This window comes from Thermobia domestica, chromosome 18 (genome assembly GCF_964235325.1).
Source record: "Thermobia domestica chromosome 18, izTheDome1.hap1.1, whole genome shotgun sequence".
NCBI lineage: Eukaryota > Metazoa > Arthropoda > Insecta > Zygentoma > Lepismatidae > Thermobia > Thermobia domestica.
This window is the reverse complement of record NC_137471.1, coordinates 56,978,865-57,050,953: the sequence shown is the minus strand read 5'-3', so window position 1 is coordinate 57,050,953 and position 72,089 is coordinate 56,978,865.

The window sequence follows — 72,089 nt, the reverse complement described above, 5'->3', positions numbered from 1 at the left end:
ATTAAATTAAATGACTACTGTCTTAAATGATTGTCCTCTTTAGGTTAAGAAGAATAATGATGAATGTAGTCATATTATGAAGAAAGAGGAAAAAGTGTCTTTCAATTCTCATTTCGAAACTAACGTAGATTTCCACATCGATGGTGATTCGATATTAAAACCGGAAATAGTGGATCTAGGATTTCTGGTTGGAATAATAGAGGAGAAAGGTCAGAGACGGAACCTGTTCTTGGCACTCTGAATCAATATGGAAAACAGTTTGTCGCTATCTCTTAGTTTTTAATGTATAGAAATCAATATGGGAATCTATCTGTTCTTGTGATCTTGAATCCAAAAGCTAGGATCTGTCCTTGCGATCCTGAGTTCAAAAGCTACAATCTGTTCTTGCGATCCTGAATCTAAAAGCTACAATCTGTTCTTGCAATCCTGAATCCAAAAGCTAGAATCTGTTCTTGCAATCCTGAGCCTAAAAGCTAGAATCTGCTCTTGCGATCCTGAATCTAAAAGCTAGAATCTGTTCTGGCAATCCTGAATCCAAAAGCTAGAATCTGTTCTTGCGATCTTGAGCCTAAAAGCTACAATCTGCTCTTGCGATCCTGAATCTAAAAGCTAGAATCTGTTCTGGCAATCCTGAATCCGAAAGCTAGAATCTGTTCTTGCGATTCTGAATCCAAAAGCTAGAATCTGTTCTTGCGATTCTGAATCTAAAAGGTAGAATCTGTTCTTGCAATCCTGAGCCTAAAAGCTAGAATCTGCTCTTGCGATCCTGAATCTAAAAGCTAGAATCTGTTCTGGCAATCATGAATCCGAAAGCTAGAATCTGTTCTTGCGATCCTGAGTCCAAAAGCTACAATCTGTTCTTGCGATCCTGAGTCCAAAAGCTACAATCTGTTCTTGCGATCCTGAATCTAAAAGCTAGAATCTGTTCTGGCAATCATGAACCCAAAAGCTAGAATATGTTCTTGCGATCCTGAGCCTAAAAGCTAGAATTTGCTCTTGCGATCCTGAATCTAAAAGCTAGAATCTGTTCTGGCAATCCTGAATCCAAAAGCTAGAATCTGTTCTTGTGATCCTGAGAATAAAAGCTAGAATCTGCTCTTGCGATCCTGAATCTAAAAGCTAGAATCTGTTCTGGCAATCCTGAATCCGAAAGCTAGAATCTGCTCTTGCGATCCTGAATCTAAAAGCTAGAATCTGTTCTGGCAATCCTGAATCCAAAAAAACTAGAATCTGTTCTTGCGATTCTGAATCTAAAAGGTAGAATCTGTTCTTGCAATCCTGAGCCTAAAAGCTAGAATCTGCTCTTGCGATCCTGAATCTAAAAGCTAGAATCTGTTCTGGCAATTCTGAATCCAAAAGCTAGAATCTGTTCTTGTGATCCTGAGAATAAAAGCTAGAATCTGCTCTTGCGATCCTGAATCTAAAAGCTAGAATCTGTTCTGGCAATCCTGAATCCAAAAGCTAGAATCTGTTCTTGCGATCTTGAGCCTAAAAGCTACAATCTGCTCTTGCGATCCTGAATCTAAAAGCTAGAATCTGTTCTGGCAATCCTGAATCCGAAAGCTAGAATCTGTTCTTGCGATTCTGAATCCAAAAGCTAGAATCTGTTCTTGCGATTCTGAATCTAAAAGGTAGAATCTGTTCTTGCAATCCTGAGCCTAAAAGCTAGAATCTGCTCTTGCGATCCTGAATCTAAAAGCTAGAATCTGTTCTGGCAATCATGAATCCGAAAGCTAGAATCTGTTCTTGCGATCCTGAGTCCAAAAGCTACAATCTGTTCTTGCGATCCTGAGTCCAAAAGCTACAATCTGTTCTTGCGATCCTGAATCTAAAAGCTAGAATCTGTTCTGGCAATCATGAACCCAAAAGCTAGAATATGTTCTTGCGATCCTGAGCCTAAAAGCTAGAATTTGCTCTTGCGATCCTGAATCTAAAAGCTAGAATCTGTTCTGGCAATCCTGAATCCAAAAGCTAGAATCTGTTCTTGTGATCCTGAGAATAAAAGCTAGAATCTGCTCTTGCGATCCTGAATCTAAAAGCTAGAATCTGTTCTGGCAATCCTGAATCCGAAAGCTAGAATCTGCTCTTGCGATCCTGAATCTAAAAGCTAGAATCTGTTCTGGCAATCCTGAATCCAAAAAAACTAGAATCTGTTCTTGCGATTCTGAATCTAAAAGGTAGAATCTGTTCTTGCAATCCTGAGCCTAAAAGCTAGAATCTGCTCTTGCGATCCTGAATCTAAAAGCTAGAATCTGTTCTGGCAATCCTGAATCCGAAAGCTAGAATCAGTTCTTGTGATCCTGAGAATAAAAGCTAGAATCTGCTCTTGCGATCCTGAATCTAAAAGCTAGAATCTGTTCTGGCAATCCTGAATCCGAAAGCTAGAATCTGTTCTGGCAATCCTGAATCCGAAAGCTAGAATCTGCTCTTGCGATCCTGAATCTAAAAGCTAGAATCTGTTCTGGCAATCCTGAATCCAAAAAAACTAGAATCTGTTCTTGCGATTCTGAATCTAAAAGGTAGAATCTGTTCTTGCAATCCTGAGCCTAAAAGCTAGAATCTGCTCTTGCGATCCTGAATCTAAAAGCTAGAATCTGTTCTGGCAATCCTGAATCCGAAAGCTAGAATCAGTTCTTGTGATCCTGAGAATAAAAGCTAGAATCTGCTCTTGCGATCCTGAATCTAAAAGCTAGAATCTGTTCTGGCAATCCTGAATCCAAAAAAACTAGAATCTGTTCTTGCGATTCTGAATCTAAAAGGTAGAATCTGTTCTTGCAATCCTGAGCCTAAAAGCTAGAATCTGCTCTTGCGATCCTGAATCTAAAAGCTAGAATCTGTTCTGGCAATCCTGAATCCGAAAGCTAGAATCTGCTCTTGCGATCCTGAATCTAAAAGCTAGAATCTGTTCTGGCAATCCTGAATCCAAAAAAACTAGAATCTGTTCTTGCGATTCTGAATCTAAAAGGTAGAATCTGTTCTTGCAATCCTGAGCCTAAAAGCTAGAATCTGCTCTTGCGATCCTGAATCTAAAAGCTAGAATCTGTTCTGGCAATCATGAACCCAAAAGCTAGAATATGTTCTTGCGATCCTGAGCCTAAAAGCTAGAATTTGCTCTTGCGATCCTGAATCTAAAAGCTAGAATCTGTTCTGGCAATCCTGAATCCAAAAGCTAGAATCTGTTCTTGTGATCCTGAGAATAAAAGCTAGAATCTGCTCTTGCGATCCTGAATCTAAAAGCTAGAATCTGTTCTGGCAATCCTGAATCCGAAAGCTAGAATCTGCTCTTGCGATACTGAGTCTAAAAGCTGCAATCTGTTCTTGCGATCCTGAATCCGAAAGCTAAAATCTGCTCTTGCGATTCTGAATCTAAAAGGTAGAATCTGTTCTTGCAATCCTGAGCCTAAAAGCTAGAATCTGCCTTTGCGATCCTGAATCTAAAAGCTAGAATCTGTTCTGGCAATCCTGAATCCGAAAGCTAGAATCTGTTCTTGCGATCCTGAGTCCAAAAGCTACAATCTGTTCTTGCGATCCTGAGTCCAAAAGCTACAATCTGTTCTTGCGATCCTGAGTCCAAAAGCTACAATCTGTTCTTGCGATCCTGAATCTAAAAGCTAGAATCTGTTCTGGCAATCCTGAATCCAAAAGCTAGAATCTGTTCTTGCGATCCTGAGCCTAAAAGCTAGAATCTGCTCTTGCGATCCTGAATCTAAAAGCTAGAATCTGTTCTGGCAATCCTGAATCCAAAAGCTAGAATCAGTTCTTGTGATCCTGAGAATAAAAGCTAGAATCTGCTCTTGCGATCCTGAATCTAAAAGCTAGAATCTGTTCTGGCAATTCTGAATCCAAAAGCTAGAATCTGTTCTTGTGATCCTGAGAATAAAAGCTAGAATCTGCTCTTGCGATCCTGAATCTAAAAGCTAGAATCTGTTCTGGCAATCCTGAATCCGAAAGCTCGAATCTGTTCTTGCGATCCTGAATCCAAAAATTAGAATCTGTTCTTGCAATCCTGAATCCAAAAAAACTAGAATCTGTTTTTGCGATACTGAGTCTAAAAACTGCAATCTGTTCTTGCGATCCTGAATCCAAAAGCTAGAATCTGTTTTTGCAATTCTGAATCCTGAAGCTAGAATCTATTCTTGCGATCCAGAATCCAAAAGCTAGAATCTGTTTTTGCGATCCAGAATCATGTATAGAAAAAGATAGCCGCCTCCTATTATCGTTTTCGCTCTATGGAAATAAATATTGAAACCGGAAAGTGGTTGCAAATGTCTACTACTTCCGGTTTTAGAAGATATGTGAAAAGCAGAAAGAGAATATGTCCTTTAGACATGGAATCCATATTAAAAATCCGCTTCTCGATATCTCTTAACCGTTTCCTCTGTTTGATGATCACTGTTGAAACCAGAAATCGTAAAATATTTCCAGCATTTCCGGTTTGAATAGAGGGTTAAGAAAGGAGATGGGACATATTCTTGAGGCACTAAATCCATTTCAGGAAACCATTTTTCGCTTTGTCTTACCGTGTTTTACTCCGATATCTCCCGACAGACAGACGCACCGATAGACAGACAGATATAGTAACTGTTTTGTATTTGGTTTCCCACACTTATGCAAAGCACAGGTTTGGAAGTTCTAAAACTTAATCACATATCTCTTTTAAACTTTTTTTTGAAAATCTCTAAATTTCTAAAAGTATTGTAGACCATTATTTAGAAAGCTTTGTGCGTAATCTATTTACTCAGATTCATTTTTTAAATGTATTTAGGATGAACAAGGCTTTCGAATGACACCGTAGTTACGTGTCACGATCCATAAATTTGGAAAAATTTCCATTTTTTTTTTTCGAAAAAGATTCATTAAATTCCGTAAATTTGGGGTCCCAGGTTCGGGTACCTGCATCAAAGGTACCTCGGAAAATATTACATTTCCTAGTTATATATCTTGTCAAATGTTATTTTAAAGCATGGTTTGTGAATATGAATATTAAGAAATATTTCGAACCAAACAACTCCAATTTTTGAAGCTAGTACGACTTGCAGAGAGAAAGGCAGGGGAGAACTTTTATCTTATTTTTTTTTTTTTTACGGGATATTAGGAATAAAACGTTTGGGAGAAACACCCATTAATTAAGTGCATTAAATACCAGTTAATTGCCTACATTTCACCACGAATCATACGGTGATTCAAGGATTTTAAGAGGATAAGGAGAAAATTCTAAGGATGATAATATGATGCATATGGTGTTTCAAAGACTGCGGTAAAGAAACTATCAACATAACTTGAACATAAGATTGAACGTAAACACATTACTTTCATACCTTTCCTTACAAAAATGTTAATCTCTGTTTTCCATGGCATTATCCAAATCTATACATGCCTGGAGAGGAAGAGCAACGTTGTCAGAAGCAGAGGTGATCACTCTGACCTAAGCTCACTCAACCTCACGCTCACAAACTCATTTCGACCTCACGCTCACTCGACCTCACACTCACCTCACCGGTCTGACCTCACGCTCACTCAACCTCACGCTTACATAACCAGTCTGACCTCACGCTTACTCAACCTCACGCTCATATAATCACTCTGACCTCACTCTCACCCAACCTCACGCTCACTTCGTGAGGTTAAGGTCGAGTGAGCGTGAGTTCCGAACTCGTGAGCGCCGACCTCATGAGTTTGGACACCTTTGGTCACAAGCAACAGATCTATACTTATATCCTGTGAAACTCTTCTGTGATAGCTTCCCGTAGTTGGCCAAATTGTGTAGGTAATGTTGGCACACTTTGTCCTTTTAAAGCACTCCCATAAGAAAAAGTCAGGTGGTTTCAAATCGGGAGATCGCGAGATCGGATCGGCCACTCAACAGACCCACGTCGACCGATCCAGCGGTTCGCGCACGCTGTTCCAAATACAACCGTTCCGCCATCTTGTCTGGTATACACTAACGGTTCTAAGTCCAGTGACCGTTATCTCCACTCGCAGACTACACGGTGTTGTCATATCGAAACTTTTTGTCCAGTATTACAAATATACAGTCAGTCAAACATACTATACATAATTATGGTCCACCCTGTATTTTGCCTTGAATAAAGTTCTTAAAAAAAAAAAAAAAAAACAGACAGCTTATATGTGCAGCTTCCTTCTGCTTACGAATAAAACCACAGTGAGTTGAACTTTATTCTTGAAAGAAAAATGAAATGAATTGAAATATTTAAGTTTCACGTCCCACGGTTATGCCGGTTAGGCTAAAGGACACGGTAATAATGAGTAATGAATGAAATAGTTGAATGAAGAAAGTGAGAGGAAACGGGAGAACCCCGAGAAAACCCACGAGCACGGTGTTTGTCTACCGCAAAGTCCACACGGCGCGGGCTGGGATCGAACCAGGGACCCCAAGCACCGGAGATGAACGCTCTACTACTGAAAATGAAATGAAATCTTTGAGTTTTACGTCCCACAGTTATGCCGGTTAGGCTAAAGGAGACGGTGATGATGAGTAATGAATGAAATGGTGAAATGAAGAAAGTGGGAGGAAACGGGAGAACCCCGAGAAAACCCACGCACACGGTGTTTGTCCACCACCAAGTTCACTTGGTGAGGGCTGGAATCGAACCCGTTAGCTCTACTACTGAACCACCGCGCCCCCTATATACAGGGTGCGGCACGTAAAACCGGCCCGTCGTAATATTCTGGTATATTGTGTTTTTGGCAACACTTAAATAATCTACCTTCCTACCAAGAGATGGCGTGTCGAGGTCGGGTCGACTTACGTGACCTGCAGCAGTCACGTGCAGCCGCAGCCAGTGAAACTTGTCGAAACCAGTTGAGAAAAAGGCCTCGTTGTGTTAAGCCGGGTGAGTGTCAGTGTGTGATAATGCCGTATTCGATACACGAGCGTGTTGCCATTGTTGAAGGGTTCATTCTCACTGGATCTTTTGTGAAAACAAAGAATTTGTTTCGGGAGAAATTTCAAGGACGTTCTGTGCCAGCAAAAAGCACCATTCAGGAATTGATTGAAAAATGGCAACGTACAGGATCGGTTCAAAATGCTCCCAGGAACAGACGACCATCTGTCTACACACCTGAATTAAAGATGCAGGTGGAGGAGATAATGACAAGAAGTCCTCGAGAATTCAATACATTACATTTCGTTTATGTGTTGTAGTTAATCATATTCAATACATTACATTTCATTTTATGTGTTCACTTTACGAGTCGGTTTTACGTGCCGCACCCTGTATATATTCTTGAAAGAATTAATGATCATGCCAGTATAGAAAGTGTGCTTACGATTGGATAAATTTCTACGGAGTCACGAGAACAATTACCTCAAAATTGGGATATTTATTTATTTATTTAAATCCCAAATTTGAGATCACTTTTCTAGGCACGCCATGGAAGCGTATGCTTAAAAATAGTTCAACTGGATTCAGCGTCCTCAAATTAGTATAAAAATTGAATTAGAAATTTATCCAAGTGTGGCCACTTTTTACCAGTAGTATGATCGTTAATTCTTACTTGAAACTAATTTTCGGGTACGAGAAAAAAGCAATTTAGCTAGATCTCTTTACTTTGGGCTGACTTGGACAAGAGAAGAAAAGCATACATACATGTCCACATTATAACTTCAAAACGTATGTAGTCAGTTGCGGATGTAGAAGGTAAAAACTGGGGGGGGGGGGGACAGTCAGAACCCAGACTATGATAGGTACTGTATATCATGAGTTTACTATAAACCTTCACATATATAAAAATAATAGCTTCAATTATTTTTGTTACTCAAAAACTGGGGGGCCTAGCCCCCCTTTCCCCCCGACTCCGAGCTGGATCCGCTACTGTCTGTAGCGAATTCCTTGGAAGTTGATAGAAATTTGTTTGGAAAGTAGAAAACATACGTAACTTTCGGAAAAAAATATTTTAGAGCGTCTATAGCAAACGGCGTCTATGTTTTCCCAAAATTTAGTTTTTTTAAAAAAAAATGTTTTCGGGTACAATAAATGTATTTAGTTAAGTCTCTACTTTAAGAAATTTATTTAAGGGTATCTGTAAGAAAACAAAAATCAATATCGGAAACGCCTAAACTTTATCTTGAAAACAACTCTAAGAATGTCCTGAAATAATTGTGAAGTGTGCATTTTTTTTTAAAAAAATCATCCAAACTGGGACTTTCTTTCAAAAATATTTTTTAGTACATCCTGGAAATGAAGTACATTGGTTACAGATCAGGTGAACGTGTCAACGAGTCAATGCTATCATGTCGTTCGATCTAATGTTCTAAGAAAGCATTGTTAAAAAATTGGTTGCAGACAACGCAAAATGAGAGTGTGTCTTGTCTTGTTGCAAGAATACTTTGTGGAAGATAATAGTTCTTCCATGATGCATCACTACATAAGCAAGATGCTTATGTAACTGTTACTGTTCAGGGTTTTGTCAAAGAGAGCTGTCTCTGTGACATCTTCGCTGGTCCGTACATCCACACTGTCTCAAAGACGGTTTTCGTTTTAATATGACAGTTGCATGAGAATTTTCGTCTGTGTAGTACATACAATCACGCCTGTTTACGTGATCTGACAACTTGAAGCAGGCTTCCTCTAACCAGCTGTACCGATTAATAAAATATTACTTTTTAAGATATTGTTACATATCACCTCATAATAGTGCAAGTAATGGTCCAGACTTAAATTTCTTGCCACCACTACAAAATCTACAAAGAGAGAGAGAGAGAGAGAGAGAAAGAAATTGAAATAAAGCCAATACTTTGTATAAAACAGTACGAAATAAAATGCCGTGAACAGATAGCTGCAGAACTGTACATCTACTTTTGGACTCCCCTGTATGTTTTTGGCCTTGTTTAATCTTGAGTGATAAGTTTCATTCATCTTTTCTTCTTTCGTTCCGTAACTAGAAGAAAAAGTACAGAAGACTATGTTTAATACCGTGGTAATCATTGGAACATAATATAGGCTGAAAGAATTGGATGTAACTAAAAAAAAAAAGCGCTTACATGTTAGATGTTGAAAGAAGAAGAAGAAATGGAAATTATCGCGTAACAGTTCGTGATTTTTCTTTCGATGCTGAGCGAAACTAGTTCCAGCCAAAGTAGGGGAAAAGATGTGGTTCCGTCGGTCGGTGATTGGAGTGAGGGAGACAATACCTACCATATAGGTCATTGCGCAGGCGTGACGAAAAATTATAATCCGTGACTGACTCTACGTGACTCGTTCTTTAAAAAAAAAAATCTCGATGGGATGATATGATGATGCTTCTTACTTTGTAATATGAAGTGTAAAACAGAAATTAAGGAAGGATTGAGGGAACAGAAAGTAGGAATGTAAAATTTCTTTTCTTATATCATGCAGTTAATTACAATTTCCTCTTTAATACGAACCTGGATTCAATGCACTCTGCTCAAATAATTAATCTTTCCATCTACCTTCGTTTGAAAAATTGTGTTTCATCCATAGTTATCTTTAAAAAGTTTCAGCATTAAACATTTGAGTATTGAACCCTTCAATACGAAGGGCACTCAAAAAGTTTCCGGAATTTTGGTGTAGCTCTTTATTACCACAATATAAATACACATTTATTTAATCGCCTTCAAAGTTGGCACCTTCGGAACATACACACACACACAATTGTTTCATCGCTCCTGTGATTGGTGGAAACACCGACCAAAGGCCTCTTTTCGTATCTTCAAAAGTTCAGTCGTCGCATAGGTTTTGATTAGGGATGGCCACAAAATTCCGGTTCCACAAGGAACCGGTTCTTGGAGATCCGGTTTCCAGAACCGGTTCCAGACCTGGATCCGAAAACCTGGTTCCAGACCTGGATCCGAAAACCTGGTTCCAGATCTGGATCTGAAAACCCGGTTCCAGAACCGGATCTTAGGAACCGGTTCCAGACCTGGATCCGAAAACCTGGTTCCAGAACCGGATCTTAGGAACCGGTTCCAGACCTGTATCCAAAAACCCGATTCCAGAACCGGATCTTAGAAACCGGACCACGCGCTTGTGCCCTCCCGCCCAGACCCACTTGTGCCCCCTAGAAAATATTTTTGGTCCACCAGTGCGTGTTTAGCCAAATGAGTTTGCCAGCTACCCAGTTTGTTTAGCCAAATGAAGCAAGCGGCCGCCTCCTGGGCGCCTGCCTGTCGCTTCCACCGTTTCATCTAGCACACTGTTCACAATCTGCCAGCAGTTCGGGTTTAGCGTAGGGATGGCCACAAACTTCCGGTTCCGCAGAACCGGTCCTTGGAGATCCGGTTTCAGATCTGGATAAGTAAAACCGGTTCCAACCCTGGATCTGAAAAAATGTTTTCTGAACCGGATCCCTTCAGAGCCGAAAACTGGTTCCACCAGGAACCGGTTCTGGCCATCCCTAGTTTTGATCTCTTCTGCGTTGGCGAAACGGAAAAGGTCCATTTTTAGCTTTGAGAAGAGCCAAACATCCTGTGAGCCACGTGATGATGCTAAACAACTGTTTTCAAGGCTATCAAACTGTTTTCTGAAGCAGATTTTCCCTAATTTGCATATAAACTTTATGTTTACGCGTTGCTCGATCTGTAAACTGCACCACTAATCACTACACACTCCTCCGTTCAGCTACATCACTTGTACACTGCCTGTTATGACATGTCAATACTTATCAAATTCGTAATGAGGCAACTTAAGGACTCTACCGTACAGAAAGATTCATTGTGATGGCATCAAAATGCCAAAACTAGAACAACGTTCCGGGAACTATTTGACTGCCTCTCGTATTCAAAGTTTAAATATTCAAACCTTAGCTATTAGAAGTTGTGTATTTATAAGTTTAAATATTAAATGTGTCAATATTGGACGCTTAAGTTTAAATATCCAGTAATTAATATTAAAAGTTTATGTAATTAAAGTTTCGCAATAAATGTTTGTGTTCAATGCTTCTTGTAATCTTGTATATCAAAGGATTAAATATTTGATATATAAGATTATGTACTATTAAAAGCTATTAAATCCTTTACTATTAAAAACTTCTGTACTATTAAAAAGTTTACTATTAGAAAGTTTAAGCATAAAATGTATCACAATTGAATGGTTAGGTATTGAATTATTGTATATGAAATGGTTAGACATTCAACCCTTAATTATTTAGAACTTGTGTATTAATAGTTTAAGTGTTACTTGCAAGTACTTGTTGAACGATTAAGTATCAAAATCATCTACTATGTTGAAAGCTTAAATATTGAATCCTGAAATGTACAAAGCTTGTGTAAGCATTAAATATGTGGATATGAAATGTGTTAGTACTTAAATCTTATATATTAAAAATTTAGGTATTCAACCTCAACTATTTAAAGTTTGTGTATTAAAAGTCTCAGCGTTACTGTTTGAACTTGAACCAAATGAACAAAATATGATTTTTTTTTTTAAGTCACATTACTGATGATATTCTAATGTGGAATATGTTCAAAGTGTCCTCCATTGGAAGCAATACATCGTCCGCAACGCTATGGAACAGACCCACAAACATATACCTAGGTAATATGGTTTCCATTGAAATGGATTCACAGGTAGTCTCAATCGCATCTCGCATGTCATCCAACATACGTGATTTTGTGGCGTAGACAGTGCTATTCAGAGTTTCCTACAGAAAAAAAAATGTTTAACGGTGTTAGATCGAGACATCTGGATCGATACTCGGTACATCCTCGTCGTCCTATTCACTTTTCAACAGATGTTCCACCCAGAAGTTGCCGCAAATCTCGATGATAGTGTGGCGATGCGCCGTCTTGTTGAAAAACAATTTTCATCCAGGTACAGTTGATGGACAGCTGGCACATTTTTTTGCCTGCAATATGTTAAGATAATCTATATCTGTCACTGTTCTTTAAAAAAAAAAAAAAAAAACAATAGTCTGACAAGTTCTCTGATAGACATGCCTCACCACGTTCTTCCATAATATGGGGATTATCTCTTACTCAGTACACACAGTTGAGGCGATTGCTTGTCCCATTCAATTTAAAAATCGCCTGATCAGACTAAACAATGAAGTGAGTCAATTGTTTATTATCGCAAATTCATTCACCGCAAATCCATTCACAAAATTGGAGGCACCTATCCGGATTGTCCTCATTGATTGCGTGAAGCAATCTGGGAATGTAGAGTTTCCACTTTACTTTGTTTTAAAATGCGGAGACACTTGATTTCCTTACACATAATTCACACTAAGTTTTCCGTATGGATTTCTGAGGAGATTTTGTGAAACACTGCTTCCACCCCTTTTTCGTCCGCTACTGATTTCTTCCTGTCACACTGTCCCTTCTTCAGATCATACCCAATTCCTTCCCTCTCAAAACTTGTAGTATAATTTCGTATTCGCAGTATTAGGTTCTTCCCGTCATCGTCTGCACTTCTTTCATGTTCTCACATTTCCAGAAATACTTTAAAATTCACTTTCGTTGCTCATAGGAAAGGTTCCCACCACCATCTTGTCAATTACTTGTCGCCACTGGTAACTGAACTGAAAATAAAAGAAAAACAAATAAATGAATAAGAAAAACAAATGAATGACCACACACACTAGTCATGAGAGCGCCAAATAATAACAATTTGAGCAGGTTGTCTGTAGCACTTTCTCTGTTTTTAACATTCAAACAATGTAAACTCCTTTGTTGGACACTCTCTGTTGGAATATTGAACGCCTAAACGTTGAAACCTTAAAGATTGAAAGGTCAGATGTTCAAACTTTAATTACTAAAAGCTTTTGTATTAAAAATTTTAGCATTAAATGTTTGATTATTGAATGTTTAAATATTGAAACCTTGAATAGAGGTTAAGTTCAAAAATGGAAAGTCTGGATATGAAAAGCTTAGGTAATTGCATAATATGTATTATAATATTAAGTTTTGAAAAATTTAGTATTAACAAGTTTTATTTCAATATTAAATATTCGAAGCTAAGTATTAAAACAGGATACTAAAGAACGGCTATTGAAAGTTTTGTATTAAAAATGTGAATCTAAGTATTGAATTCAAAAGGTCGTAAAACTTAAAAGTTTAAATACTTTTTTTTTTCTTTTTTTTTTTTTTTTAGAAATGCGTACTTAAAGCTAGGATGAAGAATATGAACTTTCATTCACATTCATGAATTTGAATGATGATGTTCGAAACTGTAGTTAAAAACTACTAGTAAATTGTAAATAGTTCATTGGCGATTTTTTGTTCTTTTGAAATTAGTTCATGGGCGATTTTTTGTTCTTTTGAAATTAGTTCATGAGCGATTTTTTGTTCTTTTGAAATTAGTTCATGAGCGATTTTTTGTTCTTTTGAAATTAGTTCATTGGCGATTTTTCGTTCTTTTGAAATTAGTTAATTGCCGATTTTTTGTTCTTTTGAAATTTTCTTCCAATTAGATATTTGAAAATTTTTTGTATAGAACTAACAAATATATAATGGCATATTTAACTAAAATGGTAATTTACAACATCGTGTTAATAGTAATAATGAAAAAGCGTACATGTTTATATATAGTATAAACGAACTCTCTTTCATAACCGGACAAACATGCAATTCACACTTTAACAAGACCATTTCAAAATACAGCTGATGCCGGAATTAACTAGTGTGATCATAAAATATAAATACTGCAAAATTATTTCAAATATTTATTTTGCTCACCACTGCGATGAAATGTTTACTTTAATGTAAATGAAATATTTGGAAATGTTATACCAACCTTTTCTGTCTGTCTCTCTCTCTCCCCTTTTACACAGTTATTTTCTGTCCTTGTTTAAATTGCCTGTTGTATGTTGTCAAGTACAGAGCTTATGCATGTGTGTATATGGAAAATACATGAAAACAGTTCACTGAAATTTTAAGTTCCTTTTTCATTAATTTATGTAGTTTTTTTTTTGCTTTTATCTATTTTTTTAAAGTAACGTTTGTATTTCTCTTTTTCGACAGGTATGTAAATGAATGGGTGAAATTACATTTTAAAGCGCGAAAGAGACGTAAGTATGGAAATCTTTTTCTTTATGCTTTTTTTAAAAATACATAATATTCTTGAAATTTGATTTTAAATTTCCCATAGGTTGATTTTATAAGTAGAGAAAAATCATGGAAGATAACCGCCATGTTTAATAAGCATAACAAACAGTAAATAAATGTTTATCCGATAAATAATTGCATGAACTCTTGCAGTAAAGCGGATACTTTTGTTAACGTATATATATATATTAGTTGGTAATTGTTACTGCGTTAAAGTAGTATGTTCGATACTTGTAGAGTGTATGTCAGTGTTACGAAGGATCAAACAATAAACACTGCTACTTAAGTGTGTATATTTTTCATAAGTAAAACCAGCACAGCATTGCAATCCTGAACACATTTCAGTTGAAAGCAAGGTATCACAACATATACTTTCCGTTTAAGGAAATGAAAGTGAAATAGTGAATTTGAAGATGTGACCATTGACATCATATGTCGTCAAGCTTATTCCTCCTTTTGTACTTCTCACGTATAGTGATACTTTTGCAATTCTTTTAAAATCCTGCCTTTTATTTAGTTGTTTCCTCATTTTCGGACCAGAATAAAAACTGTGACCTGCATCACATTGACAACGAACGACATTTGTGTTGCCATGAAAAAATCGTTCTCTTCGATTTTTTGAAAAACTACGCATGATAATATCTCGATTCGGACTGTAGCATGTTTTTTTAGCTTGATATTCTCTATTAATTTATGTATAATCCCTTTAGACAATAATCCTACTCATAATGCAATAAATAAATAAATAAATAAAAAGAATTATATCAGTCTGTGAGTAATAATGCTACTATGCAAGCTTGAAAACATTTAAGAGTTACGTGTTGCATAAACGTCTAGGCGAAAAATATTTAAACTTTCTTAATCCTTTATGTAAAACGCAAGACACCTCGATCTGTTAGTCAAAAGCTAATTCTCAATAATGTTCACAATCAGGTAAATAGTCGTCGATACCTGAGCTGGTTTTTCTCTGTAACACCCAGAGATATCGCTAGCATGCGTGGCAATTTATTGACACGCCGAAGGTTCGGGGGTAGGGAACAACTAGGACACGTAAACCTTTTTTTTTTTTTTAATTTAAAAGTTAAATGATAATTATGTGCGATATCCCATTAATCATACAATGTACTGCTATAGTATACAGTATTATTAGTCATAATGATAATTTTGGTGGGGGCATATTTCAGTTTCATCTTTACCTTAATACAGGGATGCAAATAACCACTCGCCCGGGACGAGTGGTTCATCGGCACGGGGTGAGTTTTTAAACAGTGAAGATTATATATAAAAGTGTGGACTATTATTGGGATGTGGACTAGTAGCTTTTCCCTTGGGCTAGTAAAATTTTGTTGCTTATTTTGCATCGCTGCCTTAATAGGTGACGTCTTTATCGTACTATATCGATTTTTGGCCATCGAAAATAATTTTTTCTCTCAAATTTCTCGAAATCTACTCATGATCAGAGGGTAAAAGTGAGGGGAACGCGAGGGTATGTCGTTCCCCCACTTCCAGAAAATATCTATTGCGTTCCTCCACTTCCTAAAATTATAATGGACAAGGATAGGCACGGAGGGCGGAGTGACGTCATGCGTTCCCGTACCTTTTTAGTTCCATTTTTGCCCCTGCTCATGACGCTTTACGTTTTCCTATATTATTTTTTTTAGCTCAACGAGATCTACCGATTGGTATATATCTATTCTGTAGACATTATTATTATTATTATTATTATTATTATTATTATTATTATTATTATTATTATTATTATTATTATTATTATTATTATTATTATTATTATCGTTACCGCTAGGAATATTAACAAAAAACGGTTGGGTCAGTACAAATATATTTTACTTCGCTAAGTACACGTGTAATGTACGTCACGCAAGAAAAAAGTGAAATAACTGAGAAGTAGTGAAAAATTTGTTTTGCGCGCGGGTGCATTTGCACAGAGCTCCACAAAGATGATGAGGAAAAGCCGGCAACAATCCTTTATCATTTTACCAGTGACATCTCTTGAGCACCTCCTGGCAACGAAAAAAGAAACGAAAAATGAGGCTTTCTCATTCACAGTTATGCAGGCATTTTTCTTCTTCTAGCATTTTTGCTTTACTTCGTTTCACTACTGCATCTCTTTCTCTTTTGTCAGTGCTGCCAATATCTGAGGGTGAAAATTTTCCTTTCAAAAGTTATAGAAATATACTTTATATTTTAGTTTAAAACTAGCTGGAATACCTGTTCTCCGCACTGGGAGAATCAGTTTGAGGAAAGTAATTGAACCCTCCTTCCGTCCCCTAGGATATGCATTTCAATGAATGTGCAAGTAACAATGTCGGCACCAAGGGCGCCGATTTCTCTGTAAATTTGGGGGGCCCATTCAGATGCAGAAAGCATATATGAAGATTTTAAAACAATTTGCATTCAAACTATGCCAAATATTGTAAATTTACAAATACAGTAAGGGGGCCCACATGAGCTTTGGAGGGCCCGGGCCCCCTCGGCACCCCGGGATCGGCGCCCTTGGTCGATACTACCATATGTGCAACACGTGCATTTACATGGGGCGACAAGTTTCGAGGGGCGACAAAATCTGTCATAACTATATTATTTAAAATAAATATTTCTTGTTAGAAACAAACTTGATGATTATAATAGTTAAATTTACTAACATGTAAGTTGATTTTGTATTTAAATACTATATTCATATATCATGTTTAAGTCGCATTAGTTTGTCATATGGACACTGCTAAAGCAAATGGTCAAACAAATCTCAGCATGAATTGCTTGATTGTTGTCAAATACAAGAACACAATTCTTGAACAGTAGCGAACACCTGTTTCATTTAGTTAGTTATCACAGTTTTGATATGAAATCTATTCTTGTCTTTATCACAAACAAGTTCCTTATCATTGAAGGTGGAAACATTTTTTTAAAAAAGTTTTTTAACAGATGTAGAAGGAAAGTCAAGAAATAAAGATAAAAGAGCTAATTGCACTGGAATTACAAACTGATATATTGAGATTGAAGCTCGATATTGAATTCTCTAAAAAGGATTGCCGTCTTTCCTCTGTAGGTGTGTTTGCTTTATCTTTCACTAACATAATAGATTAGTATTTAAAGAAAAAATACAAACACAACGAGATTGTATTTGTACTTTCTATGCCTTTCTGAGTGCGAGTGCTTCTTTCCTTTCCCTTCGTTGTTCATGATGGGGTAGCGTACTTAAAATCGTGGATGTAAAGATTTGTTCTATCTGGAGAAAGGGGAGTGGCAAATTGCCTAGGGCCGGCCCCTGTGTAGTAATAGTGACCAGCCATTCTCTTGCCTAGTGTCAGTTTGAGCCACAAAAAGTGATTTTATGTTCTTTTATTTCTATACTTCTTACTAGGTATATATTATCCCTTAACTCAATATATTCTTTACATGATTATCTTAGCATTTTTCTATCTTATTTTGGTTATTACTCAAGAATGGAACCGGTAATGTATAAATTAAACATATTGGGCCTTATGCAGAGACGTTTTAAGTGTTGTATAAAAAAGCTTGACTAACACGTGATGCTAACTTGATCACGTTAGTGAAGTTAACAACTATTTATATAGAAAAAAGAGGCTAATCTTGACTTTTACGTAGGGTTGTCCAAACATTTTAGGAGAAATCAAGTTAAGTGAGTCATGTCCTCTCGTATACTGATTTCTCCTATTGTGTTTGGACAACCCTACATAGAAGTCGAGATTAGTCTTTTTCAATATAAATCGTTAACTTCACGTACGTGTTACTAAATACGGAGCATCACATGTCAGTTAAGCTCTTAATTCAACGCTAGAAACGACCCTGCATAAGGCCCAATATCTTGTATTTAGACATAACCAAAATTCTTGAAGTACTTTTACAGGTTATCTTCATAGTGGCAAGCACAAAAAGCATTTGCCATTTTTCTTTTCGCCTGCAGAAACTGCTGACCATGCTTATTTTCTTAGTTAATAATTTTGTAGTTTCATATTGAAAGGATAATCGTAATTGCAGTCGGTTATAATATAATCAGTGGCATTAAAATCCTAGAAATAAAATTTAAATATGTTTAAAAGGAAGAAAGAAAAACGGTTGCTATGCAATCCAAGTATAGAAAATGAACATACTGTTTTTTTTTGTTTTTTTTTACCTCCCGTAATGGACAATTCACAAAGTATTTTACTTAACGTTTTTTCTACAGATCATGTACTGCCGTATGTTAGCACTGAAATGCCGTTGCTACGGGCGTTTTTTTTCTTTAGGGAACCATCTCTGTTAAAGTAATGTGGTAAAAAAAAAAAAAATAAGTAAGGCTATCACCCACTCGTCTACCAAAAATCACCAAAATTGTTTCAGAGATGTAGCAGGAGTTGGCCTAAATACGTCGTTATATACACTTTTATTTATACAGAGTGAACGGTAACTAGTGGACAAACTTGGACGGGTGAAAGTACATCTAAAAAGAAGCAAAAGAGGTCCTAGTGAACATGGGGGAAATTCCGTCCCGTTTAGGAGTGACAGAGTGTCGAAAGGTGGGAACATGAACTTCAGAGGCCAACAGCTATTAAACAATACATCGTAGAGAGTGTGCTTAAAAACGTCACTTAGAAAGTCATACTTACTCTACTGACAAATGCATGTTTGAAAACGCAGTTACGTGTGCGCACGAGATTAACAACGAGTGATACTTCTTTCCTTTACAGCATGTCCGGGAATCCCTCCGTTGCTTTGGTGAATCCCGTGCGCACGCATAGCTGCGTTTTCAAACATGCATTTGTCAGTAGAGTAAGTATGACTTTCTAAGTGACGTTTTTAAGCACACTCTCTACGATGTATTGTTTAATAGCTGTTGGCCTCTGAAGTTCATGTTCCCACCTTTCGACACTCTGTCACTCCTAAACGGGACGGAATCTCCTCCATGTTCACTAGGACCTCTTTTGCTTCTTTTTAGATGTACTATCACCCGTTCAAGTTTGTCCACGTAGTTATCGTTCACCTTGTATAGATTCCCGTCCGGTCTTTGAAGTGCAGTCGTATAATTATAAATTCATTATGATGAAGTTAATTGATTGATTGATTGAGCTTTTGAAGGCGTAGATCATAGAGACGTAGACTTACTGTACGACTGGAACCCGCTGGCCAATTTATCCCGTGAGAAGAGCTCTCAGTATATAGACGTAGAACATACAGACAATAAATCCTGATATAAACTTGATGCATCAGGGAACGGGACGACTGGGAAGTTCTCGACGAAGAATCGTCGTGTACGCAAATAAACTTTATGGTTCACGTGCGAAGTAGAACGAGATAAGTGGTGTAATATAATCTTGAATTAGATCAGAGAAATGAGTTACGCATTTTCTATATTCGAGCACAATGGTAGGTTTTTTTTAACCTATTTTCAATATATGTATTACATTCTTCTAGCTTTCTCGTTATTTTTTAGAAGTTCCGTTTATCAGAACTTTTTTTATATATTTATCTTGTCTCCGAAGATGTATCCGACTGTCCAGAAGACAAAAAATCTCAAGAACTTCTAAACAGGTCACCAGATATAGAGGGTCAAAGGTTAGAAATCGAGTTTGTTGATGGAGTTGACCTATCAACGAGAAGAATATAAATCAACAATTTCCGTTTTCCTACCACTTCCGGTTTTAACGTTGATCGCTAGGGAGTAAAAACGGTAGTAGACAGCGAAAAACGGTTTCCTGCAATCAATTAAGCGTTAAAACTGGAATCTACTTCCATTTCCGGTTTCAATATTGAGAAAACACCGTTTTCATACAAAACAAACACTTTTATGTGGTATACTGATTTGTCTGTTACATGTGAAGCTCTTTGAACTCGCATTTCAACGAAAAAGTACGTCTGTTTTATTTCTTGTCTGTGACTATCAGTAGGTGGAGTGTAAGTGTTGGCATCCGGCATATAGTATACGTGCAGATTTAGATTTGCTTTCTCTAAAGATTGTTCAAAAGCAATTTGAAATTAAGTTAAAAAGTTGTAAATTCCTGTCTAAAATGGCAGAACTATTTGCAACAAAGGCCGGTGTACTCACCAGCAGGCCCATATTTACGCATGGGTCACAGACGCCCGGACCCAGGACGGCAAATTTCCGGGATCGGCATAGCAGAAGAATCGAGACTGACGTATGAAGAAAATAGAGGCTGTCCACGTTTTAAAGGAGATCTTTACGAAAAGCCATGTTAGTACCACAGTTCGACCAGCACTTTCAGTTTTTTTTTTGTGTGTTATTTTTTGCTTACACAACTCAATGGAAATAAATAATGGGAGGGCAGAGGCATAACATTTTCTTGGACCCAGGGACTTAAAATACTTAAGTACTACCAATCACCTAACTTTACGAATTGTCTGGCTGACGAAAGATCTTCCCTTACTATAGCTTCGTGGAGTTTCCTTTATTTTATTATTACTAGGGCAAACCCCTGACGCATGATGGGTTCTCTTCCCTGATGTATATTTCAGCAAATACAAAACTATAAATCCCATAGTTTAAATATGCACTCAACCTTATCATAACTTTGGAGCATGGGGTCACGGATTCTTTTCCCTGTGGAAGAGCCTTGAAAAATTTGAACACACTGCAATTTGTCAAATCCACATTAAACTGTAGGTTCATGTTTCACATAGCCTCGATGCTGAAGGGGACGCTAAAAGCCAACCAATTAGCGAAACCTAATTAGATTACAAGTGAGATTAATCACTCATTGTTTCACAAGTTTTCATAGCATATATTATCTGAGTGGTAAAAAAAAAACACACACACACACACTTGGCGTAACAGTTCCTTTTTGTGTGCCTGAGCCACTCCAACGCCATCTGTTAGCGACCGACTGAATTACGTCCAGTCCAGCGACGAACACGTGGTCAGCGCGCTGCGTCGCCATGTCTCTTAAGAGTCTTCATCCCGGCGAAATTAAAATACCGCTTATTTTACAGTAATTATGTGATATCTTCAAATAGATAAAATATAATCGAAGTGTGGACCAAGAGCGCCCTAGACAATATTTTTTTACATGAGAAACCGTTATCACGACTCGTTTATCTGCTTTCGATTTCGAGCCATTTTGAAAATAGGCATTTATTTTCGCGTTTCTAAACGGCTGAAAACGGAAAGCCACTAGGTGACTTGTGATAACGGTACCTCACGCAAAATAATATCGTCTAGGGCGCTCTTGTTCCATATTTCAATTATCTTTTTTATCTATTTGAAGATATCACAATAATTACTGTAAAATTAGCGGTATTTTAATTTCGCCGGGATGAAGACTCTTAACAGGTGTATCAGGAACTTTCTTGACGTAGTGGTCGTCACGTATTTTATTCATGTGACTCCCCTAGCTTGCCTCACGACGCTGGGTAGACGCCGAAAATTAGGCCTGGACGAATCGAACCCGGGATTACGCGAACGTGAGTCTAACGCTCTAACCACTGGATTACGGGTGTCCTCTTGTCTGAGTGGTAAGTTCCCTTTCCCTCCAGAAAGGGAATTTTGTTTTCCGAAAATGGAACTTTTTCTGTGACTGGCAACAGCGCTACTTTCCCATCAGTACAAAAGCAAAACGAAAAAAAAAGGAGAAAAAATCAGGCTAGATGCAATACGAAGATGCAAATCCATCCGTAAGTTTTGAGCTTTCCACGTGTTATTCTCTCTCTCATATAAAATATTGTTTGAAGTCGTTTAGCGAAATGGGTGTGTTATGTAACTAAATATTTCATGTTGGCACACGCATAAATGTTAATGGCACTGCGGAATGGCTTGTGAATAATATTTGCTTCTAACAAAGTTATATATTATTTATACTGTTTCTTGCTGCATTGAGAGGATTTATGGGAAGGAAGATTTTCTGCATCTGTGATTTTTACTTTATGTGAATGACATTTTTTTTCTTCGTTATTAATATTGAATATATATCAGGCAGTGATTCATTGCTCTTTGCCGTTTTGTCTAGAAAGAGAGTTTGTGGATATTATTTATAAATTTTTGTTAGAGAAGAGATTAATGCTTTTATTCTACAATATATATATATATATATATATATATATATATATATATATATATATATATTAGCGTTTAACGAAAATAAAATTAAAGATGAAACATATACGTATTTATCAATTAATAAATCTCGTGGAACTTTACAAAATAATATGGGCGAGTGTAAAACCTCATGCGTAGATTTCGAGGAAGTTTTGAAGAACGAACTTTTTTTAAAACATAAAATTGATCTTATACAACAGAGGTGCCCAACTTTGTTTTTTTTTTTAGATTTGAGAGCTGCTTTTCATCTGAGAAATCACTGGCGGGAGAATCGCCCGCAAGATTTTTTTTCAAGTGAGGCAATAGATCGCAAGATTTTTTTCAAGGGAGACAAAAGTTTGCTATTTTTTTCCAAGGGAAGCAAAAGATCTTTAAGACTTTTTCCAAGGAAGGCAAGAGATCGCAAGATTTTTTTCAAGGGAGGCAAAAGATTGCGAGATTTTTCTCCAAGGGAGGCAAAAGATTGCAAGATTTTTCTCCAAGGCAGAAGACCGACTTACAAGCGAAGTTGCAAATATACGTGTGTTTCTTGTGCTCTTAATAATGTAAATTTCAAATTCGAAACGCGTCGTCTATGTTCGTGAAAGTACTGGCTGACAGAAAAGATGTGAGGTGATGATTCCAGAGGATCCCACTTTTTTGAATACTCTCAACCTCCTGCAATGTTCAGTGTCATGTGATTGGTGATTGGTATTCAGTACCCCAACTTCGAATACATCATAAGGAAATTCATGGAGCTCCTACTACTTCTCTAACTAGTCCAGGATTGTCTCGTTCACTACAATCCAACTACTTATCACAAGAGCACAAGCCCTGCTCAGGCAGAGCCAAGTTTCGTTACCATGCAAATTTTAGACAAACCAACCTTCAAGATCGCTAAGCATATTTCTTTCTACAGTAAAACCACGATCAGTGACATCTGTAGCTGTACCCATTGCCAACAGTTTTAATCGCTTGCTGATTCCGAAGCCACCCAGGAAGACGATGAGGGGAAGATGGAACTATCCAGCACCATTACTTCTGATCAAGGCAATCCTGGTAGCATTCGATATTAACTTTACAAGGAAACTACTTCCAGGTTTATTAAGTATAAGAAAACAAACTGATATAGGAATCCCGGCGCAGACGGGTATATGGGGTAGAGACAATCAGCGAGTTATTTTAAAGGTTAAACAGTTGGAGATTGATCTCCTTGCCACAAACCATAACTACGGACGCCCTTGAATTAATTTACATGTATGATACTCAAGTTGGTTCTGTGGAGCCTGTTCTCCTCTGGGCTTCTTGGTGCAGCAATGGGCTCATAAACAGATGAGCAAATCAAGTCAGCCTACTAGATCTTTCGATTTCAATAAATCCATATTACACGTACAGTTTTGATAATTATCATAACGATATTTTGATTGATGATCGGTTTCGCTATTATTTCAATGACTCTTCTGCTATTTTGCATTCAAGAACCCAACCTAAGCTGGCTATCTGCAATATGTTGTGCATTATACAATGCGAGTTGTTTTAATCGTTTCAATATTTAATTGATTTTTACTTTTTGAACATTGTTTCCATTTTATCAATGGGAAAGGGCATCAAAATAAGTTTTCTACCAATCTGAAACTTAATATTATATAAGTTTCCCATGCACAAAATTAATAGCAGAGTAATTTAAGCATTTAGTAGTAAGTAATATGTGCTTCAAGTAACGGATGCTGGGGTCCCCTTGTACTTTTACGGGTCTGCTGAATTACGAATCCTTTCCTTAATTCACGTGTTCTTTTTTTCATATCTTTCTTTCTTCTTGTTTCTTTTTTCTACCGAAACTGTGAATTAGTCAGGTGAAATGAAAATTTATCGCGTTACTCTTTTCTCTTCATCTACTCTGTGTTGTTAATACCGCTTCATTGTAAGAAATAAAAAAAAGTCCTGTTATAGCCACTCAAACTTTGTAATGTCAAACTTTCTCTGGCTTGTTTTATTATTACAGCATTATTTTTTCTCCTTCTCGTATAAATGACCAAAGACCCGTTAATTTGCCTCCATTTACAAGGTAATAAAAAATATCTGAAAAACAGTTTAGTTTCTATGACCTGTAGTTAGCAACACTTTACTTTTGTATATATAAACGTATATACTTTTGGGTAAAGATACTTGCGATGTAGTCGGAAACTTTCCTTTGTATTTTTGTCTAGTTTTCTGTTTTATGATCGTTGTTATGGCACGAATACAGTAGATGAAGACTGCCAAACTCAAAAACTTCCTTCCTCGACTCCTCTCTAGTTTATTTTTCTCTATTCTCTTTCTACCCTCTTTCTCCTCTCCTTCCTATATGTTTCTTTGTTTCTATTTTTTTTTTCTTCCACTTCTGCTCTTGATGGATCTTTTCTGTTTCTGGGGTTTTTACTACCCAGGAAAAACAGTGAATACAAATTCACTGTGTTATACACACACACACATCGACATCCACGCTCTAAAAGACTATTCTGTGGTTTTTCACTACGACTAGGCGACATCGAAATTCTTCAGGCCGTATGATGTGACATGAGAGCGTCGGGTATTTGAAAAATATTGTTTTTAGTTGCAGTTTCTTACCGTGAGTTAATTTTCTTAGTTTTGTGTTCTGTTACGGATTTGGACATTTTCTGGTTTACTTATGTTAACCGAGAACATCCAGTTAAGCCATTTTAATTTTCTAGTCTCGTTCTCATTAACTCAGAACACACAATCAACATGATTTTCATTATCTATTTCATTCCAGCAGTGTTGGGTAAGTTACTTGTAAAAATATAACGCGTTACAAGTTACTTTACTTTCTCTTAAAATGTAACGCGTTAGTAACGCGTTACTTGCCCCCAAAAAGTAACTGTTACTTTACTTCGAAAGTAACGCGTTACTAACGCGTTACTTTTAGGTCCGAAACTTTAAAAATGTGAAAAAAATGACTTCAATTTTCCGTACTACTATTACTACCGCTGTTATTATTATTATTATTATTATTATTATTATTATTATTATTATTATTATTATTATTATTATTATTATTATTATTATTATTATTATTATTGCACGTTCTGAATCGCTTTATGTAAATGCAAGGACAAATTTTTACTTTATATATGAACATTTTCATATAATGTAAAATTGATAAAATGTCATACTGCGTTACTGCTAGGGATGGACACGAGCGAGTTCGAGCGAGTTTTGTTTGACACTCGATTCGACTAGAAATAGACATCTTTGCGCTCGACTCGAAAAATTTCGTCCAACTCGACTCGAATTGAGGTCGAATTTCGAGTCGACTCGAGCCAAATCCGGTGAGTAGTTTCGAGTACATTCTTCAAGTATATTACATAGACAGTATAATTATTATCAATGACACTACTACTACTACACCTTTTATTATTATTATTATTATTATTATTATTATTATTATTATTATTATTATTATTATTATTATTATTATTATTATTATTATTAATTATAACAACACTGTATATAAAAATGAAAGATAGGCGGTTTGTATTTGAATACTAAAAAACTAGTTGATTGCCAACCTCGGTAGTCGTGAAGTCTAGGAGTCAAGGACATTGTTCACAAGCTTCTGAATTTGGGTTGAAGGTCTAGGTTAAGTATTCGGACTCGAGCTAAACACTGTTAAAAGTTCTAGGGCACTGACCAAATATCTCCAAAACTGCTCGGCCTGGGTTTAGAATTGTCAAGGACTCGAGCACCTCGGCTCACAGCTTATTCACTATCGACTCGAACCGAGAAGTGAGCCGAGCCAACAGCTCACCCAACCGACTCAGCTAGAGCCCTCGGCTCAGTTGAGCCGAACCAAGCAAATGGCTCATCCCTACCAAGCCAGCTCGAGCCGATGGTTCACCCCAAGTGAGCGGGCTCGAGCCATCTTCTCAATTGAGCCGAGCCGAGCCGAGCTTGTTATAAAAAATCTCTTGTGGTTTCGCTATCGAGACGAGACGAGATGCGAGCAGTGTCCCCTCTCGTGAACAACACTAAAAATATTCCATATTACTGTTTAGCTTACATTTCTCATGGCTTTCGTTTTCCAGTGTAATCAGGCCATGATTTCAAGACGACTTAAAACGAACGAGCCATTTATCAAACTCGACTGGACTCGAAACTCGACGCGAAAAACTGAATCGGCTCGGAACTCGACTCGAGGATATTACCCTTGAATTGACTCGAAACTCGACTTAATTCGAGTCGAGTCGAGTTTTAGCTTGACTCGTGCTCATCCCTATGCGTTAGAAAAAAATGGTTGCTTATTATTATTCTGCTAAACTAATTATATAATAATAACAATGTTGTTATGTAAAATTAAAAATACAGAATATAGAGAAACATTACACTACTGTATAATCAACGGGACTCTAGGATAAGCAAACTGATCTGAAAGAACTCCAATATTACAAACCATCAGCAAAGTATTTTCTAGTAATAAAGTAGGTCTGCTCATCAGAACACAGTTTATTCATATTAACCCATTACTGTAAATCGTTAATGGCACCCTAGTTGTTGATAAATATTTTCCGCCGGGGCACTTCAGACACTTTACTTTTAAATTCTGTCCACCATCATCCTCAGCTCTCAAGAAAAAAGTATTCTTTCAAATGTTCGAACGGCAAAATATTTTCGTTCTCCATCTTTATAAAAACAACACCAATCAAAGTAAAATAGACTACCGGTATCATTGCACTCCTAGTTCACTCACTAAATGTATTGATTTGGAGCTGTCAAAATCTACGACAAAATCTTCCAGGTGCTTGCAATCACTACACGTGATTTCCCTAAAGCTAGCAAGTGGCACTACGAACGTATCTGTTTCTCTGTGTGTCGGTGACTGTCGGTCACTGACATACTTAGTTCATGCTCGATTGTTTCATTCTGAGAAATTCACTTACAGGAAAGAAACATTTGTTTCCGAAAAAAATATACATATATTGTAGTTACTCATCCGAAATGTAACGCGAAAAAAGTAACGCAAACTAGGTACGTTACTTAAAAATTTGTAACGCGTTACCGTTACAGTTACTTTTGAAAAAATGTAACGCGTTACTAGGAAACGTTACTTAAAAAGTAACGCGTTACAAGTAACGCGTTACTTGCGTTACGTTACTTCCCAACACTGCATTCCAGTTAGTCTGACTATATTATTTGTTCTTTATTACTCAGAATAATCAATATGATTCGTAGTCTATTTGGTTACTCTGATTGAAAATAGTCTGATTATATCAGTCATTTAGTTTTAAAGAACTCGGAACACTCAGTCAATCTCAATTCAAGTTCTATTCTGTTTATGTCTTTCCGTATTGTTTTATTAAACTTGCAACGTAATCATATTATTTACCTCTATCTTGCTTAACCAAGACTCTCAGTCAGCGCGAGTCTCAGTTATCTATATTATTTATGTTAGCTTCACTTAACCGCATATAGTTATTCAAATTGTGTCGTTGTCTCGTCCTAGTTATCTCAGATTACTCAGTCTGCCTCAGTTCAATTTATGATCTATCTTGTTCCAGCTTGTTTTATTTAAATATTCAAGGCAACATAATGTATGTGGCCGCGCATTGCCATGATGAAACACAACTCAGTATAACTGGATTGTCGGTAAACAAGGTTATGTTGAGTGTTTGGTGGGATTGGCAGGGAACTGTCCATTATGAACTGCTCCAACCTGACGAAACCATCAATTCCGTCCTGTGCTGTGCACAACTCAACCGTTTGAACGAGACTATCCAATAAAAGCGACCAGAATTGGCCAACAGAAAGAGAGTTGTGTTCTATCATGACAATGCGCGGCTACACACATCTTTGATGACTCGGAACAAATTGAAGGAACTTGGTTGAGAAATGTTGGTGCATCCATTGTATAGTCCGGACCTTGTACCGTCTGACTACAATTTGTTTCGGTCTCTGCAAAACTCTCTTGATGGTAAACAATTGGTCGACTGAAGCGCCGCTGAAAATCACTTGGCCAAGTTTTTCGACGATAAATAACAGAAGTTCTACTAAAACTAACTAACTCTAACTCTATGCCTATGGAACTCGGAGGTTCAATGCCGCGTTCACAAAAACTCTCCATTGACTTCTATCCTTAGTCAATTGGATCCAGTTTCTACTTTGTATTCCTATCTCTGCGAGATCCATCTTAATATTTATTTATTTATTTATTTATTTATTTATTTATTTAACAATCACCAGATACAGCTCAGAGGCCATTTTACACTGGATATCCAACAACAACAATGACAATGGAAAGGATTTGAGAAGGTATCGGCCAGGGCCTGTTTAGTAGGTACCATCCCGGTATTTGCCTGGTAGGACTGAGGGAAACCCTGGAAAACCTCAGTCAGGATGGTCGGTAGCGGGATTCGAACCCACGACCTCCCGAATGCGAAGCCAACGCTCTACCACTTGAACTACTTCGCTGGGGCCAATGCCAATTGTCCTCCCATCTGCGCCTAGGTCTTCCTAATGGTCATTTTCCGATTGGTCTTCCAGTCAAGACTTTGAAAGCGTTTCTACTTTCTTCCATCCTAGCTACATGACCTGCCCGCCTAAGGCTCGTAGACTTGATGACCCTAACAATGTTTAGTAAACCGTATAAATTATGTAGCTCCTCGTTATGAAGTTTCCGCCATTCTCCATTCCCGTTCCTCTTGGGTCCGAATATTCGTCTCAGGATCTTGTTCTCAAATACTTTCAGTCTAGGTTCTTTCCTCAGAGTAAGCGACCATGTTTCGAAACCATACAGAACAACAGGCATGATTATCGTTTTATATATTTTAAGCTTCAAATTCCTCGACAGAATTCGCGACGACATGAGATTTTAAACCGAATAGTAACACGAATTCCCTGCTTTTAGTCGACACTTAATTTCTTCGTGAATATGATTTTCGTCTGTTATTATTGATCCTATATATTTGAAAGTATTATTATCAAAAGTATTATTTATATTTTAACCGGCACTAACAGAAATTCTACACCGATGAATTATGAAGCTACCCGAAATATGGAAAAAGGTCATAGATAATAATGGTCAATGTGTTCTCGATTAAAATTGATTTTCAATAAAGAATTTTTTGTTCAAAAATGTACCAAAAACCGTGGAGACTTTTTATATGGTCATTTATAATAACATATACTAATATTGATTCAATAATCAATAACCTATGTATCGTTTCAATTAGTTTACATTGTACGTAATAGTATTTCTGTTTAAACAGAAGGTTTGAACTTGCTAAGGCAGTTGACAAGGAATCTTATTAATATTTAGTTTGAAATAGTTTTATATTTGTATTCATTTGGAAATTTCATTTGTATATTCTCATCATGTGAATATAAAGTATTTTCCTTATTAAGGTTGCTATTTATTAGCTATAGAAATGGTTCAAGACAATTCCATAATTTTATTTTATTTCTTTTTCTCCCTTTCTTTCTTTCTTTCTTTCTTTTTTTTCTTTTTTTTTAGAATTGAGAGTTCTGCAAAACAAAATCGGAAACATTTCTAATAAGACTTAAAATATGTTTCTTAGGAAATTTTCGTTTTCTTCTTTCTTTTTGTTATTTGTTTAATAGTTATTAAACTTTAAAAGACATGAAATGTTCTTGGAAATTAATAATTGATTTTCACATTTCTGATTTTAAAAAAGTAACGTTAATATATTTAGTTTTTCTATCCTGTGCGTAGGTAGAATGTAGACACTTGGAAGTATTGCTTGTTGCATATTCAACAGGATTTAAAATAACTTTTTTTTAAAAGTATTATTCTCGTTATTAACTAAAAATGTATGAACAGAAACTTTTCGTATAAAGATATTGTGCTCGTAACGAAATAGTTCTAAACAGTGAGAAAAATAAACACGATACTTATTGTTCACATAAGAAAAAGACAGACAGAACGGAACATTAAAGTTTTGTGTGCAAGTTATATCTTCAACGAGACGAAAGTAAGCGGTGAATATATTCTATAGTGCCTTTTAAAAGAATGCACTAGAGCGACATTTATTATTTTTAAATTGCTTTGCGAAGTGATCTGTGTATTAGGAAGACTTATTTCTTTTAAACAATTCTAGCTGTTAAAAAACATGTATATGTTGTATATATGGGTATATATGTATATATAAAATTATTACATCCGCAAACAGTGTCGCAGTCTTCCACATCATTGCATCAAAGGTTAAAAGCTATCTGTGCCTGAAACAGCTTTCAAAACGGTCAATATTCTTCTTCTTCTTCTTCTTCTTCTTCTTCTGCTTGTTGTTGATCTCCTCTCTCATCCTACATACGCCTTTAACAATACAGGCTGGACTCTTTCCAAAAAAGTCCAAATGATTGCTCGCTCTGTCTGTCTTCTGAAGTTTCGGGAACGAGGGAATGGAGTGCATTTTTTATTTCGTACAACCTTTGACCATCCGCAAATAGGATGAAGTTTATGTTCTGATATTTACGAGCACTAGCCGGGAAACGGCGACTAAAGACTACAACAAAATGTTGAGGCTATATATTCCCCGCCTTTTCATCTGTTTGTCTTCATGTATTCTTGTAACGTACATGTAAAATAATATCATTTTTATTAAATGGCTTCAAAAATTCAATGTTTTTTTTATGACAACTTTTACCCCCCTTTAACTTTCGGTGATACATATTGGTATTTAGTTGTATTGTTTTCAGAATAGAAGTGTTTTTCCAACGAACTTAAATAGTTCGTTACTGAATCCTCTCTCTCTCTCTCTCTCTCTCTGTGTATGTGTGTGTGTATATATCTGTCTGTTATTTGCGAATTTTTCAATTCTGAGTCCTCTATTCTGTGGAGCATCAAAAACTATCTAAAAGAAGTGACGGAATTTTTCGTGCTACTCTTACCGTTCCCGAGATATTGGCCAAAAAGTTCCGATTTCGGAACAGTTAATAAGCCATATCTCGGGAACCGTAAGTCATAGAGAGATGATATTGGTGTTGATCAATACCAATATTCATTCAACACCAATACCAGTTTATTGATTCAATAATTATTGCCTCAGTAGTTATTGATTCAATAATAATTGCGTCATTAGTTATTGATTAAATAATTATTGCGCCATTAGATATTGACTTAGTAAATACTGCGTCATTAGTTCTTGATTCACGCGTCATTAGTACATTAATTTAATATACAATTTCACATAAACTTGGAAAAAATTCTCTGGATTCGTTCTGGCAATGCTCTTCGAGCATTCTCTCTCTCTCTCTCTCTTTTGTATGAGGCTTTTCACTACGTCATGTGAGTTTCTAGAATTCTGTCCCAATGTGACGCCGTCTTATAGGAATTCATTGTCTTCCAAATTAATGCTTGCTTACTAATTGGCAATGCACTCTTTAAGAATTAGTGTTCTAAAAATTTGTATAAGGACGGAATCGGGTCATATTTTTGCCTCGTTAATACTCAACGTATCTTCAAAAATAAATATCATTTTAAGTATATTGGCAGGGAATAAATTCCAATATCATCATTGAGGGAGCCATCGATCAAATGTTATCTTGACACTATTCCAGTAATATCTTAGTAAATACATATTAATATTAAATGGATACTATAGATATGGAACATACAGACAGGGAATAAATAAAAAGTAGGGCCTATTGTAAGGAGCCAATACTAACTAAATTAAACTGACATTCGTAAGTAAATGAGAACTCCCTTGTGGCTAAGCGGTTAGCGTACGGACCTTTAGCGTGGGAAACCCGACTTCGATTCCACGTTAAGTTATAGATCCACTTCTCATATAACCTCGTTTCTGAAAGGTACACTAAACTCAATTGCTGTTGTTGGTGATTGGAGTTTAATGTCCCTTTCAGTAGCGAGGTTATTTGAGGAGCTCACGCTAAATTCAAATCACATCGTAAGTGTATAACTCATGTTAATATAATTACTACAAATATTTGAGACTGATGACGTTTACTTTGAGTAAACATTTGAAACTGAGCGATTTGATGCGGTGCGAATCATTCTATTAAATTGATACGAAACCTCAACGCCTTGGCGAATTTAATCCCTATATTGATAATATTTGTTGTATCTGGTAGTCATTTGTTTGGATGCACTACTTTTTTTTTTTAATAAGAATTATTGGTTAATACTTAATACTGTCCAGTGTAGAGAGCAGCCCCTCCTTGAATATTTGAATATCAATGTGTATTTTTTAAACATATGAAAGCATTTGATTTGTTTTTATTTATTTTATATTAATTTGGCTAAGTCACTTCTACGAAGAGACTTTAGACACGAAGTTGGGTTAAAGAAGTCATTAACCTCAGCAGATATTAGTATTTCCATCTAGCAACTAAGTATGACTCCAATAGAAAATTATGCCTTCAAAGATTCTCTGTACAACCTAGTAAGTTTCCATTTAAAAGAGAACAACGTGAAAGTTGGCAAGCTGCACAGCATCGAGACAGATTTCTGTGTCTTCTCAATTGTCTGGAGTTTTCACGTAATCAAGAGAACAATAGGTGTGAAATAGCTCTGTTGACCGCCGATTTCACAGTTTCTACGACCTAGTAGGATATCTTCTTTTCTTTCTTTCTTTCTTTCTTTTTTTAAAAGTTATTCGGAGCTGAGATGATTAGCGCAATCCTGTGTCAACATATATAAATGTACTACTACTACTACTACTACCACTAATAATAATAATAATAATAATAATAATAATAATAATAATAATAATAATAATAATACTGTTTGAATTCCTGTATAAATGATATTTTGTTTGAAAATCGCGACACATACCTAATTTCTTTTTGCAACTATCCATATGTTGATAAAATTAGTAACTAGTTACTCTGGCATCTAGCAAGCCTGAGGAAGTGGGTTTTTATCTCTCAGCACCAGACAATCCGATGACCAGCTGATAATTCCAGTTCTGGAACCACTGACAAGCAGTGGCGTGCGGTGCTGTTTTCAATCAGGGAGAAGGTCATGAATAAATACATACTTTGGCTTTGTCAAACGCAAGGTAATATTAGCATGTGTTTAAACGTGGGAATCATTATGTTCATGAATTTTCTCGGGGTTCTCCCGTTTCCTTCCACATTATCATTCCACAAATTATTTCATAATTATCCTATTTTTTAAAGTCTAAATGACATAATCATGGGACGTTAATGATTTCATTTTTATTTTTACACATATTCGGCCAATACTGCGGCTCATCAATTTGCAGTAGCATCTACTAAGAATCATGGAAATTATTTTTCCATCTGTAACAGCCTCGCTGCTGAAGGGGGACACTAAACTATATAACACTAAACTATATATATAGCTGTAACTATTTTACAATTACTTATGGACTACAAAATAATATCCGTTCAATACTACACAGGCGTAGTGGTTTGTGGTATTGGACACCCCTTAACAAAAATTTCTGGATGCATGCCTGTAGTGCGTCGTAATGAAAAAGGTTGATTACTGTATATTTCAGTATCAGTTTCATCTTACGTTACACAGATGGCGTGGTTATCGTACAGCATCAACGTTTAGATTTTCAAAAAAGTTTTCTTTTTTCGATTTCTCGATAGCTACGCATGAGAATTTTACACCCACCCCAGATCACTTTGTTCAGGTAAATAAGATCTGTCGATTGGTGTATATTCAATCATCTTTGAGTTTGTTTTTCCTGTTAAACGGTACTAATATAAAAGCATTAAAAATTGATAATGCGAATTAGGTCTTGGTAATTTTTCCTTGTCTGATGAGAAAAATTGATGTGGTATCTGCTCAACATATACCTAAAAGGGTTCTAAATGAAAATCAATGTTTGACAAAATGTAGGTATCTCTGTGTGTGTGTGTGTCTGCTCTGCATTGACTTTGTCCTTGAGCGTTCGTGTAAATTTAACTAGTGCATACATGTATATGTGTGTACACACGCCCAAAGGTATTCGGTCGGTACGACACAGAACTGCCAGCGTTCACAACAACCAATCACGCAGTGAACCGCACCTGGAGTGGGCTGGAACGGAGAAGTGAATAACCCAAGCAAGAGATTAAATAAAAAGAATCTTTTTTGAATGGTTTATTGATGTTCACGCACATCTCTCTCCTTTTTTAGACTCTTTTTTTTATTTTATTTTTTTATTTTTTTAATTTTCTGATTGAGTGAGCTTCATGTTCCTGTCACCTGATGAAATGTCAAAAGAGTATACTTTCAGACAAAAAAGTCTTTTTTTTTTTTTTTAGGTGCTTATAATTCATTCCACTTGCAATTAATCGACCTTGAAGCGAGCAAAATACGTACATGGAACATGTGACATTTCGTTGAAACCAATTTTGTGTTATAATATTAACACTAATTGTCTAGAAATATTGAAAATTACGCATTTTATTTGGAAAGCAATTTATTTTCCTGTTTCTTTTTCTTTTTTTTTTTTTAAAAAAAGGAAGCACTAAAAAAACAGGAAAATCAACGCGCAAACTTGTCTGAAATATTCGTACATTTTAAGGGAATATCCTATGGATCAGTTATGGACCAGGTCACGGGTCGGTCACTGGATAATTTTGGTCATCATTTTTGTTCAGGTCGTCTGATTCTGGGTGTTGCATCTTAGACTCGGTCTGACTCGAACAAACCCGATTACTCAAAACAGGCCCGAAACCAGCTACAGAGGTTTGGGACGGTCATTAGAGGTGGCCAAGTTATTAAAAATTATCTTACAAATATCTAAATTGTGTCTTTTTTTTTTGTACTTTTAAAAAAAGCATTTTGTATTGAGGTTTTGGGGGCACGGAAAAGTTTAGGAGGGACCAGCCCCCCTAGCCTCCTCTGGTTGTGGGCCTGACTTAAAGGCCGAAATATCAGTTCTACGGCGTTACTGCAGAGTTTTGTGGGATACGGACAAAATCTCGCGGCCGAAACATCGCCGCCCAAAATCTCGCAGGACAAAATCTCGCGTGGCCAAAACCTCGCCGCGAATGAAACTTTTAAGAAAATTTACCCAACGAGTTTCTTAATATGCAATTCCACATTACAAATAATAATAATAATAATAATAATAATAATAATAATAATAATAATAATAATAATAATAATAATAATAATAAGAAGAAGAAGAAGAAGAAGAAGAAGAAGAAGAAGCTACAAAACATCGTGTGCGCGGGCTTTCTCGGGTTATTCCAGTTTCCTCCCACTTTCTTTATTCGATCATTTCCTTCATCTACGTCTCCTTTAACCTGCAGGACATAATCAAGGGACGTCGTAAAAACTCATATATTATTTCATACTTTCATAAATATTATTAGATTTTTGTTAAAATTTTAAGTTTTTGGATGTTCCAAAGTTCACGAAACTAGCCCCGTTAGTTGTCATTACTTTCCTTATGCAAATTTTCTTTCCCTATAACCAGTTTAAAAACATCCTGTCGCCCTACCTTCACATTGAAATACTCTAATACAGAAATAGAATTTTCATATGGTATCGCGGGACTTGGTCAAATACCCGTGATACTTCTTCTGAAACAGCGTCTTTTATACCGTCATCCTTATCATCTGTTGGAACATTTACATTTTGGTCAGGCGAGATTTAGGGTATGGCGATATTTTGGGGCGCGAGGTTTTGGAAGACGAGATTTTGGCCCGCGAGGTTTTGGGTGGCGAGGTTTTGGCCCCGCGAGATTTTGGCCCGCGACGTTTTGGGCGGCGAGGTTTTGGCCAGGCGGGATTTTGGCCATGCGAGATTTTGTCCCGTGAGGTTTTGGGCGGCGAGATTTTGGGCCGCGAGGTTTTGGGAGGATAGGTTTTGGCCAGGCGAGGTTTTGGTCCGCAAGGTTGTTGCCGCGAGGTTTTGTACCCAAACCGAGTTTTGTAATAGTTTAATAATGTTCACTACTCGAGCTCGGTGTTCGATTCCTGGTATGGCATTCTTATTCAAGGTTCTGTGTCTTGACTTTTTATAATATGTCTTGATTATTCGTCTTCCATTACTGAAAAATAATGCAGTGATTATAAACACAGATTATACAAAAGTGATTTAACAAAACATTGTTTGGTGTCACATATTATATTATACGACAAGTCTTAATAGGCTCATTCGAATAAATTTTAACGATTCGTCATCAGGAAAAAAATATATGAACTTTTTTGCTTGTGATTATTACGTATTTATACCAATAAACCTTGTACTTAACTTTCAGTGCAATTCTTTGAGACATACAGAAGGAGAAGGGAAAGAGGATGAGGAAATGCATTAGCAGCCTCACACATACTTTCCGTGTATTTGATGGGGGCACAATGGCTCAATGGGGGAACGCTTACCTCTATAGCCTGAGTCTCTGGTTCGGTCCGCGCCTAAGTTTGTTTGTGGTGGACTAAATCGTGCCCGTGGGTTTTCTCAGGGTACTTCCGTTTCCTCCCATTTTCTCATTCCATATATACTTCCATCATCATTCATTTGCCTTAATCATTGTCTCCCTTAGCCTAAAGGGCATAATCATGAGATTTTATACTGACATAATCATGAACTTTTTCATGTGTATGACGATATTTCGTCGTTTCCGGACGTAACTCGTCACTCCAAGTATTAACGGTGATTCGGATTTCACTTTAAACTATAGGCCTACGTTTCATGTAGCATTGATGCTGAGAAGAGGCGCTAAATTCCAACTAACCAATATGCAACCAGAATTGCACTTTATTAGTTCAACTCTTCACTCCCCAGGTAACAAGCACTTAGTTTTTAATCAGTGGCGTCTGCTCACCATGCATCAGTAATGGTTCGTCTCTGGCTAAAGTACATGTAGATATTTATGTCCCCTTATGTACTTCTTATAAGATTAAACTAGTTGAGAATGCTCGAAGAGTATTGCCAGAACGAACTTAAAAAGAATGGAGAGATGGAGCGGAAAGGATAACTGTGATTGTTTCTACATGTAAATCTTTTTATTCACACCTTCTTCTGTTTCTCGCAAAATATCATCTCTCTATGACTTACGGTTCCCGAGATATGGCTCCTTAAATCTCCCGAAATCGGAACTATGTTTTAGACAATATCTTGGAACGGTAAGACATAGAAAGATGATATTGGCGTTAATCAATACCTAAGAGGATTATAAACATTTGGTACCGATATTAACTGGTGGCCAGTGGCCAATTGGACAGTGACCAGCGGTTACTATTTGGTACCAAAATATTCATCATCCTCGTAGGTATTGATCAACACAAATATCATCTCTTTGTAACTTATGGTTCCCGTGATAGGCTCCTTAAATTTCCGGAAATCGGCCATTTTTTTGGGCCAATATCTCGAGAATGGTAAGAGTGATGCGAAAAATTCCATCACTTTTTTTTTTAGATAGTTTTTGATGTTCTATGGAATGGAGGACTCAAAATTGAAAAAAAAAATCACAAATAACAGATAGAGAGAGAGACAAACACACACACACAGACATAGGCATAGAGAATTCAATAACGAAATTTTTAAGTTCGTTGAAAATAATCTTGTTTATCTAAATGAAACATCATTTATAACTTATCATTTTTTTTATTTTATTCCATATATAAAATTTAATATTTTTGAAGAATCCTTGGCAATGATCACACATTTTACACTATTATTTATTTTGATTATCGTTTAATTAATCATTGTACGTAGTATTTGTCATACCAGTAATAACCGCGATACAGATTGCAGGGAAGATTAAAGCCTTATGTGCTCAAAAAAGAAGTAGAAAGAAAAAAAAGGTGATTGTATGTAAAGAATCTTAGTTACATCGATTTTTCTTTAACCATCAGAAGCTCTCAACCACTACATCGACTTATACTATGCTGAACTCTTGTGGCTTGGAAGGAAAGTTTTGAGTCACCTTTTGTAGACAGGATCAAATTCTGAATCTTCTTAGTATAGCATCCTCCGTCTTAAAGCCGGTGCATAATCTCCATTCTCTTCTTGTATCAAGTGAACTGTATCTTGTTAGAAGCTTCTCGTTGCTTTGGGGGGTATTTTGACACCAAAAACTCATCCCTTCGTCTCGTTAGTAATTATGCAACGCACTTGTCTACCTGTGTGCAAGTAAAAGGCGAATCACAGTTCTTCGTCTTGTATTACGTAGATGTAATGCTTTTGCTTCTCCGGGAAAAGTGAGGCTTCAAGCTAACCGAGCGCAAAATAGAAGGTGCTTGTTAAATTTGGGTACTTTACCTGCGTCTTCACCACAATTCAACCATCTATTTTCTCTTAGGAAATTAGGACGACAGAAGATGAAAAAGAAATGTGCAAAAAGTTTCTGTTCCCTAAACCTCTTTATGTCAGCTACGTGTTGAGTGGTTGGCTCTCAACAACCATGCAAGTTCTCTGTCGCTAGGCAACCTCAAATTCCAAGAACAAATGTTGAAAATCTTAATAAATATTTATTTATTACTGCCGTATGTAGTGTGTACTTAGTGTAATTGGTAATTTAAAATTTTGGGAGAGAAACACCTCAGAAATATATATAGAGACATTTTTGTAATAAATGATATTTGTTTAAAAAATGTACATTTTCCCTTTTAATCCATTACGACAGGGTGCGATCTAGAGAACTCATTCGAGCTTGACCAAATCTGGTTTGGATTGATCGGTTGAATTCAAATTTATCGTTTCTTTCACAATCAAGGCTAATGAGACATGAACATACAGTTTTAAGTTCAAATTCCAATGCTCTCCAACCGGGAACCGATTCCAGGACCCCGGGCACCAGAGGCGTTCGCGCTAGCCACTGGAACAATGGGAAGGGCTGAGAGGACTAAATAAATGTTGGCAGAGTGTAAAAGTGAGTAGGAACGAGGGGAACGCCGTTGCTTTACTTCCAAAAAATATCTATGGCCTAATCCCACTTCCTAAAAAACTTCAATGGGCAAAGATAGGCATGGGGGACGGTGACATCATGTATCCCCCTATCTTTTCAGATCCACTCTTGCCCCTGGCGCAGAAGTGAAAAGAAGTGCAAACAATAATGGAGATTTAGAAAAAAAGAAGGAAAATAAACTGACTAGAACTTTGTATGAAAAGAAATTATCTTGTTAAGTATGTTATAGAACCTATAGTAAAATAAAAACATCAGAAGAAGATGATTCAAGTAAGGTTGACGATAATAAAGACAATCGAAGTTATGGTATAAAAGCATGAGGAGAAAATTACAATAAACTGACGATATTAAATACAATAGAAAGCATGATAAAATAAAAGCACGAGGGGAAGAAGATTGCAGTAAACTGACGATTTTAAATACTATATAAAGTATGATAAAATAAAAATATGATCGAAAGAAGATTGCAATATTAAAGACAAGAGAAGGTATTATAAAATAAAAGCATGAGAGTAAAATATTACAATAAATTGATGGTATTTAAAATAATAGAAAATATAACAAAATAAAATCGTGAGAAGAAAGAGAATGCAATAATATGATGATATTAAAAGCAATAGAAAGTATGGGGAAATAAAAGCGTGAAAAGAAGTCTGCAATAAACTGACGATATTTAAGACAATGAAAAATAATAATAAAATAAAAGCGTGAAAGAAAATTGCAGTAAACCAACAATATTAAAGACAATAGAAGTTGTGTAAAATAAAAGCATGAGGTAAAGAAAATTGCAATTGACTGATAATGTTAAAACCAATAGGAATTATGGTAAAATAAAAGCATAAAAAGAAGAATATTGCATTAAACAGGCGATATTAAAGACTACATAAGGTATTGTAAAATAAGAGTATGAAAGGAAGAGTATTGCAATAAATTGAACATATTAAAGACAATAGAAGGTATGGTAAAATACAAAAACGAGGGGAAGAAAATCATAATAGACTGACGACATTAAAGACAATAAAAGTTGTGTAAAATAAAAGCATGAGGTAAAGAAAATTGCAATTGACTGATAATGTTAAAACCAATAGGAAGTATGGTAAAATAAAAGCATAAAAAGAAGAATATTGCATTAAACAAGCAATATTAAAGACTACATAAGGTATTGTGAAATAAAAGTATAAAAGGAAGAGTATTGCAATAAATTGAACATATTAAAGACAATAGAAGATATGGTAAAATACAAGAACGAAGGGGAGAAAATCACAATAAACTGACGACATTAAAGACAATAGAAGATATATATAAAATAGAAGTATTATAAAAGGAAGATTAAAATAAACTGAAAAACATATATTAAAGAGAATAGAAGGTTTAATAAAAAATAAAGATGTGAGAGCAAGAAGGGTTGCAAATAAACGGACGATATTAAAATAACTAATTCGTATGTCAGAAACGAAGACATTAACAGACGACTGTAGTTTAAGAAAATTTCTTTAAACTTTGCGGCAAGTGATGTCTGGAAGACTTGAATGATGAGGATGAGGATGATGCTTTTGGTAAAGTTCAGATGTTCTCTTTTAGAAAAAGCTTTCATTTCTCCTTATCTTGACAACATACCTTCTGCTCTTTTGGTAAAAGCTGTATGAGAGTATCAAAGCTGTACATCATCAAAAAAGCCAACTAATGGAACGTTAATTAACAAGTTGCTTTGGGTTCTTCATGACCTATAAAAAAAAATGTTTCAAAGGAATAAGAAAAAGAGAGAGATAACTGTACAAAAAAAGTGTAATTCACAATTGCAAACATTTTTCGCGACTAATTTTATCCACTGAGGGTGCAAATTTATACGTAAAACTGATTTTTCTTCCTTTTCTTTCATTCGTTTATTTTTGTTTTTTGTTTTTTGTTCCTTAAAATCTTCTGCGTGTTTTTAAAAAAAGAGGTGGATGCTGCCAATAAGAGAAATGCTGATACTGAATAGTGAAAGAAAACATGATAATCTTCTTGTAGAACGTATATATACAGGATGAAAATTAACGAAAGGTGTGCACGATGCGAAACGTGTTGAGAGGGGTCCTCTGATAGTAGTACCAGAGTTTTTTGAGAGTTGTTAAAGTACCATCGAAAAACGTTTCCGCTTGGAGAGAAGAAACTTAGCGAACAAAGTTCATTTCATTACATGGAGTCTCTGTCTAGTATCCTCAACTGTACTTTTTCTTTCTTTCTTTCCGTTTTTCTTTTCCCCTTTTCACTCGCGTTTCTCTTTGATTTCAAAAGAAACGTCAGTTAAAAGAAGAAGAAAACAAAGTTTTTCATTTACCTCCTTTCCTTTTCTTTCTAACGACCATCCTGAGTGTAGTGATTAAGATATTAATTAGGAAGCTGAAAAAGCCTAACCCACGCTCTGATTTTCCGCCTAAAAGAATGTTCACTAAAAGATGTATGTACTAGTAGTAGGGAACATACTGTAATGTTTTGGAATAAGAAAGAAAGAAAAAAAAGAGGCGCGGATTGCCGCACAAGTAACTAACCAACTTAACCAAGTACAGTAATTATAACATGTGGTTACATTTACATGGTTTCACATTAATATCCAGGCAAATTAAATTCCGTATTTACTCGAGTATAAGCGCTCATTTCGTTTCCTCCACTTTTTTTTCTCAAAATATAAGGCTAAAATTTCTGAAGAGTGTTTCTAATTATAACTCCTTTATATATTTACTTTGTCTATCCGTGCTTCGTCCGGGAGACACAAAATCTCAAGCACTACTTAATGGATCATCATCAATTTTGGCAAGGTTGTAGACAGTGGCGGATCTGGCCCGGGACTGGGGGGCCTAGTCCTCCAGTTTTTTTTTCGGCGACAAAAATTTGTAAATTGAAAGTTTAGAGTAAACTCATGATATAGTCTGGATTCTTGCTGCTCCCCCAGTTTTTACCTTCTAGATGCGCCACTGGATGCAGATATCAAACGATAGGAATCGAGTTCATTCATGGACGTGAGCCAACCAGTTGGTCTCACCCGGTGTTCAGTTCGTACCGAATCAAAAATCGGTTCCGCATGTATTTCTAATGGGAGTAATTACGGATATAACTTTGCTTGATAGTAGACTACCCGTAGTGCTGTTTACATTAGCGGGTTAGTATAATGTTAAGAATCAAAATACTAATTGTCCGTGGTAAAGAACGCTAAAATGAAACTAAACGATTTTAAGTGCATACATCTAAAGACTTAAAATATTTTATATTTTCAATTATTCATTCATCTTTTTTTTAAAAATACTTCACTTAATTTGAGATAAAATGCTATATTTGAGCCTAAGCTTTTTAAAATTTAGCTTTTGTTAAGGAGTTTGGATTTTGAATAAGCAAACCAAATTTCTTCACGTGGTGTACCCTGTGACACTACTACGTATTCAGTTCATAACTATAGGGGTGTCATTTTGGGTCTCAGGTGGAATGAAATTTCCTCTCTCAGAGTTTGAGACGTATCAACTATATTTTCACGAATTTGTGAATACTAGTATCCCACTTCCCATGCATCACGAACCGGCGAATGTACAAAATCTTGATTTCGAGAAGAACAAACTTTGAAAGAAGTACATTTTGCGTTACTTGCGAATGGCTTTTTAAAAGATCGAAGAAAACTTAAGGTTGGTGTAAAGGGACAAGTTTTGACAGTAGATGTCACTACAGTCTTCGTATCTCTCTCATGTATTTTTTTACCTTTCATGAAAATTTACAATTTCTCTTACAAATTTCAACCTAGAGTCTTCAAATTTTTGGAGAAAGAACTTCATAACCTATTAAAGAGAACAATCCGTGCCGAATTTTTATTTAGAATTTTCTTCACTGTTGAAACAGTTCCATTATTAAAGGTTTGGGTATCCATTTCAACAATCAAACCATTTCAACAATGAAGAAACTTCTAAATAAAAAATCGGCACGGATTGTTCTCTTTGATAGGTTATGAAGTTTCTTTTCTAAAAATTTCAAGTCTCTAGGTTGAAATTTGTAAGAGAAATTGTAAATTTTCGTGAAAGGTAAAAAATACATGGGAGAGATACGAAGACTGTAGTGCCATCTATCGGCAAAACTTGTCCCTTTAAACCAACCTTAATGGAAGCGACACACGTTGTAAGAACGAAGTTCAAGTTGTTCAAATAAAAACAGCGACACAAAACCCAATATGTCAAGTCTCGCATTATTTGCCAGGTCGTGATTCATGGGAAATGGGATATTCGCCCGCCAAGTCGTGAAAATATCGGCGATATATGCATTTTGATTAATTGTATAATAATATACCAATGAAAAACTTCAATCCAGTTATACTGGTGAGTCTTATCTCCCGCACCCTTGTCCACAAGGAAAACCTGAAATAACAGTACCGTCAAAACACTATATGTAAATTGAACCAGAGTTTTTTTTTTTCTTCAGAATATGTAGAGTTACTTGCGCTAATTTCCAACAACAAGTAGTAATGGTTGAGCAGCCAATAATGTGCAATTTGAAAATCAAATATTTGAGTTTTACGCCACACGCTTCTGCTGTTTGGGCTAAAGGAGACTGTGATGATGAGAAATGAATAAAATTGTGGAATGAAGAAAGTGGAAGGAAATGAGAAATCCACACACACGGTGTTTGTCCACCACAAAGTTCACTTGGTGCGAGCTGGGATCGAGCCAGGGACCCCACGCACCAGAGGTGAATGCTCTACCGCTGAGCCACCGCGGCTCCTACTGTGCCATTTGCTTGACAGTGATGCGAATTTTCTGTAGTGATCTTATAAAGTGTGTGTGCTCGTATCTCGTGATAAATGAATTTTCATATACGAACACAGGTTTCCAGAGGGTAGGGATGCGCACGAGATAAGATTTGTGGCTTTCTCGTCTCGAAAATGTGCTGTAAAAATGATGTCTCGACTCGAAAAATGTATATTTCTCTATTGGAAGAGTCGTGTCTTGACTCGAATTTTGTCAGAAAAATCCTGTCTCGACTCGTCTCGTGCGCATCCCTATCAGAGGTCACTTTCGAGTAACTATAGTAGAAGTTTAGACAGGTGGCCAATGTAACCAGCAACGTTATTTCAGATTTTGCTACAGGGAGCAAGACTCATAGAGATAGTTTAACGATTTTCATAAGTACACTCATGTCCAAAATTATTGTCGCGTGTCTAGAAATATGCTATAGGAATATAATTTGATAATAAATTCACCCGGTATTTCTTATAATGTTAGTATGTGTATAATCGGCAAAGGCACGTATGTGGCAAATTTCATGTCAAAACAGCAGTAAATATGAACAATAAAAAGAAAATAAAACTTTCTTGTCCATTTAGCAATATTTTGTTTTACTCATTCTAATTTTCGTATTTATAGTTCTTTTCCTATGAAATTTACCATAAATATACATTTCCGGATTATACACATAGTACCAGTATTAAAAGTACTCTGCAAAATCATTATCAAATTCTATTCTTACAAGAAGACAATTATAGATATGCGACAATCATTTTGGACATGAGTGTACATTAATATATGGGTCTACTATTGATTGAATATATATATATATATATATATATATATATATATATATATATATATATATATATATATATATAATCAAAGTTGGGTGATTAATTTTCCATGACAATCTTCCCCGAATGACAGCCATGTATGTAACAGATTTAACTGTCATTACTTATTGTTCATGAAGCACGTAAATCTGTGAGAATGTCGAATTCGATATACTTTTCGCATGTTTTTTCTCCTTTCATTTGGTAGTAGTTTGAAAGTATGTGAAACAAAACGAAAATTTAAAAGCAATATAAATCGAATTGTGTAATGAAGCGGGTTGCAGGAAACTAGGATAAAAGAATACCCAACGGAGACTGAAAGAACTCGGATTGGTTGTGGATGGTAAGAATGCAGAATGTGGGTGGGGAAGGAAAGAAACCACAATGTTTTTATTGGTTTGAGATGTGTCGTCGTTGTTGCTCAGCGGAATAAGTTGCCAAGTTTGTTCTTTCTTAATTCTCTTTTTTTATATCAGTTTTCTTTTTCTTTTCCTCTTGTCTCTCTCTCTCTCTCTCTTTTTTTTTTTAATAGTTCTTTGTACTGTACAACCAGAGCGGCAAATCGTCTGTGTAAACGTACTTAGTGAGACAGTTTTCTGGTAAAATGAATATAGATTACTGCTTTCAGGGATTTTTTTTTCAATCGTATAAAAGGAAAATTGGAGGTAGAATAATTAATGGATCAAACGGGAAACGAGAGCTCAGACTGAATCAAAATTTGATTATATTTCTATTGGAATACCATTAGTTAAAAAAAAAAAAAAGTTATTTTAGTTATTGTAGCAGAACAAAACGTAACCTGAGAATACTCGCCTCGTTTTTGGGATTCGGAATTTCACGAATTTCGTGCGCAACACTAGTTAGAGGTCTGCACGGGCTTGGGCTTACAAAGGATAGATCACCCCGGGCTCGGGCCGTAAATTTTTAAATATACAACCATATTTCTCGGGCCTTTTTGGGCCTAACTTTGTAAATATACTGTACAATGGTATTTATCGGACTGTTCTTTCTAGAGAACTTTTAAAAGCACATCTAAATTTGTAACTTGAGAAGCCCACACTAAAAAAATCTGATTTATCATTGTGTAAATGAGAGTAAAGCTAACTGTGTAGTGGAGAGAAAAACTAAAAGTAACAGAACCAAAAATGCTTATCTTATCTGTGAATGAAAGTTTGAGCAGCCAGAGTGTGGATTCCATTCTTTTTCTTTTACAACAATTAACAATGACTGCTTTGAGGACAATCTGAGTGAGTTTAGTAGACATCCATTTCCATAAAAATTTGCACACATTGACATTTTTTTTAAAAAAATATTTGGAGTATTCATGTTTCAATTTCATGAGAATTTATATAAATGAAATATTTAGTGTAGCGTCCCACGATTGTGTACCGAGGCTAAAAGAGACGGAACTTATATGTATAAATGACCATTTTCTTTAGAGAATTCATATAGTTAGTAAATGTAAACGATAATCTTTATTACGTTATTCTCTCTGAATCATGTAAACTTTTAAACTGGAAAATTAAACCTTTAATAATTGTAAATAAAAATAATACAATTTTGCGTTAATTATTAAGTTTCTGTAATTCGGGCTTATTTCGGGCTGATTTCATTATCACACAAGCTCGGGCCTAAAGACTAAAACATATTTCGGACTCGGATCGGGCCTTACATTATAAACTCACGGCCCGGGCTAAAAATTCCGGCCTGTGCAGACTTCTAACACTAGTTCACCCAAATCTTACTTAGATTTAAAACATTTGTTTTATAGTTACATTATTTATACAGATGGAATTGTAGGAAATGTCAGGTTCTCCTGATTTGCGTCTATGAGGATTAATTAGTTGTGGTGTACTCTGGAGAACCAAAATGTTATATTTGCTTAAGTGTAATTAGTTGTGGAATGGGTCTTAGTTGTTGGTAGACCCTATACATAATATGATGTATTATAAAATATAGGTGGACGTGAATGACTGTTTCGATTTAGATTAGTTATCGCATATAAATTATGGAGTACCTGTAAAACGATACATCAATTAGTCTATTATATATATTATATTTAGAATTTAATACCAGTGTATTTCGTAAGAAACGACAATATTCAAAATAAAAATAAATTTTAAGAAATGACTGTTCAAACTTTGTCCAATGACAAATTAAATCAACATTTAGAGAATAATCCGTTCACTTTTGTGATATTTTGTTACTTTCATTGTTGGGAGAGAGTTGTGTTGTTGGAAGCATACTTATGAAGAATTAAATTACCTTCTCTGTACAGTGCATCAAACAATACAATCAAAAAGTACACGGATTATTACTTAATTATTGATTCAATTTGTCTTGCGTGAGTGTTGCATCTGCAAAACGATGAAATACGGCATGAATGCCTATCACTTCTATCTTCTATCAACGATACATTTCTGCCTTCTCCTTGCTCTGTTTACAGAGAATCCGAGCAGCAAGCTGTGGCGTCACACAGCATCTTATTGAAAATAGGGTTGCCAAGTTTTGAAAATGGAAATAATGGACACGTCAAAAATGTGAACGGCCTGAAAGTGGTTACTTCACATAAAATTGAGCGATTCGGAGCTCGAATTTAATAACTTTAGTTACTTTTGAAGTATTTATTAAACTTACTTATTCCAGTTTTTGGCTGACATATGCATTTTTTGTAGTCTACCATCAATAATACGAACATCGTTTTTAAAACAGAAAACCAAATATACAGTAATTGACAATATATGGCATGCACAAAATATACTTGAAAAGTAAGTCTTAAAAGCTTAGCTGGGGCTGGTAATGTCTACATACTTTTACTGGCTCCGGATATTACTTAATTGGAAGATGAGCTGAAAATGAAGCAGTGCTAGCTACGCTCTAGAAAATGTACTTTTTTTTTTTTTTTTTTTTTTTTAACCTTTAACAGTTTTGACAAGTTCAGTAAATTTTCCTGCCTTCAACTCTCCACCAAATTTCGTGCACAACAGGTCGATATCAAAGCGAATTATATAAGCTCTGCTTTTAACCATTTTCATCGACAAACGACTCCTTTCGTCACTCCAAAATAATCTGAATAGAACGGAGAATAGGACTAGTAAGAGGAAAATTTACCGGACATTTACCAGCTGGTTTTGAGGTCGTACCAGACACCGGACAAGGAGATCAAAAACAGAATTGTCCAATAAAATACCGGACGGTTGGACAACCCTAGTTGAGAATGACTGATTTAAGGATCTTCGTTAAAGTTTGCCAGTCGTTCTTGATACTTGTACTTGGAAGTTGTCAATCATCAGATAAGTCAAATCAGTTTAGCCGGGAACGAGGAAATCATTGTCGTATTTTCAGCGAGAACATTATCTCTATACACAACACGATTTGTTTCCGCTATTTCTACTGCCTTTGAGCTTCGGTTAAAGTCGAAGAAGAGCAAAATGTGATGAAAACGTTGAACTTTGTCCACTTCACACGTCATCTTTGTTTCAAGTGCGCAATATAACAAAAAGTGTGCAGAATTAGAGTATACGCTATGTTTTCACTAACACGAAACAACAAACTAAGCAATAACAATGGAATAACGAACAAAAAACAATGAGTTGCCAAGACATAAACAAAACACTACGAAGTTATGCACCAATCCAACAGTTAAAAAGAAGAAAAAAAGACTGGTTTGGGCAATATTTGAGAAAAGACGCAATAAAAAGTATGGTGGTAGGTAAAAGAGGAAGGAGTAGAAAAAACGACTGCGAGTAGGGATGCGCTCGAGTCGAGACATGTCTCGAATCTCGACTCGACTCGACTCGAATTCGAGTCGAGATTCGAGTCGAGACACTCTTTGTAAAATTCGAGACGAGTCGAGACAAACGTATTTCTCGACTCGAATTTTCGAGTCGAGACTCGAGTCGAGTCGAGACAGCTGGTAAAAATCTCGACTCGACTCGAATGTCTCGAAAATCTTTCTATAATTTTTAATAATATTTTGAAGAAAGTACTCGCTCAGAAACACTCGGCACGAGAATTTCGGAAACTGCAGGACTTGTCAGGTGTTCGAAGAGTGCTGTGGTGATTGTCTTCAACAAGTGGCGAAACCAAGAGGAAAAGACGTCCAAATGTCGAGGGGTTGGGCGCCCCCTACTTCATTAAAGATGTGGAGGATAAGAACGAGGACAGAAAAAGAGAAAGAGAACACTGACCGTTGGGAATTATCCCTTGTTGAAGCGATGGTTGGAGTAATAAAACCAGTTAGTAATAAAACCAGTTATTTCCGCTGTTGTATTGTTGATTTCACAGAAATGTTCAAAAATAAGCAAAACGTGACTCTGCACAAGATGTTTACTTACCCATAGTTTTATTATTGTCAACTGAACCCTGAGTGTCTGGGATGTTTCTGTCCCTTCTCACTTTACAACTTGAGAGGGGAGGGGGTATTATCACCAGGGTACCACTAGTAGTACACCGCTAAAAGAAATGCTTTAGTGCTGCATCGGAAGCTGCATGTTTTGTATATATTTCTTAAAATGTTATCCATTCATAAAGTATAAATTCCCCCACCCTCCCCTCATTCTGTTTCCAATACAGAGAACCGACTCTTTAAATGAAGAACGAACCCTGAACCTTCTCGAAAATGCTAAAATGATTGATGCGTACAAATAAGAAATCTGTGGATGAATCAGAAAATGCAGATACATGAGAAGATACTTGATGCAGTGCAGTCCAACACATGTAAATAGATTTGAAGTGTCCATATTTGTGTATGTATACGTGTGTATGTGCTTGTTTCTGAGTATTTATATGCGCGTGTGTCTCGTAATTGTTATATTAATATCCACTGGATTAAGTGAAAGTATAAAATGGATTTGATGACTGCCAAATTGACGTCACATTGATAAGTCATTATTTTTTAATATTAATAATATTAAATTAGATTATAGTTTAGCGTCGTTTTCAGGAGCAAAGCTCTACAAGACGTGAACGTACAGTTTAATGTCGGATTTGAAACACATGAGCTCCTACCATGAATCAAACCTCGTTCGAGAAAGGCGCATCGCTAACAACATAGCAACGGGGAGCTAAACATTTAGTAATATGTATATTAAGTTGTAAAATTATATTCGTTTAATTTTCACTAATATAATCTTCACAATGTAAAGCATTCGCTAGACACGTTATCTTGTTTAAAAACAAAAAGCCTATCTCTTATGTTTCCGTCTCGGGGTTGGACTGCGGGATAATAGAAATCCGAAAGAGATGTTTTTATTATATTTTGTACAGTAGATCTGCTCCTTCATAATCTCCGTGTTTGATAAGAATGAACCTCCCTGGCTCACGAAAATGTATACGTAATATAACAAACCATGAACATTAAATGCCAGACTAATATAGCAAACATTGAAGATGTTCCCCTAGAAAATTTTCTTCGGCCGTTCATGTTTGGAGGTACACAATTTCGCAACTCAGTGGATACGATGTGGATGTATTCAAAGTCCACTGATTTACCCATCAAATTTAAATTTTATAAAAATATTATCAGTGAATACTAATCTGAGGAGAACTATTTTTTTTAATTCGAACGCAAAAGCAGTTTTTTTTCCCACCAGGTCTCGGTAATCATCCGGTACGAAAACTGAAGTTTGTACAAGTGTTTGAGAAAGGGGTCCTCCAGGAGTGTTATTTATGGGGTAATTCCTGCGTTTGTTATATACATATATAGGAGCGGGTCTTTAAAATTAGTTCGGAAAGATAATATGAAAATCTGGTATAATTTCCAAGAATCTATCTAGTCTAATATAAATAAAATAAACAGTTTGTTTGTGAGTTTGTCTGTCTGTATGCGGCCTGGGGACCAGACGAGTGGACCGAGAGTTACCAAATTTTGGTCAGGGGTACCTTGGCCTAGGCCCGAGATCAAGACGAAAAGTTGTTTTCAAATTTCGAACCAGGGGAGTCTCATGGGGAGGCGTTTACCGGAACCGGCTTGGGAACCAGACAAATTGACCGAGAGTTACCAAATTTTAGTCACGAATACCTTGGTCCAGGCTCCAGACCAGAGTTAAACGATTTTGTCAAAATTCGAACCAGGGGGGTCTCAGGGGTTGTTTACCGGGACATGTAAAAGTAGTAGAAAATAACAGATATGAGTGTTGAATTCATGATTTTCGCGGTCGCTGAAATCAATGGTGAAACTCCGATCGCATTAACTTCCAAATTCATGCTATGCGGCACCGGGTCGGGGGTCAACGGGAAGGGGGAGTTGAGATATCGAGACATATAAAAGTAATCCACAATGACCGATATTAGTGTCAAATCCATAGTTTTCGCGGTCTCTGAGATCAATAGTGACACTTCCATTAGCGATGATTTGCAAATTCAGCTACAATCGCATGTGGGCCGGGAGTCAGCGGGGAAGGGGGAAAACCGAGACAAGTAAAAGTAATCCAAAATGACCGATATTAGTGTCAAATCCATACTTTCGCGGTTGCTGAGATGAATGGTGACACTTTCATTAGTGATCACTTGCAAATTCAGCTACCATTGTATGCGGGCCGGGAGTAAGCGGGGGCGGGGATACCGAAACATGTAAAAGTAATACAAAATGACCAATATTAGTGTCAAATCCATAGTTTTCGTGATCGCTGAGAACAATGGTGACACTTCCATTAGCGATATTTGCAAATTCAGATACCATTGTATGCGGGCCGAGAATCAGCGGGGGGGGGGGGATATACCGAGAGATATAAAAGTAATCCACAATGACCGATATTAGTGTCAAATCCATAGTTTTTGCGGTCGCTGAGATGAATGGTGACACTTTCATTAGTGATCAGTTGCTAATTCAGCTACCATTGTATGTGGGCCGGGAGTCAGCGGGGGTGGGGGGATGGGGATACCGAAACATGTAAAAGTAATACAAAATGACGGATATTAGTGTCAAATCCATAGTTTTCGCGGTTGCTGAGATGAATGGTGACACTTTCATTAGTGATCACTTGCAAATTCAGCTACCATTGTATGTGGGCCGGGATTCAGCGGGGGGTGGGGATACCGAAACATGTAAAAGTAATTCACAATGACCGATATTAGTGTCAAATCCATAGTTTTCGCGGTCGCTGAGATGAATGGTGACACTTTCATTAGTGATCACTTGCTAATTCAGCTACCATTGTGTGTGGGCCGGGAGTCAGCGGGGGGTGGGGATACCGAAACATGTAAAAGTAATCCACAATGACCGATATTAGTGTCAAATCCATAGTTTTCGCAGTCGCTGAGATGAATGGTGACACTTTCATTAGTGATCACTTGCTAATTCAGCTACCATTGTATGTGGGCCGGGAGTCAGCGGGGAGTGGGGATACCGCAACATGTAAAAGTAATACAAAATGACCGATATTAGTGTCAAATCCATAGTTTTCGCGGTCGCTGAGATGAATGGTGACACTTTCATTAGTGATCACTTGCAAATTCAGCTACCATTGTATGCGGACCGAGAATCAGCGGGGAGGGGAGGATATACCGAGACATGTAAAAGTAATCCAAAATGATCGATTTAGTCTCAGATCCATAGTTTTCGCGGTCGCGGAAATGAGGGTAATACTTCCACAGGCCTTGACTTCCATGCGAAGAATGGGTATATTTATCTAATATATATCTACATCTATCTATCTATCTATCTATCTATCTATCTATATATATATATATATATTGATCAAAAAAATTAGGGAATCAGATGAAAACACATGTAAAACTTCTTACGAATAATGTGAGAACACTGTATCTTGTCCAGTTCAGATTAAAATCCTGAAGGCCCAACGTGCAAACGAACCGTTTGAAACATCTGTGCACGTGATCAGTGACGTGGCGCTAACAGATATCATTTTGTAGTGTGGCGCTGCCAATACATTCCAGCTCCAAGATACCTTTGTTTTCATTGTGTTTAGTGCGTCACAAATCTACGTAGTGAAACTGCGCAACAACGTGATTTGCCAGAATCGTTGGCATGGCGAGCTGTCGGCAGGTTGGAAGCTGGTCAGTTACAGCGGGAGGTGTCACATGCCATAGGAGTGGCACAAAGTGTGATTTCCCGATTGTGGAATCGATTACAAACAACTTGAAGTGTTCGAAGAAGACAAAGACAGAGCCGTCCACTAGCAACCAAAGCCAGAGACGATCGTTATCTCTTGTTAACAGCCCGTCAAAACCGGCGTCAGAATACAACTCTGCTCCCGCAAGCCTTCCGAACAACAACAGGACGCACAATATCCACTCAAACGGTCCGCAATAGCCTTCGAGAAGGTGGTCTCTACGCACGTAGGCCTATGGTGTGTGTCCCATTAACTGCACGACACCGTGTTGATCGAAGAGCGAAGGTAGAGGAACATCGTGGGTTGGGACGCAATGAATGGGGCAATGTTTTGTTCTCTGACGAATCTCGATTCTGTGTGGAGCCTGATAATCGACGTGTTTTCATCTGGAGAGATTGTGGAACACGACAGAATCCCATGTTTGTGCGAGAAAGATCCCAGTATCATGGTGGTGGACTGATGGTGTGGGCAGGAATCAGCATTGGTGAGCGTACTGAGCTCCACATCATCCGAAATGGCTCTTTGACGGCTATCAGATATAGGGATGAGATTATGAAAACTCTTGCTCTTCCCTATGCTGGTGCCATTGGTGATTCGTTCCTTTTCATGGATGACAATACTCGTCCTCACAGAGCTCGGTTAGTGGATGAGATGCTGGATGCTGAGGGTATCGCTCGGATGAAGTGGCTAGCATGCTCTCCGGATCTCATTCCAATTGAGCATGTCTGGAATATGCATGGCAACGAATTGCCGCTAGGCCAGTAAATCCATTAACCATTCCAGAGCTGGAAGTCGCTCTTCTGGATGAGTGGCACAACATTCCCCAAGAACTCATCGATAATCTGATTGAATCCATGCCACGCAGGTGCGAGGCTCTGTTGGCTATTCGAAGTGATCATATGACATATTAAGGAACAATCAGTGTTGTTGCCTTGCCTGTTTGTGAGCAGTTCGAGAGGTACACACATAACCGTCTTGTGTCATGAGCCATGTGAACAAGGTTTTCCGTGCCCCAACACCAGTATGTGCCCCATTTTTCTAGTGTATCTTAAAGCATTCCTTTTTGTAAGATATATATGAGTCAAACCCAAGCTTATTCATACACTATCTTAAGGTCTTGTGTGATGTTTCAGCTGAACCCCTAATTTTTTTGAGAATTATATACAGTATAGTGGCGGATCCAGGATATGATCAAGGGAGGGGCTAAACCATAGTTTGCAGTTTTATCCAGTGTAAAGCAGGATTGAAGCCCATTTTATGCAGTGTATACTTGAGTGTGAAGAGAGGGGGGCGATAGCCTCCTTGGATCCGCCTCTGTGTGTATATATGTATATATATCTACCTATATATACATACATGATCGAAAATGGCCCCGAATCCATACTCGCTGAGATGAACAGAAGATGCCGTTTAAATCCACAAATTCAGCCCCATTAGTACTCTAAGGGGGATGGTGACATGTAAAGATAATTGAAAATTATCGGTATTAATGTCAAATTCATAGTTTTGGGGATTCACAACTTCATTGGGGACAGTTTTGGTGCCCTTTGCGTCCAAAATGAAACGTATTCTCCCCGTGCGAAGAACGGATATTCTGCTAGTCTGTAATAATAACTAACGGAAGTTTCACTTAATATATTTCTCGCTGCTCAAATTTACTCACTTGTGCGGTATATGTGTGTAAAGTAGAACTAAAACCTGTTGCTTTAAGTATTTTTCCGTTAGCGAAATACATTGCATATATAGTAGGACGTCGATAATCCTAACGTCAAAAATCCGAACGCGGTCCCTAGAAGCTTTTTACATTTTGTCTTAACGCGAGAAACAAACAATATCGTGTCCATCGACGTTATGTGAAGTCAGTGTTTTTACAAAAGTTCATTTATATGTAATTGTTCGTCATGTATTTTTATTTTTGTTTTTTTATTAGGCCTATAAATTTTAAGTGTGACTTACAAGAACAGTGTTATTTAGAGTACAAGCAGGTTCTTCAGAAACATTAAATGTAAGTAGCCTTACGTACGGTATTGTAATTACTGTATGTACTGAATAACCACTGTATCGATAGAAGAACATACCGTACAGTATATGTAAGCCTAAATGGCATTTTCTTGGTCATTTTCGAAAATCCGAACTACCTGTGGTCCCAATTAGTTCGAATTTTCGACTTCCTACTGTATATGTTGCAGACATGTTACAGCAAGTAAGATTACTAGCATCAGGCCAACAAATAGTTTTTAAACTATATTTTCCTGTTTTTGCCAATATTTCCGAACAAATGATTTTTTTCTAATGGTTTCAAAATTTCCGGAATTTTACATACAACAATGAAGATATCTCTATGAAATATGTTTGATTTAACATATTAACTAAAATGATTCTGTGATTAGCAAAAATGATGATTCTGATAATACCCAAATTTTCCGTTTTTTCCCCAGCTCGGGAAAACCGTAAAAAACTGTTTTTTTACCCAAAATTTCTGTTTTTTTCACAGACCTTTACAACACTAGTCTGAACACACGGTGCACCGAACACTCCTACCGATGGCGAATGTTAACACCACGACATCGGCAACTACAACTGAAATGAATACGTTACCATCGCCACTAGAGCTTGGCACAATGGCAGAGCGTTGCATTATCTGATGAATCCCGATATCATCTTCATCATGACGATGTGAGGGTGCGAATCCGTCGTGTTCCAAGGGAACAGCTCCTTGACATCTGTACTGGGGGGCGGAGACAAACTGGCTGCGGCTTAATTATTATCTGGGGAACATTCAGGTGAGCATCCATGTGTCTATTGGAGCTCGAGGAAGGCACCATGACGACCGAGGCGTCACACGCTGCTTGCAGACTACGTACATCCCTTCATGACGGCCATGTTTCTCATCGGTAGTGGCATTTTTCGACAAGATAATGCACCATGTCACAAGGCCAGGAGTGTGATGGAGTGGTTCGAGGAACACAGGAGCGAGTTCCAAGTGCAAACTCTCCGGATCTGAACCCAATCGATCACATCTGGGATGTGATTGAACGTGACCTGAGGGCGTATCACCCCCTCCCCGGAATTTACGGGAATTAGATGACCTGTGTGTGCATATGTGGTGTCAACTCTCTCCAGCGACCCACCGAGGAACATTGCGACCACGCCAAGACGCGTTGCCGTTGTTATTCGTGCCAAAAGGTGGACATACTAACAATTAGGTAGGTAGTCATAATGGTCTGGCTGATGTGTGTGTATATTTTAACTCATATATTTTGTCTCGACTCGAATTTCGAGACGTCTCGACTCGAATTCGAGTCGAGTCGAGACAGAGACTGTCGAGTCGAGACACGAGTCGAGACAGCAACATATTTTCGAGTCGAGACACGAGTCGAGACAACATTTTCTCGAGTCGAGTCGAGACAGGCTTAAATCTCGACTCGACTCGACTCGAATGCATCCCTAACTGCGAGTAATGAACAGAGTTAAAGAAGGCAGATCTTACGTCAAAACAGCATCGTTATTTCAGATGTTGCCAGAGAGAGCAAGTTGCTCTACCGACATAAGCATTTCGTTTTTTTGTTACTATATTAGTATACAATTAATTAAAAAGTTTGCTTCTGAAAGTTAGAGGTGCAATTGGCTCCCCCTGCCTTTCGCTGCTGCGTAAAACCGAAGAAATTAGCGGAGGATTGTATTTTCCAGTATGGCAAAATACTGATGATAATGTCAATGCTAGCATTTCCTTTCCTGTGGTTGTTATTGCATGCCCTTCTGCTTGTTTACTAGTATTTTGTGAAACAGGAAAAGCACAAAAAAGGTATTGGCTGCTCTTTTCCTGGTTTGTCACAAAAATAACACGGAAAACAAAAGGAAAGACTGCTTAATAAAAGAAAGAAAGAGAAAATGGGGAAAGGAAGAAAAACAACGTGTTATGGGATGGAAAGAAAGAATGTGTTACTCAATTTGACATTGTGGATTTCCCTGTTGTGCAAAACATCTAGTTATTCCTATGTGGTTATATTGGTAAGGAAAACCTTACCACCAATTATTAGAATTTTGTCTTTTAGAAGTTGTGAATGAGCGTTTGTTTCTCTAAAATAGCCAGTGTTGCCAGATTTACAAACTGAAATGCTCATGCAGGCCTGATAGTATAGCCCATTCTCTTGGAGGCGAGATAATGTGATGTTGAAGATCTACAAAGTAAATCTTGCATAATGGTCTGAGTACCTGCCCGCTGCTCCGAGTTCAAGTCGTGAATGGTAGTGAGTCAGAGCCCACGTTAATAGTAAGTCGTGTCATTCATAACCTGCGTGTTGCATAAGGCCGTAACACACTCAAATTCGAACACAAATATTGGTGCTGAAATAATAAGAAACTTATCTTGGACGAAATTTCCGTCCGTCAGTTCATACTCATTCATTCGTTCGCCAATAAATTAATAGGTTAATTAGATTATCATCTTCCATCTACTAGAATTTACAGGACTTACGTACGAGGCGTGTTTTTAAAAATAAGAACCATTTTCAAATTCGGCCGTTGCGGTGCTGCGGTCGGCATCCTGCGCATGCACGCGGTGTATCTACATCTGTGGGCAAGCCACAAATCCCATTACGGACACATTTGACCGTGTTTACGTTTGTTTATGAATAGTTAAAAGTCTCCGGCCAATGAAAATTCCGCCACCTGTGAAATACGCGCTGTGATTCGCTTTCTCAGTGCTAAAGGTGTGAAAGCCAGATTAGTGAAGTGTATGGAGAAAACATTATGAGCGATGGAATGGTACGGAGATGAGTTAGAGCTTTTAAAGATGGTCGCACGAATATTCATGATGGGAAACAAAGTGGGTGATCTGTCATCACTGAAAACTTGGTGCAGAAAGTTGATGAAAACGTGAAAGAGAGCAGACGCTTCACAATTTTCCAGTGATGCCCAGTGACTACTACATGATCCTGCACTTGAAGAAGCGTCTGGGTAGTCAGCGTCACGACGACGATGATGAAGTCAAAACGGCCATGTTGCAATGGTTGTCAAATCAGGCAGCAGACTTCTATGAGAATGTATTCAGAAGCTTGTTGTACGATACGACAAGTGCCTTAATATTGGTGGAAAATATGTAAGAAAGTAGATTAAAATGTAGGCTTTTATGTAACCATAAAATCGTTCGAAAAGTATGCTTGTTTCTTTTTTTTTTTTATTTCAAAATGGTACTTACTTAAAAAATATACTTTATACTTGAATGTATACAGATTGTTTTAAACCAGAGTGTGTTATATTAAAACGATTTTCATTTTGAAGTAAATTAAGGAAAGGATATTGTTTTATAAATCGTAACATACTAAGATTTCTTAATGATATATCTGTCATTAAAAATATTTTATCATTGTTATTATTTATCAAGTGTTACATTCAAAGTAGTGAGGGGTGCATATGTGGGAGGGAAATGTAAACCCTTTGGAGAGGGGAAAGAGAGATATTTTCCCTAAATATTCTTGCTAGAACTACTCTAATAAATCCGGAACTTCTATTTATTAGGACGGAATTTGTTTCTAGCTGGAGAAATTCTCTCCGAATTCCCTCAGAATTTAAGCCGGAGCCGGTGAAATGGCCCTATATTCCAGCTCTTATTGAAGCGAGATAGGGTGATGCGGTAGGGAACGGCCTGTGTACCGAATACTTCTTTGTTATCTAAAAAAACTCAGCATATATATATATATATATATATATATATATATATATATATATATATATATATATATATATATATATATATATATATATATATATATATATAGGGTAAAGGCACCGAATATGGAATACTTTTTGTTTCTTCTTTATTTCTCAGAAATGCGTACTCCAGAATAAAAATATTATACATCATACTACTTGTGGTACCTTTGCAAAACAAAATACAAGTATGAAAGTTTGTTCCTCATTAATGATTTTTTACAATATTACAAAATTGAAAGAAACTCAATTTTCCATATTAGACACACCCCGCTCCTAATATGGAACACTACCTGTTCTTAAAATGGAATACTAGAACAAAACATGCTCATTTGTCTACAATGCGATATTTGGATAATTCGAGGATGGGCACGATCCCTGCACAGACCGCCTATCCTGGCACCGGCCTTTGGTGAAGTTTTCCCTGCTTTTCCTCAGTATCATTAGGCGTATGCCGGGATGATACTTTTCCTTAGGCCAGGATCGAGTCCTTTCCAATTCGTAGACTTAACTTAAAGGCCGATGTGATCTCGGAGTTGGAGGCCCGAACACTTCCTTTGTTCCTTTCCTTAAGCTAATAAATGTATTTATTTGTTTCTTTAAGAGTAGTAGTTATTATAATTAGGAGTATTCCATATTAGGATTCTGCTAGTATTCCATATTAGGAAAATTGCCATTTTGGATAGTTCTCTTCCTACACGCGCTTGTGTGATTCTCTGTGTACTGAATCTTTATGCCTTTATGGTACACTATATATGTAATCTAAATATCACAAACTCAACAATAATACATAACTCTTTGCGTACATTCAGCAGTCTGGAAAGATACGTTCGAAAAACTCAAGTTCTTCAGAAAAATATTCTGCAACAAAAGAAAATGGCTTGTTATCGTTCGGCAGCAAACCACTCATGCGCAGACTGAGGGTGTCACTGTGTACAAGTTTACGTACAATCCACTCAGTGGCAGAACATAGCAGACAAAATAATCTGGTATTTCATATTAGGAACGTATTCCATATCTGGTGCACCCACCCTATATATATATATATTTTGACGTTGGCTAATTCTAGAATTTCTTGTGACATACGAAACAGATAGGGTACTATCCCATGAAGTGATTCTCCGTTTAGAGATTATTAAGGTATGCCCACTTGCTGTTCGCTATCTGAATAGAAAAACCAAAGTTTATTTTATTTTTTTTTATTCCAAATGCTTCCAACAGATCAGAGCATATTTCCAACCAACTCATCTGTAGAGAAGAGTGAATATATACCGTACTTTTTTCTATCGATAGGTAAAATTTAAATTATGTATATCATCATCATCATCATCATCATCATCATCATCATCATCATCATAGGTATTCTGCCATTATTGGCAGATCACTTGTCGCAACTAAGAAGCTTCCATGCCTCAGCTAGTCTCTTTGTCTTCACGTACGATTTTTCTGTTTTGATATCGTTTATTAATTGTAGTCTCCTTCGCCCTCTCCCTCTCTTTCCAGCCACCATTCACTCTAGCACGTTCCTCATGAGGTAGTTTCTTCTTAGACAATGTCCCAACCAGTTTCTCTTCCTCTTCTTAATAATATCTAAAATTGTTTTTTTCTCCCCCACTATTTCTAACACCTTCTCATTCGTTTTCCGCTCGACTCAGCTAATTCGCTCCATTGTTCTCCACACCCACATTTCGAAAACTTCCAGTCGGTTTTCATCACTTTTGCGTAATGTCGATGTTTCTGACACATACAATACAGTAGTAATCGCCCCACTTGGTCTCACTTTGGACTTTGACCCCGACCTTTGTGACGTCGTAGGTCAAAGGTCAATGACCTTGGCCCAGGGTCAATGACCTAGGGGTACCTAGGACCACCCCCTCTAAATTTTGGCAGGGGTACCTTGGCCCACCCCCTAAATTTTGGCAGGGGTACCTAGGACCACCCCCCTTAAATTTTGGAAATTGCCAAATCTAAAAATTTGGTATGGTAGCCTAGGACCACAGTATGTACCTCTAACAGTATTGGGTGTCTATGTCGTTCCCTTTTATGGGTAAAAAATTGCCAAAAAGTCAAATTTCGGGGGTTTTTGACCTAATTTATCCCCTTTGATGAGGTGTTATTACCCTATATAGTTATATGGGCGTATACAGGGGTCCATTCCCTTTCATAGCATATGGGTATATTAATGCACCCCTTGAAATTTTTGGGAGGGGTACCTTGGCCCACCCCTTCAATTTTGGAAATTGCCCAATTTAAACATTGGGTATTATAGTATAGGACCCTAATATCTATTATGATAAATTTGGGTGGTCCACCTCATTCCCTTCTAGGGGTACAAAATTGCCAAAACTATAAACGTAAGCAATACGTTATACCACGTGTTTGGTTTTTGGCTCAATTTATCCCCTTTGATGAGGTGTTATTACCTTATATGGTTATATGGTCATGTATAGGGGTCCATTCCCTTTTATAAGATGTGGGTATATTTGTGCACCCCTTGAAAAATTTGGGAGGGGCACCTTGGCCCACCCCTTAAATTTTGGAAATTGACCAATTTAAACATTTGGTATTATAGTACTGCACCCTAACATGTATTATGATAAATTTGGGTGGTCCACCTTGTTCCCTTCTAGGGGTACAAATTTGCCAAAATTTTAGTACAACCACGTGTTTGGTATTTTGGCCCAATTTATTTCCTTGGATGAAGTCCTATTACCTTATATGGTTATGTATAGGGGTCTATTCCCTATCATAAGACATAGGTACATTTGTGCACCCCCAGGAGGGGTACCTTGGCCCACCCCTTAAATTTTGGAAATTGCCCAATTTAAACATTTGGTATTATAGTACAGGTCCTCAATATGTATCATGATAAATTTGGATGGTCTACATCGTTCCCTTTTAGGGGTACAAAAATTGCCAAAATATAAACGTTGTACCACGTGTTTGTTTTTTTGGTCCATTTTATCCCCTTTGATGAGATCCTATGATTACAAGGGGTCCATATCCTATCATAAGACATGGGTATATTGTTGCACCCTTCTTAAATTTTGGCAATGGGGGTCCACTGAAATTGTCCAATTGAAGCATAGTACAGGACCTCAATATGTTTCGGTGGTCCTATTTTCAAATTTTTAAGTACAACCATGTGTTCGGTTACTGACTCAATGTATCCTCTTTGATAAGGTATGGACGGTATCTCCTTTCAATTTGGTAGTACCCTTCGGGTGTAGTACGGTCACGTGATCAATGATTTGGTTTTGATACGCGACGAGGTCCCTGGTCAATGTTCTCTAGGAATTAGGTGGAAACTTTGTCCAGGGTTCTCGTCTTATATCGCACAGTTCTTTAGGAGAATCTGATAACGTTGTATGTGGAATGAACAATAAAAACACATAAATAAGTATAAATTGTATTTTATTCATTTTTCTGGTTTCTTCTTTTTCTTTCTTATTGACAATGTTTGTATATTGAGCTGGGTTTCTTCATTAGACCGCCTCCTCTTCTTGATTGTAATGATTTGTTTCCATGTTTTGCAGCATAGCACCCGTTTGCAAAGCTTCGTATTGTGAATTCTGTAAAAAAGAACGAGGAAAAAGATGATTAGTATAGAAATAGATGATGATTAAACAAATACACTTACAATGATAAATATGATAAAATTACCTGGAAGGTATATTGCAGCAGTCTACGATCATTAACCGTGGGTACTGTTGTGAACAAATATTGAATTTCACGCAGAGATTTTCCTTGGGCTTTACAGCACAAATAAAAATAAGCATAATAGCCACATACGGATGAACCAAGACTTTGCATTTGGCTATTATTATATTTATAGTACATACAATGAAGTTTTAAGAATGCAACATGTTGTGGTACATAAGGAGGAAGGCCATAGCTGTCAAAATATTCTCCAACACCGCGATGATCAATATAAATTGCAATCCAATGACTTCCTAGTTTTGTGGATGGATCTGTATTTACAATCATTGCCAGAGGAAGAGAAATCCGTGAGGGCAACTCATCGCTTGCAAATACCCCGGTAAAATGATTTCTGAATAATGGACTACCGTGTAAAGCACTAGCTAATTGTAATGTATTCAACATCGTGAATGGAAATGTTACGTAACGTATACGTACCTTGTAATTTAAAAGTCCAGGATAATGTTGCGCTGGTGGTCGATCTCTAGGAGTGAGGAAAACTCTCCATACACAATACAGTTTGCAGGTGCTGCTAATTTCTCTTGGAAATGAACTTCCAATCGGATGGCGCCATGTCGTTGTAAATTCCAATAGTGACAATCTCCAGCAGAAGAATCGGGAGTTATGTCAAATACAAACAGTGTATATCCATTCTTGTAGTCGGCTCTTGAAATTGTATTTCCAGTATTGGTAAAATGTATGCCAGAGCCTGAGAACAATGTGTGGTACGATGAAATGTAGAGATTTTCTTCAAAGTTGGGTTGCAATGGTTTTGAAGGTACAGCTTTTCCATCCACGTACAATGTAAAGAAATTAATGTTTAGATGTTGAAATTCAAATGGATTGCTGGTAATAGTTCCACTGGATGCTTCATTCGATGTAAATCCTACAATAATACGATTTAGCAATGTTCCCATAAACAGGTTATCAATAGTTTTGGATTGTATATCCTTCGGGATGGTAAATGATTTCATTTGAACCCTTGTCAGAGGATACTTTGCCGGTGTAGATTGTAAAATTTTATTGTGTGCCAATTTAACACTAGGGCTAATGTTGACTTTTTTCACCTGCAACGATGCATCTAGAATATTGATTTTTGCATTGACACCACTTTCACCGGCCATGAGACAAAAGTTTGGTTTTGCAGGAATAAGTTTCACACGTAATTCCACTCCATGAATTAAAAATTTATCTTGATTAAAAATGTCACAATGAAGATGTCCAATCATATCGAATTTCATACTTTGTTTTGTCAGTTCATAGCGTTGTTGAAATCCTTTGTTCTCACTTGTGGTTGCGTTCATATGACCAGCCGTATCTTGAAACCACATTGCTGTTTGTAAATGTGTATTTTTAGCTCCATCACTATAATTGAGCAGTTTTTCCATGTACGAACGATATGGATGATTATGTGACGGAAATGAAATCAGTTTATTGTTCAAGTAGATTTGTACTTCACTAAACATAGCATTTAGAAAATCATTGACAGGTGCAATTGCTTTATCCGTATTGGTGAAGGAGGAACCATCTGGTTTCACAATTTGTGCTTGGACGTACAATAAGGTTTGTGGCAAATCAATATATTCATCACTGCTACCACTCACTACAAATTCTATTGGTGAATTTTCAGCTATTGAACTAATTGGTTTGTAGCCTATAATACGATTGTCCAGAACACTGGTTTGCGTGGGCAACGTTGAAAAAATGTCCAATTCACTTTTTACACATTCACAGGATTGATGATGTAAGAAAGCCATCGTTGAATTAATCAAAAATATCTGGTGACGATGCCAATGATTTCTTCTTCTTCTTATGTGATAATTTACGTCTCTTTGTAGGATTGATGGTGTTGTTGATCGTTGGAAGGTCAACCTCAAACTGAGAGCAGTCATCCCATTTTCGTTTATGATATCCACTTCCCAGCATAGTTTTCAACTTATTTTTAGCTTTTTCTTGTAAATTTGATTTTGCCTCTTGCATCCGTTGATGAAACGATTCTTCCAGCGGTTGATTCGAGATCACAACATCATTAATCATATTGGCACCTGATTTTAATAATTCTTTTCCCACAGTTTTAGCGCCTTGCTTCACAAGTGGTAACACTGAACGAAATAAGCCACCAAGGAAACTTCCAATGCCATGTCCTGCTTGATAGGGACTTCCCACATAGACGTTGCCGATACCGGATAACGCTTGTTTTTGGTAGTATTGCAAATACGGATCAGTCATGACGACGACGACGGAAATGTAGTTTTGTACACACCGTTCCAAAGGTGAATGGCATACGATGACCTGTGCTATCCCTTATATCGATTTGTATTTGCTCAAAATTCATTTTTTCCACCGGAACATAATGTGCAGGATTAAAGATTTGTACTGCATGACTTCCAAAAGTATGATTCACAGGATCCATGTTGACAATTCGTAGCAAGGGTACCATTGTATCTCCAACAATGACAGATTCAATAATGTCACAATAGACGTACATTTGTGATGGTAAGCCTAATCGTACATCCGGTGTATATTGTCCCTTTTCCATATCTTTTAAATCACTTTTTGGTTCAAATCCAAGCATTAAACTAACACTTGGTGACAATTGTACAGAAGTATGGATTTCCTTTTTGGGATGTCTTATGAGGCATATATTATTAGTTGCGTCATGAGATATAAATAAATTGGTTTCTTTATGATGTATATTAATTGCATGAATAAGATCCCGTATATTGTTATAATAGCGTACAGGGATCGTTACAACCTTCCACGGTTCCTGATCATTACTACTTGATGATTTGTAATATATTTTATTGTTTTTACTGTTAATGTTCAGCAAAGAATGTGGATAATGAATCTCTACAATTGCCACATCCCATTTCTGGCGAAACTCTACACGTCGTTGTAATTTCGTAATATATGAAGTCAATGTATTTTCTGGAAAATAATCCATGGAACTATTACTGGGAAGTGTAACGTAAAAATCTTGATCAGGTTCCATTCTTCTTCTTCTTCTTCAATGAAGTTGCAGGGATCCACGAATTGAATGAGGAAGGATATCCTTTCCACTGGACGAGATACTCCTTTCTGCGACCTTTTGTTCTTGTACGTAATATTTTATCGATGAGGAACGTCGAAGGGAGCGGTACTGGTTGTAATTCTTCTCTGTAGAAAACACCATCGATGAGTTGATGATTTAAATCCTCTAGTCGATACACTGGTGGGTTTCTTGGTACAATGGCTTTTACTCTGAATATTTCCCAAGTCCAGTTCTCGAGGTAACCCTTGTCAAAGATACGTTTTGTTTTACTTATACGAACAGTATCACCAACAGATAAATCCGTATCTTGTTTTGAACGTTGTAGCTTTTTGTCGTATAAGTTATGCCACACCTCCAGTAAATTGTCCTGAGAAACGTTTGCAGGTGCCATTTTAATACTGGAATGCCGACTTTCATTGTATGCTTTTACAAGTAAAGGCAATACTTTGATGTAATTGTATGTTTGATATTTGGTAAAGTATTTCCACATACGATGTTTCAATGTCTGATTAAATCTTTCTGCGATGCTGGCTTTAATATCTGGATCCTTTGTTGTAACATGTTGCACGTTGTGTTTCCTGAGAAACTTTTGTACTGTCTTGTTGGTAAATTCAGTTCCTTGATCACTACGTAGTACAATTGGTTTCCTCTCCTGGAAAATCATTTCAAATGCATTCACTATATCCTCGGCACTTTTTGATTTTAGTGGTACAGCCCACCCGTACCGACTAAACACATCAATCACTGTAAGAATATAGCGGTAATTGTCATTATAGTTTTGAAGTGATTGTAAATCATTTAAATCACATTCCCATTGATCATCAATATTGTTGACAAGATAAAAATCTCTACGGAAACGACGACGTACAGGACGATGTAACGTGTAGGTAGGTTGTTTGTTTAACCAAAGTTTTATTTTGGCTAGAGGTATAGATTTTCCTGTGGCTTGCCATAATTTCTTTGCAGTAGAAAATGATGCAGGGTGTGCTGGATTGTAATAAATGGATTTCAACTTTTTGTTCATGGTTTGTACGTTGACCATTGTGGAATGATACGTTTTCTTTTTGGTCGGACTTCTAAAACATCATCATCATCTTCTTCTTCTTCTTCTTCTCCGGAAGAAAATAATTCAGGTGCCGGTTTTGGTGGTGCAGATCCTTCAGATGCTGTTGTACTATTATGCTTGACAATATAGTTTAATCTCCGTGGATTACCAATCAATTCTTGAGGTGTGTTTGACGATGCAAGGTAGTTGCAAAACAATTCCCAGCCTTGAGGATTAGAATGTTTCCTCGGTCGAGTCACATCGCACATTAAATCTACAATATTGGATCCATGTAGTTTATTATCGTTGATGTACACTGTTCCTTTATGATCCCACGTAATTGCGTCATCTTGTTTTAAACGACGGAATAGTAGTTCGGCTTTCTTACGATACATTTGTGGTATTGCGGCTAAAATTTCTTGTTTCGTGCTATCGCCAACATTCGGGACGTCACCATCAGGTTTCATTGATGTAATTGTAAGTGGTATTGGTTCTTCTTGTTTACGTATCACATAAAGATATTTCTGTAATATTCTATTGTACTGATTCCATTTTTCTTCATCACTTGGATACGATGTATTCAATATAGATTGCATTTCACGATCGAGATTAGATTCTCGATTTTCACTCGCACGGGATGATGATGCATGCATTCGTTGAAGCATTTCTGGTGGCACTAAAACCATCTTCTTGCTATGTTCCATGATGTTTATTGTTTAAACAAAATACTGGATAACACACTTCCTACAATAGGTGCAAGTAATGCAGGTAAGAATCCTCCTTGTTGTACGGCTAAATGTTTCTTCTTTTTATCCAATGATTTTGTATTGTCCACCAGATAGCGGAGCGTGTTCTTGTAACGCTTTAATCTTGACTTCTGCGCACTTGTCAGTGGAACATTGCCTTTTAAGACATTATAACAACATTCACAAATACTATGAATTAATGAAGCGTCTGCATTGGCAATAATAGCTTTACGCAATCTTGGTTTAGCTTTGTGCAGAGCACGTAGCAGATCAGCGTGTTTCACTGTAGGAGACATCGTGACAGACTAAGTCATTCTTTTCACATGCACAATAATTTAAACATGTTTTGTTGGTACGTAAACATAATGATGCAAATCGTCGGGAAAAATATTTGTACGAAATCGCATTTCATCGGGTGTATCTTGTTTAAGATCCATCAGTAAATAACCATGTGGATTTCTTGTTGCGTCTGCATAACTTTCTTGTAGAAACAGTGGATGCTCAGGCATGATTTGATAACTCATATGCTTGATTTGTGACTTGTCACGTGGATTTTTAAACAACACCAAATACGAACAATTTAAACTCATATTTCTATTTGCTTTACTTTGATGAAATACATTTTGTGTTATAAAAATCACACTAATATTTCGATGATGTGATCCTTTTGTGAACATATCAACAATATCACTATTCACTTCTCGCATATGGTCATCAATAATAATCAAATGTGGTCCATCTTGAGGCTGAAAATCTTTCATTTGTGGAAGTTCTTCGTGAAATTCTACTGGAACTGGCATTGTTGCATACACGTCTTGCCATTCTGCATAATACCAGTATATCTTACGAAATTTTGCATTGATCATGGTTGGGAGATGTGACAGTAATCGCTTCACAAAATACGTTTTTCCACACCCACTAGGCCCTGCGAGAATACAGGTAAATGGATGTTTCCACTGTGTATCCATGATGAACACTAACATTTTGTTTCAAAAATGATGCGTATTTAAAGCGAGTACAAATTTTTTTGTTTTAGTTTGTAAATTCTTGCACTCACTGGTGTGAAAAGAAAAGAAACAGTTCATCTGTTTATCGAGTAGTTGAAAACCGTTTATTTGTTAATCGAATAGTTGAAAACCGTTTATTTGTTATTCGAATAGTTAAAAACCGGATAAAGTTTAACGGTTAACCGTGAAAGCTGATCACTGTTTGATTTAAATTCTATTTGAAAATCAAGGGGTGCATTAATATACCCATATGTTATGAAAGGTAATGGACCCCTGTATACGCCCATATAACTATATAAGGTAATAACACCTCATCAAAGGGGATAAATTAGGTCAAAAACCCCCGAAATTTGAATTTTTGGCAATTTTTTACCCATAAAAGGGAACGACATAGACACGCAATACTAATAGAGGTACATACTGTGGTCCTAGGCTACCATACCAAATTTTTAGATTTGGCAATTTCCGAAATTTAAGGGGGGTGGTCCTATGTACCCCTGCCAAAATTTAGGGGGTGGGCCAAGGTACCCCTGCCAAAATCTAGAGGGAGTGGTCCTAGGTACCCCTAGGTCATTGACCCTGGGCCAAGGTCATTGACCTTTGACCTATGACGTCACAAAAATTTTTGCTGACTCGACTAGATATACGCGGGGGCCTACTACTAATACAATACTTCACACGAAGCACTTTATGAGTCTTTTTCGCAACTCTTTATTCAAGGTCCCACAAAATAGTATTTTCTTCTTCCTAACGATCCTTTATATATATATCAGCTAGTAAATAATTTGATACGATATTTGTAGTTTCCTCTATTTTCTATAATAGTTGTACGAATCTCTAAATTCTCGTACGCATGTATAAGAATTCTCCGCCTGGCAACGCTGCAGATTTCAGTCGTTGTAATCATAAATGTTATTTTTTAGTTGTTATTTATTTGCTTTCTGTTTCATTTTCTTCGTAAATATTATATATATATATATATATATATATATATATATATATATATATATATATATATATATATATATATATATATATATATATATATAATAAGTGGATTTGTGCAGTTGGCTTGTAAGTCGTAAAAAATTACATCTTTCGACTACAGACTCCTTTTCTTTCTTCCTTTTTAAAATATAGTTGATGAATAGGTGCAACTCCGATTTCAATGTATCAGATGTTTTAAAATTCTTGCGTAGTTTTTCAGTTTTGTGATTCATGGGTTTTCCTTTCACTGAGCACGAATCAAAGGCTTAGAAAGTGGCAATTTTTTGTTACGTTATTTATGTTGTCTGATAGCACTGCCATTACTTATACCCTTCTTTATCGTATACATTTTATTATGGTCACGCTAGTGTAGTGTCTCCCAACCGGTGTGCCGCTAAATATTAAATATTAAAAATCATGAAACATGAAATAATTAGTTAAAATTAATTTTTGATACAAACTGTACCCGTCAACGCCTCCAGCGACAGGAACAGTGCCCAATATGGCATAGAGTCAGTACTTTATATAAAACTTATAACTATAATAATAATAATAATAATAATAATAATAATAATAATAATAATAATAATAATAATAATAATAATAATAATAATAATAATAATAATAATAATAATAATAAAGCATGTCCGGTAACGTGAGCGTTCAATAAAATTTGTCATAAGTCAAGAAAGGTTTGGAATCACTACGTTATATAGTATTTTTAATTTTAGTCAGGCCGTCAGTTACTACATTATGTTTTTGGTATATTACTGGACCCTAACCTAACTTAGGCCTTTAGTACTTTTCAGCAAAGAGGATGAAGGGATGAGAGGGTGACATGTAAAAATAATCGAAAATAATCACCATTGGTGTCTAACTCATAATTTTAGGGCTCGCTGAGGTATATCGTTTAACTCCAAGTTCTTCCGCTATCGACTTATGGGATGAAGGTGGAAAGGGGTGGCATATAAAAATAATCGAAAATAAGTGATATCAGTGTCCAATCCATAGTTTTCGGAATCCGCTGAGATGAACAGTTGCACTGTGGATGCTATTTAAGGCCCAAATTCATCCTCATCTTCATATGGGATGGCAAGTGGTAGTGAAAAGAGGTGATAAGTAATATAAATCCAAACGACCGATATTAATATTTAATTCATATTTTTCGGGGTCGCTGGGGTGATGCCGTGTAAGAGTAAATTTTTCCTCCATGGTATCGTAAGGGGAAAAGAGATTCAAATTTATTTCATAGCCTATCCTCTTCGTGCGAAAAGCGAACATTTCAGTTAGTACTTTTAATAAAGGCTAGACACATCTATAGGTAAACTCTAATTGATTTTTTGTACAAACATCTACAAGTTCTCGATGCTCAGTTATTCTACGCAGATATTAACACGTTAATACAAATTCTAAATTTTTGCAGAATTTCATTCAGTCCTGTTGTAAGTGGCAGCTATGATTTGTAATTTTATTTATGTAATACTTGTAGGAAGAGCAGGAATAAAAAGCTTATATTATAACTTCGTAGAATATATATATCGCATAGTTAGTTCTCAAGAACGAGCAGCCGAGTTCCTGATCTTCCTCAGTTGCACGTCTGCTCAATTAAGGTAATAAACACTGGTGCGAAAGTGTCCTAACTTCTTCGGGGAAATGGGGTGGGGCTTTGTTCTGTATTCGTAAGAAGTCAATTAAATGTTTTTATTATTGAGGAACTAACTACTTCGTGAGTATATTGAGGTACGTAATTTCCGCCTTTGCGACTTCCATGAAATTTGAGTACTCAAATTGCATCTGTCCTTTCCTGTTGCCATCTAAATAAATAAAAGTTGTACAAATAATTACAAGTCCTCCAATGAAGAACGCTGTAACAAACGATTATCCAATCAATATGTCGGAAATAATTCGCAGCCACCTTCAAAATGGCTGTTATATCATTACTCGTGCAGCTTCCATTTCCTCTGGTACCATTTTGCAAAACCTGTGGCCTAGTGACCTATTCCGGAACTATTGGATGTTGTAATTGAAACTAGAGAAAAATTTGTGTTACTCTATGAAATGTACGGTTATACATTGCGTACTATGTCTACAAAACCATACTGAAACCCTGATATCCATTTTGAAGACCCGGTATACATATTAAGGTTTCTACCCGTCCAGGATTGGCGGGAATTATCCCCTATATAGGTTAATAAAAAAGTTAATAGAGCAATTTTTCTGTCGAGTTACTAGTTGTTCAATAGGGTGTCAGCACATGAGATAAATCTATATATATAAAAGAGAACGCACAAATCCTTTGTTACCTCATCACGCTAATACGGCTGAACCAATTTCTTTTATTTTTGGGGGGTTATTAGGATTTGGACCCTAGATGGTTTTTATCATATCACTTTAATTTTTAATTACCAGTGTCTTGAGATAATTGACCATTCAAGTGTCCATAACGTACAAATCCTTTGTTAGTTCATCATAGGTAAAAATAAACGTATTTATATGCAACCCGCATGACCGTGTCACTCGGCGGGTTAACATAAATGACAGGCGATATAATGTTAACATTTAATGCAATCTTCTATGGTTTTTATCATATCACTTGAAAGCGAAAAAGTAAAAATTATCTAAGTAACAAAGTTTATTGCGTTCCGGGGTGACCGCAGCGAAGCGGGGTGAACGCTGCTAGTAAATAAATAAAAATGAATTCTAAATCTCAGACTATAATCACCATATGAGAATAATTGCTTTGTTGTCTTATGCATTCATGAGCTCGCAGATAAATTTGAATTCAGTTATGTATTCAGTGGATGCTAAGGAAGCAATCTGGTAGTTACAGTCTCTGTTGCTTATTATTTATTTATTTATTTATTTGTTTATTGTTCAAGTGACCTGGAATCACTTCAGTAAAGTGTGGCAACCGTAACATACATACGTACATCTTATTACGTGTATAACTTAGATTAACGCAACGCATATACATATCAACCTTAATTTAGTATACATGTAATATTTAGTAGCATTTCTGAATGACGTCATTACTACCGTTACCTTGCTTACCTTCTCTCTAGCAATATGACCTGGGCTGAAATTTCAGGAATCAAAACACCCTGCATTGATATTTGAATTAGTGCAGCTCTGGAGATTCTGAGCTGTCGAACGAGGCTCGGGGGCATTGAAAAGCTTGGATTTAACGTTGTAATCCACAAACGTTTCATCTAATCTCAACGGATGATTGCTCTCCGTTTATCTAGCCAAGAGACAGGGGAGAGGAGGATGAGAAACCATGATTTTACTACGC